The 60948-nt window shown below is 37.9% G+C and overlaps 4 protein-coding genes across 8 annotated transcripts; 2 read left to right on the plus strand and 2 right to left on the minus strand.

Moving 5' to 3' along the window:
* Positions 1 to 35184: 35184 nt before the first annotated feature.
* Positions 35185 to 38987, minus strand: LOC147473777 (pyruvate dehydrogenase E1 component subunit beta-like). Its single transcript, XM_086587050.1, is given in 5 exon segments — positions 35185 to 36127; positions 36130 to 36386; positions 38425 to 38459; positions 38549 to 38664; positions 38737 to 38987. Coding segments are annotated over 5 exon segments (1233 nt in total). The 5' UTR covers positions 38849 to 38987; the 3' UTR covers positions 35185 to 35414.
* A 1314-nt stretch (positions 38988 to 40301) lies between these two features.
* Positions 40302 to 44397, plus strand: LOC147473778 (uncharacterized). The gene is made up of 5 exons (XM_086587052.1): positions 40302 to 40793; positions 41386 to 41497; positions 42369 to 42461; positions 43476 to 43673; positions 43888 to 44397. The coding sequence occupies exons 1-5, from the start codon at positions 40474 to 40476 to the stop codon at positions 44119 to 44121; spliced, it is 957 nt and encodes a 318-aa protein (XP_086443178.1). The 5' UTR covers positions 40302 to 40473; the 3' UTR covers positions 44122 to 44397.
* A 2267-nt stretch (positions 44398 to 46664) lies between these two features.
* LOC147473779 (phosphoenolpyruvate carboxylase 4-like) lies at positions 46665 to 50169 on the minus strand. 5 transcript variants are annotated; one of them, XM_086587047.1, is made up of 10 exons: positions 50001 to 50169; positions 49851 to 49928; positions 49692 to 49760; positions 49527 to 49605; positions 49355 to 49446; positions 48949 to 49002; positions 48128 to 48221; positions 47919 to 48001; positions 47497 to 47578; positions 46665 to 46929 (listed from the first exon to the last, which is right to left on the minus strand). In XM_086587047.1, the coding sequence occupies exons 3-7, from the start codon at positions 49707 to 49709 to the stop codon at positions 48219 to 48221; spliced, it is 246 nt and encodes an 81-aa protein (XP_086443173.1). In that variant the 5' UTR covers positions 49710 to 49760; positions 49851 to 49928; positions 50001 to 50169; the 3' UTR covers positions 46665 to 46929; positions 47497 to 47578; positions 47919 to 48001; positions 48128 to 48218. The 5 variants fall into 5 exon arrangements, 4 of the variants coding, with proteins under 4 accessions (XP_086443173.1, XP_086443174.1, XP_086443171.1 ...); XR_015210287.1 differs by having other exon boundaries at positions 48949 to 49446; positions 50001 to 50163; XM_086587048.1 differs by lacking the exon at positions 47919 to 48001.
* Positions 50170 to 52021: 1852 nt separating this feature from the next.
* Positions 52022 to 56685, plus strand: LOC147473780 (putative hydrolase C777.06c). Its single transcript, XM_086587049.1, has 10 exons — positions 52022 to 52306; positions 52398 to 52533; positions 52609 to 52736; positions 53476 to 53623; positions 53715 to 53820; positions 55447 to 55505; positions 55653 to 55688; positions 55766 to 55875; positions 56016 to 56077; positions 56176 to 56685. The coding sequence occupies exons 1-9, from the start codon at positions 52125 to 52127 to the stop codon at positions 56074 to 56076; spliced, it is 966 nt and encodes a 321-aa protein (XP_086443175.1). The 5' UTR covers positions 52022 to 52124; the 3' UTR covers position 56077; positions 56176 to 56685.
* The last annotated feature ends 4263 nt before the right edge of the window (positions 56686 to 60948 follow it).

Below are 60948 nucleotides of genomic sequence, written 5' to 3' on the forward strand. Positions count from 1 at the left end.
ACCTGCATAGGTTGAAACAACAAATGTGCAAATAATTGTGGGATGTTCATCATGGTCAAATACTAGGCAAGACATGTGTATATGCTTTAACTATTCATAGTCTAGGTGTTCAGTTCTTTTACAATTATTAAATTTTTGAAACAAAATAAGGGCATTACTACTTTTTATGATTAAGGATCATGGTAGCATCATAGATAATAAAGAAAAACAATGTAACTATTTCATGTAAGCGTGCCTGCTTAGAATAAGTTAATGAAAAATATTTGAGTCTTATTGGTTCTTGAATATTACTTGATTTTTCTTTGTTATCATATACTTACAAGTTGTTCCTTATGTACAAGAAAATAACAATCAATTCCAAAATCCAGGTACAAATGACACTAACAAGAATTCTGAAGGACTATATGGCTTAATTAGGTGTTGAAAGACCTCATTGGACTTCTTAATATACAGTTCAAACTAAAAACTAGAAAATATATTGGGTATGTATATCAGAAAGTGTTTCCATCTCACTTTCAATATAATTATACGCCCCTAATGTTTACAGATCTACTATGGGAATTTCTCACCACAGTTTTTTCTTTTCTTTAGTGAGCTAATGGACACCATGATTGATTGGTTGCTGGTGCCGAAAGAAAAACAAGTTTACACAATATTAGTGTTTCGTGACTGTGAGGGGGCATTAATTTCATGTGTTAAATGCGTCGGTATGCTTTTGTTAAAATATTCATTTGGTTGAGAACTCCTCTCCATTATTAATTACCATTGAAAGTTATGACTTGCTGAGTCTTTAGGAATACATTAATTCATGATGAATTTAGGAATATCATCCATTTGCAATTTCGCAACACAATACAATGCTAAGAAATTTATTACAATACTACAGTAACATCAAAATAAAAGTAAAAGCCTGAAAAAATAAAATAAAAGTCATGCATAGAAAATAAACATCTACAAGTTCACACCTAAAAAAATGTCAGGATTGAAGAAAATCCTCAAAAAAAAAAAAAAATGATACATAACTCGATTCGAAAATTTATGGGCAGTTTAGATTAAGTTGTACTACATCGACTTCAACTACTCGATGATCAATTGCAATTGTTATGTTATCCAATTAGCTATATTTTTTTTAGTTTCAAGAAAACTACTCTTCATCACTAAATAGTTGTTATTTTTTAACGCCCATTTTTTTTGAGTTGCCTACTTCTCAAATTTCCTTTACCCTTACAATAAATGCACGTGTAATTTTAAGTCACACCATCATCAATGAGGTCCTTTTATGAAATCCGTGCCTTCGGCATTAACTACTTGCATTTACATATTGAAAAAAAGATGTTTGCTGAGGTTTTGTGGCATCCCTTCTTTTTATATTTTAGTTACATTCACATACTATTGTTATTACTTGACTAGGCGGGGGAGAGAGAGGGGGTGGTTCTCCCAACCACTTGGCCAGGAAGCCGACTCCCTTGGACGTCGAGCAAAGTGACACTTTCGAGCCCCTACAATAAGGATGAACATCAAAGAATTGATTTGTGGCGGGGAATTCTCTTTAACGGATTATCCGTTTATGGACATTTATATAGTGTCTTGGCGTAGCTTATTTAGTGTCTTGAACAGCTTATTTAGTGTCTACAAAGTCACAAGGTCTTCTCAAACAAAAAGGCAAAATAAGTTGAGTTTCAACACATATGGTAGGAACAAAATACACCATACCCTATTGTCATATACAATAATTTGTGGTTTTAGTCAAAGTGCTTCAGCGATTAACAACGGATTTGGTTCAATGAAGTCATTTATATGTGTGCAAACATGCGATTTTTAACCAATTTTTGAAACAGGTAATACCTTTGGAAGACAAAGGGCTTGAGGTTTGTTGGTTCTTTATGTCGGTTGTTTGACGAGCTCCGGCGTCCTCAAGAGGCCCCTTTGATTAAGATGTTGTTCTTGATAATTCTAATTTATCTACTACTGGTTCATCTTCTGCGTAAGTCTTTTGAACATTAACTTCATTAGTAGTTTTAGTTTTATTTCCACTACATTCACGAAGAGAATCAATAAAAGCTTTATCAAACCATGAAAGTGGATGAAAATGGGAGTCTGAGTTCTTCTTGACTTCCTCTTCAATTGCCCTGGGTAGACTTTCTCTATACTCGGCCATGCTATTGCATGAACATGTATAAACGTTGCAAATATCAGATAATTAATTCACAGCTTTGCAATCCATTGTTAGCACAAGGGACAACAACAGCCTTCCTATTTTGAGTGCTTATTCTTGAGGATAACCTACGAGAGGGCTTGACAGCTTGGTGTTCGTCTTCCATCACATCTGATTTCTTCTCCGTTATCCTCACATCGAATCCTCTGGGAGTAGCTACAACACAAGTCACTTCATCTGTTATGCCCTCTTTAGTGGTTGGTCCAGTCTTCAGGTTTGATTCCTGATCTTTTGTCTACATGAGAAAAGGCGATTTCTCATCAGGAAGGTTCATTTCAAATGCACAATTCTTTAAGTATATATGTTTCTGTACAACTCGGGCTTTTTGCTTTTAAAGATTATGGATCCTAAATCTGCGTTACCAGAAAAACATTTCTCCCATGAAAATTTTCTCCAGGGGTCAGTTGGTGTGGTTAAACTTTCTGAGGTAAAACACCTGTTATCGCCAATTTTCAATGCACTTTATGCTGCTGATGTTGTAGTTTGAGATTGGAGCATGTAAACGGTAATAGGACTGAATGCTGGAGATGGATTGGACCATGTCGTTATTATTATTGTCCTAAACTTACTATTGTTTTATTATTTATTGTTATTAGATATTTTGTTCTTGGAATTTAATATGTAATGCAGCGTGATGATGCTACTAATGTCTACTACATTTGCTCTTGCCATGTAATAGTAATGTGATAGGATTTACATAAATAGTTGTTCTATCAAACTACTAGATTTGCTCGCCATGTAATAGTGTTTGTTATGATATTGGTAAACAAACACTTTCTTTGAAGGCCCCTCATGATTAGGTTGCAACTCTTGCCTACCATGTAGTATAACCATTGTTGCTTAATCGACGATGCAATTCAGGTGTGCTTTTAGATTCTCCTTTGGCGAATCCTTTAACTTAGATAATATTGGGGAAATTAGTCCCTTGGCTGCGTTACTGCTCGTTTCTATCTAGATTCTTTGACGCACACACTGCAAATTTTGTTCAAAATCATTGTTTGAGTTAATATCATGTTTTTATTGTTTCATTTTATTATCATGCGGTCTATCTCGCTTGAGTGCAGTGTTTCCTCTCTGAATAGCTGCTTTCTGGTGCACATAATCAGCCTTAAATCTGTTTTAACTTATGCCCTTATCGCATGTTCTCGACCTTTTAATTAGAACTTGGGAAGTGACTATCGAATTGCGTAGTTAGTGTCCAATCATTGGTGTCTCCTCAGGTCGTTATAAACGTAATCATCATCATGCCATCAAGATTCAAACTCCATTTCCCATCATCCCATGTAGTACGAGGATAGCAACAGAGTGCCAATATCAAATGTGCACCCACTATCACAGTATTCCCACTTTTCCTCCAGTGCATATATGGACTATACCACGTGTGTGGATTGGATGCTCTTGCTTTGTCCGAACGAATACGAAGGTTCACCAGTCGTGAGGAGCAATATGAATTTTTTTATCCTGACATCTATGAAATATTGACAGTTATGAATAACTTTTTCCCATTTCCCCTAGGGAAACATATATTACATAAAACAAAAAAAAAAAATAATGCATATTGCAGTTTTTCCGTATGTGAGAAATCATATAGTTTAACCTGATTCACAATCAACTTGCAGTTCAAGCTTTTGTTGGGTGTGTCATGCCTTGGTAGCTCAAAGCAAAATGGCTAAGAAAAATTAACAAGTTTCAGGAATGAAGGATTAGATACTCATAAATGGCATGAAACCAATCGATTACCAAATAGAGAACATCGTAATGGTATTGTTAATGGAAAAGTCAATATTTTGTCTCCATTCTCTTGCCAAAACTGTTCAACGAGACTACCATTTGGCTCAATATTTATATAATTCTCTGCATCATTGCCATTGTCCATGCATGCTACCGTCAGCCCATGTCAAGAGATTGTTCGTAGGTTAGTTAGTACTCAATATTTGAAATCAGTGCTGCATAAAACGACCATTCATCCAATGCAATCAATACACAATGCTCCTCGGAAAACCAAGCCACCACTACCAAGTACAAATCCATGTCGCCAACCAAGTCACAGCGTCATCACTAAATGGCGATCGACAAGCGGGTTCGAAGTAATGGCGATCTTGCTAAAGTTTATTTTGAAACCACCGCTGCACGCGTCAGATATTGAGTACTAACTTGAAATATTTGGAATCAGTCCGGTGATATGCGCTTTTACTCTAGATGTAATTCAACGATCTGACTAGAATCCATAATTTCTTACTTCTGTGCACCTCCATACAAATGGATTGAAAAAATTCAACCCTCCATCATTTGAATCATTCAATCTTGCCACATAGCCATCTTATCGAAAGTTATTATTTATACATTCAATTCAGTCCACATATTATATCCGACTTAAATGTAAACGTTTCTAAATTTAAAAAAAAATGGTTTTTTTTAGCTAGCAACATTTTCTTCCTCTGTACAACCTACTTACTTATTTAATCAAACCAAAATATTCAACGACAAAAAAACATTTGCTAATGGATTCGCTAGATCATTTTGAAGGCAATAATAAGAAAAAGGTTATTCTTCTTACATTTTTCTTTAGATATTTTAATCTTCAGTTAAGAATACACATTATGTTGCACAACATGATGTAGTATTCTTATATCTTACAGGTAGTACACTCATATGAATCCAACAATGTTCCTCCATCACATATAAATGCTGGCCAAGAGAATTACACAACTAGCAGCACAAAGGTGAATTTCCTTAACATAATATCTATTTTTTAGGTAAATAAGTTTGTGGCATATACAATACTAATTAATTACATACTAACTAAATTACAGGCGGTTAAATACATCTTCAAATATATTTATTCGCAGCATGGCAGAGCAGCAAAAATCGTATCAAACAAAAAATAAAACTAACGTATTTAAATGTTTTTTTTCCCCTTAATTAAAGTTTCATTCAGACAAATTTAATATGTAATATTTTACATTATACATAATTCTTTCCTTTCATTTTTTCCGCCCCATTTTTCATTGCTAGCACGTGCAACGCACGTGCCCGTTGCACGTGCCCGTTTACTAGTTAACAATAAATCGGAAACTAGATGCAACACTGCAATGAACTAATTAACCTCATAAAATAATTAACGGGAAATTGAAAAATGGATGTAACACTGCAATGAACTAACCTCAAAGAATAATTAACGAGAAACTAGGAACTGGATGCAAGTACATTGAACTAACCTCAAAGAATAATTGATAGCCAATCGGAAACTGGATGCAATTCAACAAAGCTCAAAGAATAATTAATGGGAACTCGGAAACTGGATACAAATACATCAAACTAACCTCAAAGAGTAATTAATAGGTAATCGGAAATAACATGAAACTGCATCAAACTAACCCCAAAGAAAAATTAACAGGAAATCAGAAAGTGGATGCAACTGTATCAAACTAACCTCAAAGAATAATTAACGGAAAATTGAAAACTGGATGCAACATTACATTGAACTAACCTTAAATAATAATTAACTAGAAATCGGAAACTGTATACAACTGCAAGGAACTAACTTTAAAGAATAATTAACAGGAAATCAGAAACTGGATGCAAATGAATGGAACTAACCCCAAAGAATAATTAACGGCAAATCGGAAACAAGATGCCAATGCATGGAACTAATCTCAAAGAATCATTAAGGTGTAATCGAAAACTAGATGTGAATGCATCAAATTAACGTCAAAGAATAATTAGATGGAAATCGAAAACTAGATGCAAATGCATTGAACTAACTTCAAAAATAATTAATGGGAAATTAGATGCAAATGTATTGATATAACCTCATAGAGTTATTACCAGCAATCCAAAACTAAATGCAAAACCATGAAACTAACCTCAAAGAATAATTAATGGAAATTGGAAAACGGAAAATCAGAAATTAGATGTAACTGCATTGAACTAACCTTAAAGATTAATTAACAGGAAATCAAAAACTGGATACAAATATAATAAACTAATCTAAAAAAATATTTAACGGAAAATCAGAAATTAAATGTTAATGCATTGAACTAACCTCAAAACATCATTGTTTTATGTGTAGTGGGAATGTCTTGACAAATATATGATTGGAAATGACTTGCTATTCAAGTATATTCAATATGAATTTCGCCTCATTGGGCATTCTCACAAAACTTTTATCAAACTTTTATTATTAAACAACAAAAAAAAGTCGAAGGGTTTTATAAAAGTGTGTTATTATTATTATTATTTTTTTGGAGTGTGGTTTTCATGTTGCAAGAAATTTTGATGAGTGACTAATATAATATTCATATCTTATAAATAGATTTTCATAGTTCAAATATTTTTTAGAATAATTTAATACAACGGCACCGTTCATAGGACGGGTTCAAAAGCTAGTGTAATTTGAAAAAAAGAACCCAGATTACAAGGATGATGATGACGACACAATCCCCGCTCTTTAAACCAAATCATGAGTATATGTATCATGGTAGAACCTAGAACCTAGAATGGCGTTTGGGCTTGGAGAAGCAAACTTTCTTCGTTTTCCTTTGAGTCAAAATAGTTGATTGCGTTCATAGAACGCCCCTGGATGGGAAATTAGGGTCTCCCCACTCTCCAATGCACACAATTTAATTATTATTATTATTATTATTATTATTTATTTTTTTTATTTATTTTTTTTGTATTTGTATTTGGGGAGGAGACCCTAATTTCCCAGTTGGGGAAATCCTAATTCTTTACATGTGGGTAACTATGAGTAATTGACCAAGGCGAAGCATTGTCACCAAGTACGGTACGGGTTTAAAATGGTGTATTTGAAAAAAACTTAGTTCGTGTTTTAAACGGAACGTCTCGGGAAAAAAATGGAAAAAAAAAGCGTAAAAAAACGTGGGGCATAAAAAACGGGTTTAAAACGTATAATACGTACAATACGTAAAAGAAACGGTAAAAACCGATGATAAAGAATATAATAGATAAAGAATTTGATTTTTTTATAAGAGTGGAAAAAAGAATTGACACATAAAATAAAAATAAAAATAATACAAATGAAAGAAAATTCAAATACATGAAAGTATCAAATTATCATTACTCATCCAAATACTAGAAGTTTTAGATTCAGTACCAAAACACAACTCTAAATAAGATACTACTAATTACCAACCATAATGGCATAATCAAGTTCTACAAATAAGTTAATAACTTTATAATTTATAATTAATTATTAATAGTCCAAAACAAAATAAAACTGTCTCAATAAGTCAATCTAATGCCCACTCTTCAAAAAGGTAAACTTCAAAACCCCTTTTTCTTCTTCGTGTTTTCTTTTAGATTAAAAATAATAATAATAATAATAATAATAATAATAAAATAATAATAATTAAACGGGAGATTTTCAAAATCTCGGGGTTTAAACGTTTTTTTAAGTCTAAAACGCGTTTAAAAGCGGGTTTTTGAAAAACCGGGTTTTAAACCTGGAACCGGGCCTTGCCAATATCTCGGGTTTTAAACGCGTTTTTTTTCAAAAAAACGCCGAACTTGGTGACAATGAGGCGAAGTAACAAACAATAATTCTAGGGAGACAGGCCTTTTGGCCCGTTTTTAGTGACATGCTAACGTGTATACCCCTCTCACGTGGGCAACATAAAACACACACAAAAAAAACCAATGGCAATTTCATAAAATATCACTTCTTCACTCTCTCTCATGAACGAGAAAAAAGGAATATCACTTCTTCCCTCTCCAAATCCTGTATGAACTTTAGCAATTTAACTTCTTCTCTAACCCCACATCACCCTCTCTTCTTCAGTTCTTCCTCATACACTATACTTAATGGTATAGGTTATGTAAGTATTAATGTGATGACAACAAATTGGATTAACCAGGGATATAACAAGATTAAAATCAACATTGACAAGGATTTTGTTAGTCTAATTGTCAAAGGGTTTCATTCTGATTTTTTTTTTATGTACAAACAATCTCAGCTAAATATTTCGATTTGTTTATAGCTAGACTATGACTAATTGATTTTAGTTTTGGGTTTCGAGTATTTGTCTTCCATAATTCTATTTCGGTACATGTTTTATGTTCCTAATAAGCTGATTTTGAGCAAATCTAAACTCTAAATAATCTAATGTATATGATGGGCTTTGAAAACATATTTAGTAGGAGAGTGGGCTGAGGCGTCGAGAGAGACAAAGAAGGAATACGAATTTGATTTGGTTTTATTTCTCGGTTTCTTTTGTACTTTTGTTGGACGGAGTGGTGAGAGATGTAGACACGTCATCCGGTCACAAAAAACGGGTTATAAAAGCGGTCTCCCTAGAATTATTGAGTAACAAAGCATGGAAACGAGTACACATTTAATTCGGCCCATAAACTCAAGCCCATAAAGCACTAACGCGGAAAACAAGAACCGCCTTTATATAGCGTTAAATTTAGAATACTTGTTGGTCACGAATCACGATTCACGAACATACCGAATTGGAAATCTGATAGAACTCCCTTCTGAAGTCCGAATTCAATTCCAACGCCTATAAAACAAACGCTGGTGCCAAGCTTTACGTTCACAAATTTAGAAACCTAAATACTCTTACAGTTCAAGAAAAACTCTCCCCATCTTCAACAATCAATGGCGACAAGTGGTCCTATTTTGTTACCTAGTAGATATTTTCAACAGCGATCAAATTCAGTTTTATCAATGCGACCTCCCTCTGGGGTTTTGATTACTTATGGGTCGTCATCACCATCACCTTCGACTTCTCCAAGCATAAAGAAACCGCGTTGTGTTGAAGTATCATCAGTTCAAAAGAGAACTTGCATGTGCTCTCCATCGACACATGCGGGTGCGTTCAGGTGTAAGTTTCATAAGAAAATTCAAGCAGAAAAGAAGAACACAACAGATAATAAGAATCAAGAAGATAAAGTTGCAGCAGAATCAAGTACTCGAGTATCTGGGGAAAAGGTGTTGGTAAGAAGAGCCTTGAGGGGATCTCGTCGAAATAAAACACCAACAACAAGAAGAGAAGTGTTTCAACCCAGACCGAGTAGGCTTTCTATTATGTCCAAGGCTGACGACTTATGAAGCAGAAAATCAAGTCCAAAAGATGATAATGTGATATATGTATGTAAACCCCAAAGGGGTAATTCTTGTTCAAAACAATAATATTAGCAACTAAAAGATTGTATCATATGATTAAATGCTTAAAGATTGTATCCTATGTTGTATGCTTGATGTCCTGCATCAATAATAATAGTCAATAGACACAGGGAGGACCTACCCTTGTTAGCCCAGTAGAATATGTTAAGTATAATTTAACTATATGTTGGTCTATTGTGTGATCGAATTGTGCAAATCGTCCAATGTATGATTCGTCTAAGTTATTGGTTGATTTAGTTCTACATACTTCTAATTTGTTTCCATTGGGATGAAAATTCATTGGGAGGCTCATGACACCCTTCTCTAATCTGTCATCCGCAAACACACGCAATGCTACTACTTCTCAAAAACTCTCGGCAATCTAGCGAACATATAACATGATCATCCATCGCTGTTTTTCTAAATTGTGATATTTTTAGCTTTCAAAATCACATTCTGCCTAATTAGAAAGCGGTTATCGAAACTAATGAATAAGAATGGAGATGAATGTAACTAATAAAGATAATCAAATTCTTAGTAGAGTCTGCATGCATGATCTGGAACAATATAGGAAATTTAGAGACTTGGGATTTTCGCATTTTTCAATATTTTGAAGTAGACTAGTGGATAAAGAAGTTATTTTAGTTAATGCGGAGTTAAAGAATTATGTCTTCAATGGCTTCACTAGCTAGTCTAGGAAGTGTAGTGAGAGTGAATTCATGTGGTTATTTTGAAGGTAATAATTGTAATAAGTTATTAGTGCTGAGGAATTCGGCTATTAAAGGATGTACAAGTTTTGGTTAGGAATAGATGGAATTGTGTTGGTTACTACTGATTTGATTATGGAAAAGGGGAATTCGGTATCGTTGGATACTACATTTGGAGGTAGTAAAGATGATGATAGTGATCTTGTACTTAAACCGGCTCATAGGCCTGTTTTGAAACCTAAGGGTGAACAGCCAATTGTTAATATGAATCCCAATTAAGGTTTGGACACCGATGAAACTTGATGGGGAAACGGTTATTGAGAAGACGGAGAACGTGGAGGAAAGAAATAAGATGATTGAGTCATTAGGAGAGGTTTTGGAGAACGCAGAGAAATTGGAAAATGCTGCGCCTAAAAAGCCGGAGATAAGTAAAAATGGTGAAGTTGGTAGTAGACCAGGATCTAATAGACGACCAAAGGTAATCCTGTTGCAAGTGTGCAAAAGGTTGTTAAGAAACCTCTTAAGGCTATCAAGAATTCAAGACTGAGAATGAGATTGAGAGAGAATGTCAAGAAAGAGCAGGTTGAGAAGTAGGCACTCGACCTCGTGCCCCTCTTAGACTGCCTCAACCCCCTCCAAAAGTTCAACCAACATTGCTAGCAAGGGATGCGGTAGCTCCAGCTCCTCAGCTCCACCCGTTAAAAGGGCTGTTATCTTAAAAAACATTGGGGCAGCTCCGCGGCCGCCCAGTTGATAATGAGGCAGGACCGAGTTTAAAGTCCAAAGAGCGGAAGCAAATCCTGATTGACAAGTTTGCGTCCAAGAAAACAGTGGTTGATCTTTGAGGCATTTTGACTCACATGTGAGTTTTTGAATGGAGAGAATTAGAGAAAGGAAAGCTAGGCACGAGTATACACAACTTTTTCTTTAACAAAAATGTTATCCACATGGGAAATGTAAGTTGGGAAGGGAATTCTACTTCAGTCCATATCAAAAATATTAGATACACATGTTTGGCCAACACACAAAGTTACGATACCTTACCTGATCCATTATTAAAAGTTTAGAACTGAATATAATCGCTTAGGAAGAGAAAAGTGTAAGGGCATGTTTCCTTATGCCCTGCATCTTGCGCTCACGAACTCTTATGCATCAGTCCAGGTACAGCTAACAATCAAGTGTACATATATATATCTAATCCTGCTACGCAAGACTGTCACACTGCCTTGTTGTGTGCCTTTTCAACTTAAAGTTAGTGTTGGTGTATTTGGATTTGGTTTTGACCAGTATAGTAAGGAATTCAAATGGTCGGGCACAGATGTTCCACTCCTTGGTTGGCGGTGGCAATTGTTGTGACCTACCTCTTCTCCTCCTCTCCTATTCTATTTATAATTCCCCTCCTCTCTTTTGGACCCTCCATCTGTCCACCCATCTTACGGTCTCTGAACTGCCATGTGTTAAGTTCCCGTACGACGTTAGGGTTTCACCCTTCCTCCTGCTAGGCACGTGCCCAAATGGTTCGATTCCATGTCAGCTAGCCTTCCGCGCTGCGGTTCTCCACTGTCGGTTCTCGGTACTCGGCCTCCATACTTGGCTTCCCTGCCCACGGTCTCGATGCACGCCCGCCGTCCCCACACCTGTCCTCTTCCGGCTTCCTTATCCGATAGATTCTCGCCCTCATAAAGCGTGGTCGCCATTAATGCCCCTCTCGAGTTCGCGGACCTCCCGAATGTTCGTGGACTCGAGAACCCAAACCATCTGCCTTTTTCCATAAATTCTGCTGCACGTTTTTCTATTGTTGACGCACGTGTCTCTCGCGTGCTCGGTTCGTGTTGCCTCGGTTCTTGCCCCTCCACGTGTCACCTTCCCTCTGGCTCAACTGACGGCTTCTTGATTTTCGATCCTATTTCTTTCCCCTTTTACCCCTTCCACTCTTCAACTTCTACTTATTCTTTCTTTCATTCTCATTCCTTTCTCACCCCTCTACTTCCTCTTCACCAGTCGCCATTTTTGCACCTTTCTCTTTTCTTCTCAACTACTGTCGCCCTTGTTTACAGTCACCTCCATCCCTCTTCTCGCTTTCCTCCCACTACTCCATTCTACGCATCTTGCCCTCTCAAACGCTGCTTTTGCTGCCGGATTGGTGCACCAGGTTGGTAATTTTCTCTCTTTAATTTTCGCATTCGTTTTGTAAACTGTTCATATTCCTTAACTCCCTCCCATGTCGGATTCCCAATCCGTCGGTCCGACTTCCTCGCGGTCGTATGCGGAGGAGTCTTCTCCTCCGCCTGATCCCACCGCGGCCCCCTCCACCACTGGGCGGCCTTTCAAACTTCCACCGCCTCCCCCACGCTCCCGTCGACCTAATTTGGAAGCGATTAGGGTTGGCTATGGCATCCCAGACGACATCCTCCTCGAGCACGTGCCCGACGTGACTCACTTCCCTCATCTGGTTCCCCCCAAACCGGGATGCCTCGTAGTAACCGTCGGCCAAATTGTATCTGGCTTGCGACTGCCACTGTCTCGACTAGACGTCGACGTATGCAACCATTTCAACATTCCCCCTTGCCAGGGTATCGGCAATTTTTGGCGTATCATGTATGCCGCGAACTATTATAATCTCCACCACGAGCCCCGAATAGTCCTCCGCGACATAATTTCTCATTATTACATACGTAAAAGTACCAAAGATGTGAGTGTTGGGTACCACTCTTTCTGTGTCCGCCTCGGCAAACAGTCCTTCATTCTCAAACTCACCACTTCGGACAAAACTTGGCATCACTACCCCCTGTACGTTTCTGGTAACTTCGTGTCCGCGGAGGTTCCACCTGAAGTGACTCTCAACCATCTCACCTTTCTGCCTCGGGGTGAGTTCATTTTACTGCCTCTCTTTCTTAAGTTGACTTATACTGCGGTCTCACTCTTCGTCTCCATTTCTCTTCTGTGCAGGTTGGGAGTCCGACTCCAAATCCCGATTTTACGTCGGCCTGAAGTCTGCAATCTTTGAGCACATCCGCAATTTGGGCTCTTCTCGTTGAAGTCCTCGGCATAGATCCCTCTCATGGAACCCCCTTACTGACTGACCCTTCTTTGCACACCTTGGGCAAGTATTCAGCTCCTTTTTATCGTCCTCCGCCCCCAAAAGAACGAAAGCCTCGTCATTCTCCATCCTCATTATCTGCCTCCCATCCGTCCCAACGTAAACACCACCGCCGCGGCTTCACTCGCAAAACCACCAAGTCTCAGGCCCGGGCTCGGGCTTTAGAGGAGATAGTCAAAAAGTCCACCACCCACCTTTCTTCCCGGCCCCGCCAATATACATCTCCTTCTTTCCGTTCCCTTACTGACTGGGACGATCAATACATTCCCCCCAATTCCCCTCCAGCTGACTCATCACCTCCCCCTATGGACATCTCCAAGATCAAGTTGTTCGACAGCGACTCGGACGACGATGTGACTGAGGTCCCTCCTTCCCACACTGCCCCGGCCTCTACTGCTCCCCACGTGTCCGCGGATCCCTCATCTGAGGAGCCCCCCCACAAGCGCCGCAGGTCTTCTCCTTCCGCAAGCCTTTCTACGGCTCCTCCGTCTTCCCCTCATCCACAACGGCCGGGCAAAGAAACCGCTCGCTCTCTCCCTGGGTCTGCGGCTCCAGAAGCATTCCGCCCCCACTTCAAGGTGCGCGGCCGCTCGGTCAATGTAGAGGATTCTGCTCTAGAAAACCCCGCCGTGGCCTCAGCGATGTTCTACGGTTCCCATCTTCCTCGTGACTTGGCCTATGTTGATTCTGGGACCTTCGAACAGCATCGCACCTCCTTGTATGCCGGCTGGGAGAAGGTCTGTCTCTCTTGCTCCCTTTGCACTTTCTGTTTTGACCCTTATTCGATTTGTTCTTCCCTTTGCTAGGTGAGCACGGACATGGCCTATATGATCCTGCGGCCTCTTCTCTTCCCTGGACTCTGTGAAATCTTTGGAGAAGGAGGTCGGCGGCCCTGACGGACTACGGGCCACCTGTGAGCGCCTCCACGCTGAGTTGTCGGCAGCGGACATGGCCAAACTCCGAGCGAGGGCGAAGAGGACCGTGAAGCTTCTCGCGGGGCCTTCATGGGCCGGGGTGAACGACCGCCTAAGCAAGCAACGAGACGCCCTTGCCCTCCAGCATAAAGAAGCTACGGCCGCTCTTCTTCTGCAGCACACTCAGGACATGGAGCAGCTGCGGGTAAGTTTCAAGGCTCAAGCTGACAAGCGGGTGGCCAAGAAGCTTGCCGAGGAACATGCACGCTTACTCAAAGAAGGCCGACTCCTTCCCCGAACAGCCCCTCTCTCATGCCGGAAGATCCATCCACCGCGGTACCCATTGCCGCAGAGCCACTGATCTCCGAGCCGGTTGATGTCGCCCTCCTCAATCCGCTGCCCGAAAACTCCGCTTGCGAGGCCGCCTCCCTGGGCCCCGATTCGAGTGCTCGTGACCAAGCTCCCCTTGCCGAAAATCTGGTGCAGAATTTGGACTAGCCCCACATTGGCTGTCTGCTATTGTATTAGCTATTTTGTAATTTACTCTTCCAACTAAGTGTGTCCCTAATCTTACTGGTTATTTCCCTTTCATTTGTTTGTTGGCGTGATTAAATACTGTTTCCCTCTTTCTGATTACATGTATAATCTCTTAGTTTTGATTGCTGCTTTGTCTGGCATGCTACTGTTCGTCATTCCTTGCCTCTATTCCCACTCATTTCGTCTTATTCACGCGGGGCTTTTCTCTTCTTGCCCCATGTGTGATCCCGCCTCTCCTTTGGGAACTCTCTTTTCCCTTTGAGTCTTTCGTTGACTCTAGGTTCCATCGGGGCAGCTCGACCTGCCGTGGCCCGATTTGAACCATTCGACCGCTGAGCTCATCCTATCCCCTCAGTTAAATTGGCCTCGCTTTCCGTTGGGCCTCTCTCTTTGCCCCCGTGTAGCGTCGCCTTTTCTTCCGCTGGCGGTTTCTCCCGACCAGCGGCTCTATCTTGAGATGGACCTCTCGTCTTGATCTCTTGCCCTCACCTATGTTTTAGATGCAATGCATTTGCGGTTCGTAGAATGGTGAAATTTGTTCCCCAAAAGTGTCATTGTATTATATATTTACAAATAGCTCCGGTATCATTCGGATTTTCATTACATTCAAACATGAAACTTTTTAGCATTCTCACATTCCATGGCTTTTCCGGCACCTTTCCTCCTCCCATTGTTCTTAGCTTTATGCGTCTGCGGCTCCTCCCACATCGACCAGCGTATAGGGCCCTCCGGTTCGGCCCGCTTTCCATCATTCTCTCTCTTGGTACTTTCTGCGTCACTTTCGCGACGGCGGCCCCTATATCCGAGGCGCTTCGGCTTGACTCTCTTGTTATACCGTCTCTGCGGGCTCGCGGTGGTATTCCTCTAGTCGATCGATCCGCCTCGTCTCTTCTCTCTTCTGCTAAGATCATATCCGTTGCCAGTATGCCCTCGTTCAGCCCCGTCTCCACCGCCCTTGTCCTCGTCGTGGCTGCGACCATTTCCGTGGGAATCACGGCCTCTACCCCGTAAGCCAAAGTGAAGGGAGTTTCCCTTGTTGATGTCCTAGGCGTGGTCCTGTAAGCCCACAGAACATGACTGAGTTCATCTGCCCATACTCCTTTCTTATCCTCTAGCTTCCTCTTGAGATTGTTCATAATGGCCTTGTTGGAAGATTCTGCCTGCCCATTGCCTTCAGGATTGTATGGGGCCGAGAACCCCTGCTTAACCTTGTATGCTTGTAAGAACGCCTTCACCTGTCGCGGTGTGCATTATGGCTCAATATCTCTCCACTGAAGATCACATTGATCGTTCCTAGTATCCTCCCCTGGGTAGGCGCCTGCTCCCCTTTGTCCCCTTCCGCTACAAACTCCTTCAATAATCCCCTTGCTATCATCCTCTGAATTAGCCACCTTAACGCATAACAGCCGTCCGTCTCGTGATTGTGTATTTGATGATAAGCACAATAAGGTCTGCCTTGTACCTCCACTGGCTTGGTTCGCGGACCCTCATACCCCTGCAGGTTCTGGATCAACGGTAGTATTTCGCTCAACGGCTTATTCAGTGGCACTTGCTCTTCCTCGCGGTAAGGCTTTTTGTCTCGACCTTCCCTTCTAACCTCTTCGCGGTCTCTGTAGGGCCATGATGAAGACTTTCGATACCCGCTGCCCCCTTTATCAGAGGGTTCATATTGCCGACGCCCCTCCGTTTTATCCAACGATAACACCGCCTTTCCCGGCCTTCTCACCTCCTTCTGCATGGTGTCCTCATACCTAATGTACTTTTCCACCCTCGGATACAAGTCCTGTAGAGTTGCTATCTCATTCTTTGCTACCGATTCATGTACTCTAGTTCCCGGGCGCAACCCTCTCTCGAAAGCTATCACCGCCGTCCTTTCATCTAGATTCTCCACTTTCAAAGTCTCGCGCTTTGAATGCGCACAAGAAATCTCTCACTGATTCCGCCGACCTCTGCCTTACGTTGAACAAGGCCGCGATGTCCACCACACGCTTCTTTTGATGTATGAAGTGATCAATGAACGCCTGCTCCAACTCCTGAAAGTTATTAATACTCTTCGAAGGTAACCTGTAATACCAATCGGATGCTCCCCCTTTTAAGCTTGCCGGGAACATCATACATCTTAGTCCGTCATACCGCGACTCTTGCCACAACGGCATCTGCTGCCGGAAATGGTGAATGTGGTCCGCTGGGTCTCCTGTTCCATCATACCTCTCAAACCTTGGCTGATTGAACCTCTTCGGCACTTCCGACTTCCATATCAAATCTGCCAGTGGGTTGCGATTCAACCCCGCCACCACCTGACTCGCCGCGCCTCCTGCTCCCTTGGTCTGTCCCAAGCTAGCCTTCAGATCGTTGGCTATCATTTCCCTGACTTGTTCCTTAGTGAGCCCCACCCCCGTTTGTTCTTCCGCATCCGTTCCCCTTCCTCCTCTTTCTCTGCTCTAGACACCTCCCTTTCCGACTCCTCTATAGTTTCTCTCTCCCTTCTCAACCCCTCATTTTCCTCCCTCAACCTCGATATTTCCTCATGCAACAACCTTGTTTCCTCTGCTCCAGACATTATTGTCTCTTCCCTGTCCCGCTCCTCCCCTTCGCTTCTTGTTGACTCCACGTCCCTCTCGGCGACTGTCGTCTTCTTTGGTCGCCCCACTCTTCTTTTTGTTGCCATTTCACTATTTTTCTTTACTCTCTCTTTCTTTTCTCTCCCCACAGACGGCGCCAAATGTTGTGACCTACCTCTTCTCCTCCTCTCCTATTCTATTTATAATTCCCCTCCTCTCTTTTGGACCCTCCATCTGTCCACCCATCTTACGGTCTTTGAACTGCCATGTGTTAAGTTCCCGTACGACGTTAGGGTTTCACCCTTCCTCCTGCTAGGCACGTGCCCAAATGGTTCGATTCCATGTCAGCTAGCCTTCCGCGCTGCGGTTCTCCACTGTCGGTTCTCGGTACTCGGCCTCCATACTTGGCTTCCCTGCCCACGGTCTCCAGTAGCCTGCCCGTCGTCCCACACCCTGTCCTCTTCCCGGCTTCCTTATCCGATAGATTCTCGGCCCTCATAAACTGTGTCGCCACAGCAATCCTAGAACAGAAGCCTATGTACTCGCAGTTAGCTTGAATCAGTGCAGAAAATAAGAGAATGTTCCACAAGTGTTACAGTACAGTATGCAGTAATGCCATTGATCAGAATTAGTTTGTGGATCAGTGCATTGGCTCGTCAGTACCAGTGAAAGCATCGTATGGTTAAATCAGCTGGCCTCTGAAAACTTTGGGACTTTTCCCATTTGTCAATTCAGCTATGTGATTGATAAAGAACTTGTAACCTTAGGTGGCTGTCTATCCATAGCTGATTATTCTTGTAACAATCATATTGAAATATGGACTATGAAGGATTACAACATGAAGCAATCATGGACGAAAATTGGAGTGGTGATAGAAAGGATGCAGGTTAAAAATGTTCGTCCTATTTCCCTTAGAAAGAATGGTGAAATTTTACTACTCAATAACGCGCAGGAACTGGTTTCCTACAACATTAAAAGTCAAAGGTACACTCGTCTGCTGTCTATTCGACATCGAGGAAAAAAACTTGGAGAAAGTAGTAGCCATGCATGAGCGTCTATATATAGTTCATCCATATGTTGGGAACCTCATATCACTCAGAAATCCTTAAGAAAGAAGAAAATGCAAGATGAAGAACAAACAGGCAGAACTTACGAATTATAATTGTATTGTAGTGTTTGATCTACTTGATTCAATTATTGTTTACCATTCACTGTATAGTGCACTCTGCTGACTCTTCTTGTGTAGACAAACGAGAGTACATAATGCTACGTGCAAGATGAAAAGATAATCCACAAAATCTGATCTTTGTTCGTCTTTAGATCATTTCCTGCACTTGGGATTATACACGTGGCTGTCACACTGTCACCAATGCAACGACATACTTTCAGGGTAATTTGTTTCACTCTGAGATAAGTTCTTAGTTAACGCACACCTCGCGAATATGTCCTGAACAAGAATTCATTGTGGCCATAACGCATGGAAATATAATTTGTTGCGTTGAACCAGCTTTATATACTCGATATAATCCCCTGCACACCACATTGTCAGAGATTTCAAAAGCATCATCCTTGAGCATTGACATCAATGACTGTACAAGGCCGGGTTTTGCAAACCCTGCCAGTATATCACTTCAGTAAACAAACAAGGCTGTTTGGAGGGAGAGGGTGGGTGGGGGATAATGGACCACAATTGTCAGGAGGGATCGAAGTAAAATCACTGCAAATTCCCTCAACTCACAAAAATTACATGCTAAAGAAAAGCCCTTGTAATGCAATGGGATTAAAGCACTGCACCTGGTAATTTGAAGCCTGATGTGGCTTTAAAGGGAAAAGCTAAGGAGTTTGAAGTTGGGAACTTGCTTACAGCTATTGCTCTATGAAAGTGGCATTCTATGGAAATATAAACTCGTAAGCCTTTCTTTGAGAAACATGAAAACGCTTTCGCAAATTCTTCAGATGTTAAACGGAGATTCTGTTGTAAGTTACTCTACATTTGCCTATCAACCATATTTAATTTTACTTTGCTCAATATACTTACATTTCATACAGGGGCAAGTCTTCACATGCACAGCAATTATTAATGATATTGTTCATGATTATGCACCGTTCTATAAGTCCTGCACCAAAATCGGCTGTCGTAAGAAAGTTATAGACAAAGGTGATCACTATTGGTGCAATAATTGCAACAACGCTATTCCATCTCGCAACTTTCATGATTATGCTAGGTATGTGTTCATATTCATTTTTTTTAATATAATCATTTACCACTTCTCGCAACTTTATGATTTTTATCTATTACAACTGTATGTTAGATATCAATTGAAAGCTCGCATTCGAGATGACACAGAAAGTACCCTAATAACTATATTTGGCGATGAAGCGTATAATCGCTAAAACATTCAGCTTCTGAGTTGGAGAAGCTTATGGAATCGGTAAAACCATTACAACGCTATCTAAATATTCACATTCACTCTTTGTGCCATGCAATATATCTTTACAAAATACATAATTGTCTTTGAATAATTATCAATTATTGGCTTAGGCAAACGGTATCCAGATGTTAAGGCCATAATAGATGAAATTATTGGTACCGATAGTGTTTGAGATAAAAATCAGCCAATACAACATCCGAGTCAAGGCAGGTATGACTTTACAGCTAATAAGGTTTTTGGTGGATTACAAACTTGATTCACTCCAAATACAAGAAGATATTGAGCAGTGTAAATAGATATACAAACTTATCCTTTATGAATGTGTTTTCTTTATTAAATACATACTTCACTTTTTCCCCCTTCGGAACCCGTTCGGTTTTATTACACTAGCTAGCAATAACATGCTTATTTATCATTGGCTTATATTTATTATTTTACCTCTTATTATACAATCAGTTGACAGAGCCATCACAGATTCTAAATGATACCTTCCAAGCCCAACTACCTTACAACATGCATCAAAACAGCTCAACTCTTATGAAAGAAAAGGTATTCATTTACTTTTACCCTACTGCCAATGACTAACAATCTATACAAAAAAAAAATGCATATTCCTTGATTCAACGCTTTATTCTTATTATGTTCTTTTTTTCTAGCAGCAACTTCCTTTGGAAAGGTCCACTGACATTCCTAACTCCTCAAATAAGAAAAACAGAACTGATAAAACTTACAAAAGAAAAGCTTATGTGGTATGTGTTTTACTTTTATATGTTTCCATTTTAAAAAAATAGTTAGACATTCACTTATCTTCTATCCGCTTTTTGTCAAAGGTAATTTGATTTGAATATTGAATGAATTATCCGGACTTCAGTCATTAGACCTCCATCTAAAAGGGTGCGTAAGATAAAAGAAAACTAGGTATTTAAACATTACTTATATTCAAAACAAATTTACCTTTACCACAATTCTACATGACTCTTCTTACTAATTTGAATCACATTTACTTTTGCTTTGTCTATAGGCCAAAAGCTGAAATGTGTCAAAGTAGATCATGCGATGGAGATATTTTATATTAATTTGTTGTTATTATTAGTTGTGTTCTTAAAAAGAAAACTTATTGTGCTATCTTCTCAGAACTTTATTGCATTTAGACATGAAGTCCATCTCTATCATCATATTATTATAAGAAACTATAATAATCTGCATAACTTTATTGCATTTATTGTGTTGTTTCTTTCAGTCCCTCTATATTATATCCATCTTACGGTACTTTCAGTATATATAATCACTTTGGTATTACATAAGCATAAGGGAGACCTACTGTCAAGGTTTATAGGTTTAAGTGATAAAGATCTAAGGTACTTGAGAGACATGTGTTCCAATTTTTTACATGACAGATGGGAACACAAATGCTTCCACAATGTTTGTGCAGACTTTCGCACTTGCAAGAAAAGGTTGTAAAAATATTAAGGAGGCATTCGGACGTAAGACAATTGCAACTGCTACGAAGTTCTTAAGCGGTGACTTGCACACATGCGATGTTCTTAGGGAACAAATAATGCTAGCAACTCGAAACGTGAATATCCAGTGTGGATTAAAGTGTAAGACGACACATTATATGTCATTTTCCTTGAGCATTCACTTTTTGTTTATGGTGGTGATACTCCTACAGGCGATGCTTTCTCAGCGTAGATTTTTTTAGGCGTTTCAAGCGAAGATAGTCTTGAAAAGTGGACAGGTTTGATAAATTAAAGAAAATGTTATTGGGAAAAAGTACTTGATCAGATTGGGGCTATCCTTAGATAGCAGGAGGAAGAACTGTCAAAGATTCAATCTGATATTTGTAAAGATATATATAATTAGTAGATGTTACACAGCAACAAATTTTGCCCATGGTCACTACTACTGTTTTTGATATGAAACTTGGCAGAGTAGACGATACGGGAATGCTTAAGTCCCAAGCTGAAAATCGTGATAATCATGATTTAAAGGTGAGCTTCTTCAGTACTTCAATCTGTATGACAAAAATTTATGAAACTATTTCATGCCAGTTTGTTCTGAATCCTCTCCTCTTATGTTCTGCAGTTTAGCAAGGATGATGCTTGGTTTATGCAATTTTCTGAATTCAGTCGTGGATGGGAACTTAAATTGTATCCTCATGTTAGATCTGATTACAAGGAAATTTTTTTGAAATTTTGTAATGTGAATGAAGCCATACATCGGGGTATGTATTGATTCACATACTCTTTAATACGCTATATTTGTCATCGTATTTTTTTATATAAAATTTGCATATACTTTCCCGAGTTCCTCCTCTTGGAATGTTAGGAAGTGAGGGTGTAAGGAAGTAGAAAGGTATTAGTATATGTAACTATGTCTGAAAGACATCCTAATTTGACGAACTCTGAGACGATTTGATATGACCTGCATAGGTTGAAACAACAAATGTGCAAATAATTGTGGGATGTTCATCATGGTCAAATACTAGGCAAGACATGTGTATATGCTTTAACTATTCATAGTCTAGGTGTTCAGTTCTTTTACAATTATTAAATTTTTGAAACAAAATAAGGGCATTACTACTTTTATGATTAAGGATCATGGTAGCATCATAGATAATAAAGAAAAACAATGTAACTATTTCATGTAAGTTTGCCTGCTTAGAATAAGTTAATGAAAATATTTGAGTCTTATTGGTTCTTGAATATTACTTGATTTTTCTTTGTTATCATATACTTACAAGTTGTTCCTTATGTACAAGAAAATAACAATCAATTCCAAAATCCAGGTACAAATGACACTAACAAGAATTCTGAAGGACTATATGGCTTAATTAGGTGTTGAAAGAGCTCATTGGACTTCTTAATATACAATTCAAACTAAAAACTAGAAAATATATTGGGTATGTATATCAGAAAGTGTTTCCATCTCACTTTCAATATAATTATATCGCCCCTAATGTTTACAGATCTACTATGGGAATTTCTCACCACGCTTTTTTCTTTTTCTTTAGTGAGCTAATGGACACCATGATTGATTGGTTGCTGGTGCCGAAAGAAAAACAAGTTTACACAATATTAGTGTTTCGTGACTGTGAACAAAGAGAAGTGATTTGCGGGGGGGGGGGGGGGGGGGGTGGTGGTTAATTTCATGTGTTAAATGCGTCGGTATGCTTTTGTTAAAATATTCATTTGGTTGAGAACTCCTCTCCATTATTAATTACCATTGAAAGTTATGACTTGCTGAGTCTTTAGGAATACATTAATTCATGATGAATTTAGGAATATCATCCATTTGCAATTTCGCAACACAATACAATGCTAAGAAATTTATTACAATACTACAGTAACATCAAAATAAAAGTAAAAGCCTGAAAAAATAAAATAAAAGCCATGCATAGAAAATAAACATCTACAAGTTCACACCTAAAAAAATGTCAGGATTGAAGAAAATCCAAAAAAAAAAAAAAAAAAATGATACATAACTCGATTTGAAAATTTATGGGCAGTTTAGATTAAGTTGTACTACATCAACTTCAACTACTCGATGATCAATTGCAATTGTTATGTTATCCAATTAGCTATGTTTTTTTTAGTTTCAAGAAAACTACTCTTCATCACTAAATAGTTGTTATTTTTTAACGTCCATTTTTTTTGAGTTGCCTACTTCTCAAATTTCCTTTACCCTTACAATAAATGCACGTGTAATTTTAAGTCACACCATCATCAATGAGGTTCTTCTATGAAATCCGTGCCTTCGGCATTAACTACTGCATTTACATATTGCGAAAAAAGATGTTTGCTGAGGTTTTGTGGCATCCCTTCTTTTATATTTTAGTTACATTCACATACTATTGTTATTACTTCGACTAGCTGGGGGAGAGACAGAGGGGGGTGGTTCTCCCAACCACTTGGCCCGGAAGCCAGCTCCCTTGCAGTCAGAGCAGCACTCTGAGCCCTACAATAAGGATGAACATCAAAGAATTGATTTGTGACAGGAATTCTCTTTAACGGATTATCCGTTTATGGACATTTATATAGTGTCTTGACGTAGCTTATTTAGTGTCTTGAACAGCTTATTTAGTGTCTACAAAGTCACAAGGTCTTCTCAAACAAAAAGGCAAAATAAGTTGAGTTTCAACACATATGGTAGGAACAAAATACACCATACCCTATTGTCATATACAATAATTTGTGGTTTTAGTCAAAGTGCTTCACTGATTAACAACGGACTGGTTCAATGAAGTCATTTATATGTGTGCAGCATGCGATTTTTTAACCAATTTTTTGAAACAGGTAATATATTTTCGGAAGACAAAGGGCTTGAAATTTTAGTTCTAAATTTGTCGGTTGACGAGCTCCGCGTCCTCCCAGCAGGCCCCTTTGATTAAGATGTTGTTCTTGATAATTCTAATTTATCTACTACTGGTTCATCTTCTGCGTAAGTCTTTTGAACATTAACTTCATTAGTAGTTTTAGTTTTATTTCCACTACATTCACGAAGAGAATCAATATAAGCTTTATCAAACCATGAAAGTGGATGAAAATGGGAGTCTGAGTTCTTCTTGACTTCCTCTTCAATTGCCCTGGGTAGACTTTCTCTATACTCGGCCATGCTATTGCATGAACATGTATAAACGTTGCAAATATCAGATAATTCACAGCTTTGCAATCCATTGTTAGCACAAGGGACAACAACAGCCTTCCTATTTTGAGTGCTTATTCTTGAGGATAACCTACGAGAGGGCTTGACAGCTTGGTGTTCGTCTTCCATCACATCTGATTTCTTCTCCGTTATCCTCACATCGAATCCTCTGGGAGTAGCTACAACACAAGTCACTTCATCTGTTATGCCCTCTTTAGTGGTTGGTCCAGTCTTCAGGTTTGATTCCTGATCCTTTGTCTACATGAGAAAAGGCGATTTCTCATCAGGAAGGTTCATTTCAAATGCACAATTCTCTGAGTATATATGTTTCTGTACAACTCGGGCTTTTTGCTTTTAAAGATTATGGATCCTAAATCTGCGTTACCAGAAAAACATTTCTCCCATGAAAATTTTCTCCAGGGGTCAGTTGGTGTGGTTAAACTTTCTGAGGTAAAACACCTGTTATCGCCAATTTTCAATGCACTTTATGCTGCTGATGTTGTAGTTTGAGATTGGAGCATGTAAACGGTAATAGGACTGAATGCTGGAGATGGATTGGACCATGTCATTATTATTATTATTATCCTAAACTTACTATTGTTTTATTATTTATTGTTATTAGATATTTTGTTCTTGGAATTTAATATGTAATGCAGCAGTGATGCTACTAATGTCTACTACATTTGCTCTGCCATGTAATAGTAATGTGATAGGATTTACATAAATAGTTGTTCTATCAAACTACTAGATTTGCTCTGCCATGTAATAGTGTTTGTTATGATATTGGTAAACAAACACTTTCTTTGAAGGCCCCTCATGATTCAGTTGCAACTACTGCCTACCATGTAGTATAACCATTGTTGCTTAATACGACGATGCAATTCAGCTGTGCTTTAGATTCTCCCTTTGGCCGAATCCTTTAACTTAGATAATATTGGGGAAATTAGTCCCTTCGCTTTGCGTTACAGCTCGTTTCTATCTAGATTCTTTGACTGCACACAGCTGCAAATTTTGTTCAAAATCATTGTTTGAGTTAATATCATGTTTTTATTGTTTCATTTTATTATCATGCAGTCTATCTCGCAAGAAAACGAAAGTGTTTTCCTCTCAATAGCCGCTTTCTGGTGCACGTAATCAGCCTTAAAAATCTGTTTTAACTTATGCCCTTATCGCATGTTCTCGACCTTTTAATTAGAACTTGGGAAGTGACTATCGAATTGCGTAGTTAGTGTCCAATCATTGGTGTCTCCTCAGGTCGTTATAAACGTAATTATCATCATGCCATCAAGATTCAAACTCCATTTCCCATCATCCCATGTAGTACGAGGATAGCAACAGAGTGCCAATATCAAATGTGCACCCACTATCACAGTATTCCCACTTTTCCTCCAGTGCATATATGGACTATACCACGTGTGTGGATTGGATGCTCTTGCTTTGTCCGAACGAATACGAAGGTTCACCAGTCGTGAGGAGCAATATGAATTTTTATCCCCGACATCTATGAAATATTGGAGTTATGAATAACTTTTTCCCATTTCCCTAGGGAAACATATATTACATAAAACAAAAAAAAATAATGCATATTGCAGTTTTTCCGTATGTGAGGAATCATATAGTTTAACCTGATTCACAATCAACTTGCAGTTCAAGCTTTTGTTGGGTGTGTCATGCCTTGGTAGCTCAAAGCAAAATGGCTAAGAAAAATTAACAAGTTTCAGGAATGAAGGATTAGATACTCATAAATGGCATGAAACCAATCGATTACCAAATAGAGAACATCGTAATGGTATTGTTAATGGAAAAGTCAATATGTTGTCTCCATTCTCTTGCCAAAACTGTTCAACGAGACTACCATTTGGCTCAATATTTATATAATTCTCTGCATCATTGCCATTGTCCATGCTACCGTCAGCCCATGTCAAGAGATTGTTCGTAGGTTAGTTAGTACTCAATATTTGAAATCAGTGCTGCATAAAACGACCATTCATCCAATGCAATCAATACACAATGCTCCTCGGAAAACCAAGCCACCACTACCAAGTACAAATCCATGTCGCCAACCAAGTCACAACGTCACCACTAAATGGCAGTCGACAACAGGTTCCAGCGTGGCAGTACTGCTAAAGTTTATTTTGAAACCACTGCTGCTGATACAGATATTGAGTACTAACTTGAAATATTTGGAATCAGTCCCAGTGATATGCCGCTTACTCTAGATGTAATTCAACGATGCAGCTAGAATCTATAATTTCTTACTTCTGTGCACCTCCATACAAATGGATTGAAAAAATTCAACCCTCCATCATTTGAATCATTCAATCTTGCCACATAGCCATCTTATCGAAAGTTATTATTTATACATTCAATTCAGTCCACATATTATATCCGACTTAAATGTAAACGTTTCTAAATTTAAAAAAAAAATGGTTTTTTTTAGCTAGCAACATTTTCTTCCTCTGTCCAACCTACTTACTTATTTAATCAGACCAAAATATTCAACGACAAAAAAACATTTGCTAATGGATTCGCTAGATCATTTTGAAGGCAATAATAAGAAAAAGGTTATTCTTCTTACATTTTTCTTAAGATATTTTAATCTTCAGTTAAGAATACACATTATGTTGCACAACATGATGTAGTATTCTTATATCTTCTGGCGTAGTACACTCATATGAATCCAACAATGTTCCTCCATCACATATAAATGCTGGCCAAGAGAATTACACAACTAGCAGCACAAAAGTGAATTTCCTCAACATAATATCTATTTTTTAGGTAAATAAGTTTGTGGCATATACAATATTAATTACATACTAACTAAATTACAGGCGGTTAAATACATCTTCAAATATATTTATTCGCAGCATGGCAGAGCAGCAAAAATCGTATCAAACAAAAAATAAAACTAACGTATTTAAATGTTTTTTTCCCCTTAATTAAAGTTTCATTTAGAAAAATTTAATATGTAATATTTTACATTATACATAATTCTTTCCTTTCATTTTTTCCGCCCCATTTTTCATTGCTAGCACGCAACGACGCGTTCGTTACTAGTTAACAATAAATCGAAACTAGATGCAACACCGCAATGAACTAATTAACCTCATAAAATAATTAACTGGAAATTGAAAAATGGATGTAAACACCGCAATGAACTAACCTCAAAGAATAATTAACGAGAAACTAGGAACTGGATGCAAGTACATTGAACTAACCTCAAAGAATAATTGATAGCCAATCGAAAACCGGATGCAATTCAACAAAGCTCAAAGAATAATTAATGGGAACTCGAACCGGATACAAATGCATCAAACTAACCTCAAAGAGTAATTAATAGGTAATCGGAAATAACATGAAACCGCATCAAACTAACCCCAAAGAAAAAATTAACAGAAATCGAAAGTGGATGCAATCAGTATCAAACTAACCTCAAAGAATAATTAACGGAAAATTGAAAATTGGATGCAACATTACATTGAACTAACCTTAAATAATAATTAACTAGAAATCGGAAACTGTATACAACTGCAAGGAACTAACTTTAAAGAATAATTAACAGGAAATCAGAAACTGGATGCAAATGAATGGAACTAACCCCAAAGAATAATTAACGGCAAATCGGAAACAAGATGCCAATGCATGGAACTAATCTCAAAGAATCATTAAGGTGTAATCGAAAACTAGATGTGAATGCATCAAATTAACGTCAAAGAATAATTAGATGGAAATCGAAAACTAGATGCAAATGCATTGAACTAACTTCAAAAATAATTAATGGGAAATTAGATGCAAATGTATTGATCTAACCTCATAGAGTTATTACCAGCAATCCAAAACTAAATGCAAAACCATGAAACTAACCTCAAAGAATAATTAATGGAAATTGGAAAACGGAAAATCAGAAATTAGATGTAATTGCATTGAACTAACCTTAAAGATTAATTAACAGGAAATCAAAAACCGGATACAAATATAATAAACTAATCTAAAAAAATATTTAACGGAAAATCAGAAATTAAATGTTAATGCATTGAACTAACCTCAAAACATCATTGTTTTATGTGTAGTGGGAATGTCTTGACAAATATATGATTGGAAATGACTTGCTATTCAAGTATATTCAATATGAATTTCGCCTCATTGGGCATTCTCACAAAACTTTTATCAAACTTCTATAATTAAACAACAAAAAAAAGTCGAAGGGTTTTATAAAAGTGTGTTATTATTATTATTATTTTTCTGGAGTTTGGTTTTCATGTTGCAAGAAATTTTGATGAGTGACTAATATAATATTCATATCTTATAAATAGATTTTCATAGTTCAAATATTTTTTAGAATAATTTAATACAACGGCACCGTTCATAGGACGGGTTCAAAAGCTAGTGTAATTTGAAAAAAAGAACCCAGATTACAAGGATGATGATGACGACACAATCCCCACTCTTTAAACCAAATCATGAGTATATGTATCATGGTAGAACCTAGAACCTAGAATGGCGTTTGGGCTTGGAGAAGCAAACTTTCTTCGTTTTCCTTTGAGTCAAAATAGTTGATTGCGTTCATAGAACGCCCCTGGATGGGAAATTAGGGTCTCCCCCACTCTCCAATGCACACAATTTAATTATTATTATTATTATTATTATTATTTATTTTTTTTATTTATTTTTTTTGTATTTGTATTTGGGGAGGAGACCTAATTTCCCAGTTGGGGAAATCCTAATTCTTTACATGTGGGTAACTATGAGTAATTGACCAAGGCGAAGCATTGTCACCAAGTACGGTACGGGTTTAAAATGGTGTATTTGAAAAAAACTTAGTTCGTGTTTTAAACGGAACGCCTCGTGAAAAAAAATGGAAAAAAAAGCATAAAAACGTGGGGCATAAAAAACGGGTTTAAAACGTATAATACGTACAATACGTAAAAGAAACGGTAAAAACCGATGATAAAGAATATAATCGATAAAGAATTTGATTTTTTTTATAAGAGTGGAAAAAAGAATTCACACATAAAATAAAAATAAAAATAATACAAATGAAAGAAAATTCAAATACATGAAAGTATCAAATTATTATTACTCATCCAAATACTAGAAGTTTTAGATTCAGTACCAAAACACAACTCTAAATAAGATACTACTAATTACCAACCATAATGGCATAATCAAGTTCTACAAATAAGTTAATAACTTTATAATTTATAATTAATTATTAATAGTCCAAAACAAAATAAAACTGTCTCAATAAGTCAATCTAATGCCCACTCTTCAAAAAGGTAAACTTCAAAACCCCTTTTTCTTCTTCGTGTTTTCTTTTAGATTAAAAAAAATAATAATAATAATAATAAAAAAAATAATAATTAAACGGGAGATTTTCAAAATCTCGGGGTTTAAACGTTTTTTAAGTCTAAAACGTTTAAAACGGGTTTTTTTGAAAAACCCGGGTTTTAAACTGGAACCAGACGCCTTGCCAATATCTCGGGTTTTAAACGCGTTTTTTTTTCAAAAAAACGCCGATCTTGGTGACAATGAGGCGAAGTAACAAACAATAATTCTAGGGAGACAGGCCTTTTGGCCCGTTTTTAGTGACATGCTAACGTGTATACCCCTCTCACGTGGGCAACATAAAACACACACACAAAAAACCAATGGCAATTTCATAAAATATCACTTCTTCACTCTCTCTCATGAACGAGAAAAAAGGAATATCACTTCTTCCCTCTCCAAATCCTGTATGAACTTTAGCAATTTAACTTCTTCTCTAACCCCACATCACCCTCTCTTCTTCAGTTTTTCCTCATACACTGTACTTAATGGTATAGGTTATGTAAGTATTAATGTGATGACAACAAATTGGATTAATCAGGGATATAACAAGATTAAAATCAACATTGACAAGGATTTTGTTAGTTTAATTGTCAAAGGGTTTCATTCCGATTTTTTTTTTATGTACAAACAATCTCAGCTAAATATTTCGATTTGTTTATAGCTAGACTATGACTAATTGATTTTAGTTTTGGGTTTCGAGTATTTGTCTTCCATAATTCTATTTCGGTACATGTTTTATGTTCCTAATAAGCTGATTTTGAGCAAATCTAAACTCTAAATAATCTAATGTATATGATGGGCTTTGAAAACATATTTAGTAGGAGAGTGGGCTGAGGCGTCGAGAGAGACAAAGAAGGAATACGAATTTGATTTGGTTTTATTTCTCGGTTTCTTTTGTACTTTTGTTGGACGGAGTGGTGAGAGATGTAGACACGTCATCCGGTCACAAAAAACGGGTTATAAAAGCGGTCTCCCTAGAATTATTGAGTAACAAAGCATGGAAACGAGTACACATTTAATTCGGCCCATAAACTCAAGCCCATAAAGCACTAACGCGGAAAACAAGAACCGCCTTTATATAGCGTTAAATTTAGAATACTTGTTGGTCACGAATCACGATTCACGAACATACCGAATTGGAAATCTGATAGAACTCCCTTCTGAAGTCCGAATTCAATTCCAACGCCTATAAAACAAACGCTGGTGCCAAGCTTTACGTTCACAAATTTAGAAACCTAAATACTCTTACAGTTCAAGAAAAACTCTCCCCATCTTCAACAATCAATGGCGACAAGTGGTCCTATTTTGTTACCTAGTAGATATTTTCAACAGCGATCAAATTCAGTTTTATCAATGCGACCTCCCTCTGGGGTTTTGATTACTTATGGGTCGTCATCACCATCACCTTCGACTTCTCCAAGCATAAAGAAACCGCGTTGTGTTGAAGTATCATCAGTTCAAAAGAGAACTTGCATGTGCTCTCCATCGACACATGCGGGTGCGTTCAGGTGTAAGTTTCATAAGAAAATTCAAGCAGAAAAGAAGAACACAACAGATAATAAGAATCAAGAAGATAAAGTTGCAGCAGAATCAAGTACTCGAGTATCTGGGGAAAAGGTGTTGGTAAGAAGAGCCTTGAGGGGATCTCGTCGAAATAAAACACCAACAACAAGAAGAGAAGTGTTTCAACCCAGACCGAGTAGGCTTTCTATTATGTCCAAGGCTGACGACTTATGAAGCAGAAAATCAAGTCCAAAAGATGATAATGTGATATATGTATGTAAACCCCAAAGGGGTAATTCTTGTTCAAAACAATAATATTAGCAACTAAAAGATTGTATCATATGATTAAATGCTTAAAGATTGTATCCTATGTTGTATGCTTGATGTCCTGCATCAATAATAATAGTCAATAGACACAGGGAGAGCCTACCCTTGTTAGCCCAGTAGAATATGTTAAGTATAATTTAACTATATGTTGGTCTATTGTGTGATCGAATTGTGCAAATCGTCCAATGTATGATTCGTCTAAGTTATTGGTTGATTTAGTTCTACATACTTCTAATTTGTTTCCATTGGGATGAAAATTCATTGGGAGGCTCATGACACCCTTCTCCAATCTCTCATCCGCAAACACACGCAATGCTACTACTTCTCAAAAACTCTCGGCAATCTAGCGAACATATAACATGATCATCCATCGCTGTTTTTCTAAATTGTGATATTTTTAGCTTTCAAAATCACATTCTGCCTAATTAGAAAGCGGTTATTGAAACTAATGAATAAGAATGGAGATGAATGTAACTAATAAAGATAATCAAATTCTTAGTAGAGTCTGCATGCATGATCTGGAACAATATAGGAAATTTAGAGACTTGGGATTTTCGCATTTTTCAATATTTTGAAGTAGACTAGTGGATAAAGAAGTTATTTTAGTTAATGCGGAGTTAAAGAATTATGTCTTCAATGGCTTCACTAGCTAGTCTAGGAAGTGTAGTGAGAGTGAATTCATGTGGTTATGTAATAAGTTATTAGTGCTGAGGAATTCGGCTATTAAAGGATGTACAAGTTTTGGTTAGGAATAGATGGAATTGTGTTGGTTACTACTGATTTGATTATGGAAAAGGGGAATTCGGTATCGTTGGATGCTACATTTAGAGGTAGTAAAGATGATGATAGTGATCTTGTACTTAAACCGGCTCATAGGCCTGTTTTGAAACCTAAGGGTGAACAGCCAATTGTTAATATGAATCCCAATTAAGGTTTGGACACCGATGAAACTTGATGGGGAAACGGTTATTGAGAAGACGGAGAATGTGGAGGAAAGAAATAAGATGATTGAGTCATTAGGAGAGGTTTTGGAGAACGCAGAGAAATTGGAAAATGCTGCGCCTAAAAAGCCGGAGATAAGTAAAAATGGTGAAGTTGGTAGTAGACCAGGATCTAATAGACGACCAAAGGTAATCCTGTTGCAAGTGTGCAAAAGGTTGTTAAGAAACCTCTTAAGGCTATCAAGAATTCAAGACTGAGAATGAGATTGAGAGAGAATGTCAAGAAAGAGCAGGTTGAGAAGTAGACACTCGACCTCGTGCCCCTCTTAGACTGCCTCAACACCCTCCAAAAGTTCAACCAACATTGCTAGCAAGGGCTGCGGTAGCTCCAGCTCCTCAGCTCCACCCGTTAAAAGGGCTGTTATCTTGAAAAACATTGGGGCAGCTCCGCGGCCGCCCAGTTGATAATGAGGCAGGACCGAGTTTAAAGTCCAAAGAGCGGAAGCAAATCCTGATTGACAAGTTTGCGTCCAAGAAAACAGTGGTTGATCTTTGAGGCATTTTGACTCACATGTGAGTTTTTGAATGGAGAGAATTAGAGAAAGGAAAGCTAGGCACGAGAATACACAACTTTTTCTTTAACAAAAATGTTATCCACATGGGAAATGTAAGTTGGGAAGGGAATTCTACTTCAGTCCATATCAAAAATATTAGATACACATGTTTGGCCAACACACAAAGTTACGATACCTTACCTGATCCATTATTAAAAGTTTAGAACTGAATATAATCGCTTAGGAAGAGAAAAGTGTAAGGGCATGTTTCCTTATGCCCTGCATCTTGCGCTCACGAACTCTTATGCATCAGTCCAGGTACAGCTAACAATCAAGTGTACATATATATATCTAATCCTGCTACGCAAGACTGTCACACTGCCTTGTTGTGTGCCTTTTCAACTTAAAGTTAGTGTTGGTGTATTTGGATTTGGTTTTGACCAGTATAGTAAGGAATTCAAATGGTCGGGCACAGATGTTCCACTCCTTGGTTGGCGGTGGCAATCCTAGAACAGAAGCCTATGTACTCGCAGTTAGCTTGAATCAGTGCAGAAAATAAGAGAATGTTCCACAAGTGTTACAGTACAGTATGCAGTAATGCCATTGATCAGAATTAGTTTGTGGATCAGTGCATTGGCTCGTCAGTACCAGTGAAAGCATCGTATGGTTAAATCAGCTGGCCTCTGAAAACTTTGGGACTTTTCCCATTTGTCAATTCAGCTATGTGATTGATAAAGAACTTGTAACCTTAGGTGGCTGTCTATCCATAGCTGATTATTCTTGTAACAATCATATTGAAATATGGACTATGAAGGATTACAACATGAAGCAATCATGGACGAAAATTGGAGTGGTGATAGAGAGGATGCAGGTTAAAAATGTTCGTCCTATTTCCCTTAGAAAGAATGGTGAAATTTTACTACTCAATAACGCGCAGGAACTGGTTTCCTACAACATTAAAAGTCAAAGGTACACTCGTCTGCTGTCTATTCGACATCAAGGAAAAATACTTGGAGAAAGTAGTAGCCATGCATGAGCGTCTATATATGGTTCATCCATATGTTGGGAACCTCATATCACTCAGAAATCCTTAAGAAAGAAGAAAATGCAAGATGAAGAACAAAAAGGCAGAACTTACGAATTATAATTGTATTGTAGTGTTTGATCTACTTGATTCAATTATTGCTTACCATTCACTGTATAGTGCACTCTGCTGACTCTTCTTGTGTAGACAAACGAGAGTACATAATGCTACGTGCAAGATGAAAACATAATCCACAGAATCTGATCTTTGTTCGTCTTTAGATCATTTCCTGCACTTGGGATTATACACGTGGCTGTCACACTGTCACCAATGCAACGACATACTTTCAGGGTAATTTGTTTCACTCTGAGATAAGTTCTTAGTTAATGCACACCTCGCGAATATGTCCTGAACAAGAATTCATTGTGGCCATAACGCATGGAAATATAATTTGTTGCGTTGAACCAGCTTTATATACTCGATATAATCCCCTGCACACCACATTGTCAGAGATTTCAAAAGCATCATCCTTGAGCATTGACATCAATGACTGTACAAGGCCGGGTTTTGCAAACCCTGCCAGTATATCATTTCAGTAAACAAACTAGGCTGTTTGGAGGGAGAGGGTGGGTGGGGGATAATGGACCACAATTGTCAGAAGGGATCGAAGTAAAATCACTGCAAATTCCCTCAACTCACAAAAATTACATGCTAATGAAAAGCCCTTGTAATGCAATGGGATTAAAGCACCTGGTAATTTGAAGCCTGATGTGGCTTTAAAGGGAAAAGCTAAGGAGTTTGAAGTTGGGAACTTGCTTACAGCTATTGCTCTATGAAAGTGGCATTCTATGGAAATATAAACTCGTAAGCCTTTCTTGGGTTTGCAGAGCAATACGTGCATTTTGTAGAGTTACAAGTGCTTTCAGGATGTCTAGTTGCATGATTCTAGTTTCTTACTGAGAAGAAGTCCTATGCTGAGGAAGGTGAATTTCACCGAAAAATCTAGTGGAACTTAAGCTATGTCACTCCAATGTTTTGTGACAGTCAGACAACCTCATATAATTTGCGAGGAACACAATTCCCTCTGCAGTGAACGTAGTGAGCAAGTCCGAAGATGCAAAGTTGGTGCAAATATTGACATTGACATAGATTGAGATCACCCAATGGCAAAAGCCTACTTCTCATAATAAGATAGGGAAGAAAATGTCAGAGAAAAGTATTACAAGTGGTGTAATTAGATTCACACTAATAGAGAAAACAAAGAAAACTTTCAAAAAGGAAAAGCTTCGGGTGATTTTATTTGCCCAAGAAGAAGCATATAGGAAAACAGTATTGAAGGACATTAATAAGATAGAAATAGTAAAGCTTCTACACTGATAAAGTGACAAGATGCCAACTATGATGGCTGAAGAACAAAAGTCAGAAAAAGGTACACAATATCTCAACTGAACCTACAACACATTGACATACCGCTGCAGTTGCTGCTTTTGCTGGTTTATCACTGGCACAGCTGCTCAACAGCAGTCACTATCTGGGCAGGTTGAACTACAGTCACATCTTCCAGAGTCCCTGCATACGGTGTTGGCACATCCTGTGACGACAGGCACCTGATTGGGGCATCCAAGTAGTCATAAAAGTTTTCGGTGATAGCAGCCGTCAAACTGGCCCCAATTCCACCAGTCCGCATGCACTCCTCCACGATCAGTACACGGTGCGTCTTCTTAATTGAATTCCCAATAGTGTGCAAGTCAAAAGGTTTCAGGGACCTGATATCAATAACCTCGGGATCATATCCGTTGTTCACAAGTGTCTTTACAGCCTGCATCACATGGTACCTCATGCGGGAGTAGGTGAGGATCGTGACATGCTCTCCGGGTCTCACCATCTCAGCCTCTTCCAATGAACATACATATTCTTCATCTGGGATACTCTCTTTGAGGTTGTAGAGCAGCACATGCTCAAACAGTATAACTGGATTCTCACTCCGAATGGCAGCCTTCATCAGGCCCTTGGCATTATAAGGGGTTGAGCAGGCAACCATCTGGATTCCAGGAATTGACTGGAAATAAGACTCAAGTCTTTGTGAGTGCTCTGCCCCAAGCTGACGTCCGACACCTCCAGGCCCACGGATGACAACAGGGATGGTGAACTGACCTCCTGAGGTGTAGTGTAGCATGCCACAATTGTTTGAGATCTGGTTGAAAGCCAAAGAAGGAAACCCATGTTCATACCCTCGATGACTGGCCTAAGTCCACTCATAGCAGCCCCAATGCCCATACCTGTGAAGGAATTCTCAGCAATGGGAGTATCAAGAACCCTGAGATCTCCAAATTTTTTGGCAAGGCCTTTTGTCACCTTGTATGAACCTCCATAATGACCGACATCTTCACCCATGACGCATACACGGGGATCTCTATCCATCTCTTCTTCAAGTCCTTCTTGAAGAGCTTCAAAGAGCAAGAGCTCGTGCCTGCATAGGACCAGTTAAACCCAATCATATTTCCTAACATTTTTCAGAAGGAAATCTTCAAAATTGCAAGACAAGGATGCGAAAAATAAAAAATAAAAAGCGCAAATATGATAAGCAAACAGAAGAGGTAACAAAAGGCAGGACCATGTAATCTGGCTTATCTGATCTTTTCTTTTTATCTCTTTTTCTTTCCTCGAAAACTAAAATTTCATTTGGTGAGAGAAATTGCAAAACTGATCTGGCATCATAACTATGACACCCCAACTAGGTTGCCACCCCTACATCCAACTCATCCTTTACCATCTTTTGCTTACTTAACAAGCCACTTAGGTCAGCCGTAAGCTATACAACCAGAAAGAAGACGACAAGAAAAGAACATTACATCGTTAGGTTACAAAACAGTTGCACACAAAGTCTTGAAATCTCATCAGCCTAAGTGCTGAGTTACTGGCTGCCCATTCGTATACCAGTCCCTTGACATTAACAGTGATTGAGTGCAGTTAAGCCAATCTAGATGTCATGATGTCTTACAGGATCAGGGAGAGGTCATTTTCATCATTGAAGGCAGTTTTTCTTGTCTGGAAAAATTGGTATTCATTGGAAGGTACCACTCTAACTAACAAAAAATAGTTGTTCAAAGACAATGCATTTTATACATGAAGCTGAAGTTATACACACTATAACTTAAAAAAACAGAAGCAGAGAATCTAAAGCTTTTAAAAATAAACAAAACATGGCTATGAAAGTTGTCTGAGATAACCACATGCATTGCAACTTCAGCTGTTTGGCCGACAAAGGTGCTAGCAAAGGCTTAACAAACATTTTTTTTTTTTTTTTTTTTAATGAAAAGGCAATCAAACATTAACTATTGAAGCTACTACTTATTTTTACCCATACACAACCTTTTTATGTCATCTACTTTACATTTTCGAACAGACATGTGATACACATACACTCAATATCATATCATTGGTGGGTAAAACAAAGCACATTACAGAACGAAGAGCAGACTTTAGACCACAGCATTGTAATTTGTGTTTAATGGATCTTAATCTTCATTCTTCAGCTACCAAAAATGATTTTGTGGAGTTGAAAAGCAAAGGAAACACAAAATGGCCACCAAAACATTAAAAATAGTCTGTTTGATGAATTATTCAGCATATCAATGAGACCAATACATTATGCAGACAAAAATCGATGAGCTCAATGGGTAAAAATATTACAAAGAAAAGAAAAAAAAACAAAATCAGGAACGCTCAACACTCAGTGTACTCTGAGAATACAGCAGTAGGATAATATTATAATAATGAAGGGAAGTTGCTTATGATGGCTTGAGTGTGTAAAGAATCAGTATTAAGCGTTTGTGCCAGTTGGCTGCTCAGATAGGGCACGAGAAGGGCCAAAATGAAGTAGAACTTAGTAAAAAATGAAATGGAGATACTCGTTACAATTCAAAACAATGTCAGGATTTGTCTACACGAAACTGAATGGTGAAACAAAACTATATTACACCGTGATCAGAAAACAACCAGCGAGTCATCTCAACGCAACTGGAAAGAGGCTTATCAGATAATGTGTGCCTAGTATCCAACATACATAGATTAAAAAGAACATAACTTCAACAAAGAATTAATACATTATCTAGAATCTAATGTACACTCACACTGGACTAGCATCAGCAAAGAATTGTTGTTACACAAACAGGACCATTCAGCTGAAAAAAGGTGGTATTCTACGACATCCATTTATTCACAAACACCATATTCGATGTGGAACAAGCAAATCATGGAATAAATTATCTAGTGGCTTCTCGTCACAGTACTCACATATAAATATAAGAACAGTATGTATATATAATGAGGTTTCATGGGGTATATAGAATACAAGCATCATAATAACCTGATCCTAATAACAATACTTATTCATTATCATGAAAAAGCTTAGATATAATCATGTCACACATATATACAACAAGTTATAATCTAAACAAACTTGGCAATTATGAAACAAATAAAAGCCAAAATGTAACAAGCATTACCCCGACTTAGTCTTCGTAGACGCATCGGCCTTTTCCTACAAACATATCAAAACTTCAAAACATCAAAACTCGAAAAATCGAAACAAAAATTATTCAAAAAATAAAAAAAGTTGAGAATATTAACTGCAACAGCACTTGTAACAAGCTTTGAATCACTCTCAACAACTTTCGGGCTCATCCCAAATGCAGTTTCCTTCCCATTATTAAATCTACATGCAAAAAATTTCCCCTTCTTACTCTCTGTAACAACAACAAAAAAAACATCAAAAAACATAAAAAAAACAACACCCAAAGTTCTAAAACACAACAAACCTGAGAATGAGATTGATTTGGGTGAAAAAAGAAGAGATCTTTTAGTAGTGGAATTAACAGAACTTAAAGAAACAGTAGCTGCTGCAGCAATGGTTTGAGAAACTGCAGACATCGTTGAAAAGAGAAAGTTGTTTAGAATGAGAGAAATGAGGATGGGGAAATTAATAAGGATTTAAGAGTAATGGGAAATGAAAGATGGGCGGAGAGATTGAGGTGGTGAAGAAAGAAACAGGGAAAATGAGAGTTGGGCCAGTTGTTGTTTATTGTAGCTGGCTTTTTAATTTTTTTTGGCATAATAAATATCGCCCATCTCAAATCTGTTTTTTTTATTGGTATTAGGTGTGACTTCCGTAGTAACCGAAGTACCTAACCGTAACTATAAATGAATTTTGGCGAGATGTCGTAAATTTCAGGTCTTTTAAATTTCGACATAAAAGCTTAGAAACTGTGCAGTTTAAGCACTAAACGGTAGCAAAATCCGAAATAATCGGGGATTAATCGGAATTAATCGTCTTAGTTAACCTATAATACATTTGTCATATATAAGTGATATATAAGTGATATAAGAAACTAAAACAAAATAAAATAAAAAAAACTACAAGCTTGAGTGGTGGAGTGCTAGCTGGTCTAAGAGTTTTTTTTTTTGTGGTTTTTTACTTTTTACGGTTTTAATTATTTTTTCGGTGAAGTGAAACGTTTTCAATATATAGATTCGCGGGCTTTTCTTTTTAGGGGTTTTTTGTGGGCTTAAAAAAAAAAAAAAAAAACTATAAACCTATTAATCGACGTTTTTTTTATACCGATTTTCCGATTAAGCGAAAGAAATCGCCCATTTTATGGCACCCGTTCAGACCTCTAAATTTTTTCTTGATCAAATCGATCGAGGAGCGCATATCACTTATGCGCCGATTAATAGGCGCTTAAACTGCCCAGCCTAGAAACTAGTATATTGTCATAGCAGTGGGGGCTTGAACGAGAATTAGAAAGGCATAGAGAGTGGAGAGAGAGAAGGAGAGATTGAAAAGGCATAGAGAGGGAGATGGAGATGAAGAGAAAAGATAAAGACAGAAAGAAACCAACCAAATGACATTTTGACCATATACCCTCTTCAGCCCAAAACGTTCGCTCCGCTCACTTGAACTATACAAATATTGGAGTTAACAATAGTTCAACTTATTAATTTCATATTTGAGAAGTCAAAAATTGTCCAAAATATGGTCGAGCCAATCTAGAACTTCTCTGCGTACTGTGTCAAAGGCCCTCCTTGTTCTCGTTCTCCTAATTTGATCACAACACTCAATTATGGGTGGACAGGGTGCCGCCTAAGTAGATATTTGGTGCCACCAAATAGTTGAAGTACCTATAAATGGGTTGCATAGTACAAAAAAATATGAGGAATTGGCATTTAGTAGATGCATTACAATGCTGGTAACTTGGTATATAAACCAGCATACCCACATTCATATTCCCAACTTTTTGGATAAAAAAAAACTCATGCTTCTGTTACTTTATACTGTTTGTACTTTCCACTTTCCACTTTCCACTTTCCACTTTTGACAGTTTCCACCTTTGACTATTTTAGTATTCACTGCATACACTTTACAGTTGCAAAAGCCTGCAATTTTGCTTAAAACAGACACTACCAGAATTTTCAGTACCAAACTATGGATAGATTCTGTCATTCTGAGATAGATTTGCTACTGAGAAAAAAAGGATAGAGATAGATAGAGATTAAAAATGGAGATATTCTTCCTTCTAAGTTCCATAATCTACAACACACTTCTTTCCCTCACACTTTCCCTTTTCCTTCCATTCCAATACATTTACCACCTCATTTTCCAATCTAAACAAGAAGAAGGCCAAAATCCAGTATTGGTCTTTTACCAAGGCTCAGTTTACCATGAAAGAAAACGCCCAGTTCGACACGCCTTTCGATATGATGTTCGTTATGCATTACTTGATCTTGATGGTGGTCCCAACACTTTACCTTCTTCTTTCTTTGAAAACCATCTGTCTGCTCAACAAGCTAGACAAATCACCATCACCACTGGTCCAGTGTAAGTACTTCATACCCCTCCTTATTTTATAGTTTTTTTTTTTTATTGACAAGCCTGTTTTAAATGAGATCAGTAACTTTTTGATGCTGGCGGGGTTCGAGCCCCAGACCTCTGGTATCATCACCCAAAGGTTTTACCGACTTTGCTAGTCGACACCTGCTCCTTATTTTATAGTCATTGAGTCATTGCATTATGTTTGAGATTATTTATATTCAATTTTCGCTTAGTTTTAATGTTTAAGATCGTTCAATGTGTTCTGTGGATTGAATGAAATGTAGGAAACGTGTGGATTGAATTTAAGTACCATTTTCCAAATGTTGTTGTAAGGGACCATTTTGGTTGAAATTAGATACTGAAATACTCAATGACGATTAGAAAACGAGATAGTTCATATTGTTAGCGATTGTCTAGTATTGTGGAAGTGTAGACCCAACTATCCACAAGTTATGATTGTAAATGTGTAATTGTTCACTTTGGAATTGTTATAACTCTCAGGGATAAAATATTCTGAATGGAATATTGTATATCATTTGCGAAGTGTATTTTATGTTTTGAGAACTTTTAAGTATTTTACAAGCTCTGTGTTATACAGGTTTCTTTTGACAATACCCCCTAGTGTCGGATATGAACAGAATCCATTGAGTGTGTATTACTGTTATGATATAGAAGGATCTGCTCCACGCTTGAAGAAGTGCATTGCCGAGGTATGGAGTTCATGTGCTTCTTTTCATGAACTATAATGTAGGGATGTAGCTTTAAGATCAAACTCGATTAGTTCAAATTCTTAGCCTGCATGTGTGTGCACCCTGTCTGGGAGATTATAATTCCCAGACTGAAACCTTTTATCTACTTGTAGAAACCTTTTACTATTGATCACATTTTCTATCTGAATAGTCCTTCACTCAACTCGATATGTTTCCTGTACTGTAACTTTAGGGATTTTTTTCCCGTCTGTTTTTAACTAAATTGAAAAAACGATGAAACGATCTAATACTTCTGCCTCAAACAAAGATGGTATCGAAATTCTGTTAGTAGAATAAATGTCAAAAGAGAGATGATCCTTACCTTGCGTGTTGCTTCCTCTTAATCTGGATTCCAAAATAGTGTATTGGGTAAAGAGGGTCAAAATGAGATATGAAGACGACAAAATCCCTTGTGCTAAGAAATATATAGCAGGAATGTCACTAATATGAACTCGGTGGTAGTTTGAGGTACTGTGTGAGAGGATAATCAGTATGCTGCTAAGGTCAATATAATCAACCCAATGGTCATTGTATTGAAGAACTAGTAGAATCAGATTTTTCTTGTTCTTTTTTTTTTTTTTTTTCATTTTTTCAATAACTCTAGTCGGCTTGAATTTAATGTTGTATGAATGGTTTCATATTGAGGTACTGGTATAGTTTGTTTTAAGACAAATTAAATCCTTCATAGCAGTCACTACGACTTAATGCACAATACCTACAAAAATGTCTAGTAAGATTGCCGTCACTACAAGGTCTTATTTATTGATGGCTTTATTTACTGTTACAGGATATTTAGTGTTTCACTCACTACATCTATTGATCTTCTTCTTAGGTAACAAACACACCATGGGGTGAAAGAGTGTCTTTTGTTTTCAATCCAGATTCAGATTTAGTAGCAAAACCGTTGCATGTCAGTCCTTTCATGGTACAGCTCATTACAACTTTTATCTCGGTTATCCTTGTTATTTTGCTCTTTGATATGCTGTTTCACTCTCTATGTTGTATGATGCATGTAATACACATCCTTTTTCCATAATAAAAGGCAAACCAAACAAGTAGTTGACTTTTCGTTTTTCCTTAATTTCCTTTTTTTTCCCGTTTAAATACATCTTATGCATGGTAGCACCTATAAAGCATGGCTGTTCCCCCTCCCGATCTCCTCATATGAATGAACACATTGCTCAAGTTTTTTATGTCTAACACATGCATATAAAATGACACTGATCAACACAACTGTGTCTTATTTGCTGTCTGAAAACTATAATACATGTTCGATTGGTTGTTTGCTTTTGTGCTTATTATGTTTTCCTTCTATGAGATTTTGTTCTTCTCTATAGTCTATCGATCTATCTTTATGTACCTAGTCTGGATCCCTTTGACATCCTTTTCAGGTACTCGAACATACTACCTTTTCTAATGGTCTGAAATGAACATGCCTATCTTGTAAAGTCCAAGATTGAGGATGGGCATTATTTTGTCTCATTCCAAATATGAGAAACCGTGGGTCATAGAATATCCAGAAGCTCATCCCTGTGATTTGAAGTATACAATGCAAGGAAGATATTCAGGATTAGGGTTCAAATTAGGAGTCTGGGCTTTTGGAGGCACTTTTCTAGGTTAACATATTCAACTTTTAACTCTAAACAATTTGAAGGTTTCTCCAATTGGTTGTTTATGTATCACGCTCCTCGCAAAAGCTCCCTCCCCCTATTTTTTGTGTTTAAGTCAATTTCAGCTTGTCCTTAATTATTTTGTCACTTGTATTATTAGTAAAAGCAACAAGATAACCTTACGAGGGATGTTCCTATGTTTGTTCTTACTTATTATAAACAAATGAGTGCAAGTACGTGCATACACGTTTGGGATTTAAGTTGAGTTCTTGCTTTATGTATTTTAGATTGATGTAAGCATGACACCATACTCCTGGGCATAAGTGCAGGATATGCTGGGAAACTGGAGCATGAGAGCCAATGAGCCTGGTGATAATCTCTTCTTAGCCATTTCAGTTGAGCACCCCAAACTTGGCGACTTCTTCACAGCTACTTTGACAGCGAGGAAAGTATCCTCGGGGGCACCCAGTCCGTCAATATTCTTTTGGATGATGCCTCAAAAAGTGGCTCTTGGGATATACTGGCAGGTAATGTAATAATGACTTGCGACATCTTTGCATTTTATATGATTTTAACTATATCTCACAATTCTACTTTGACACAATATTGCCAATAGAGGTGAAACTTGTATTCACTCAACTGACTTCACTGATGGTTTTTGCTTCCTAAATTGAGTGTTTAGCCTTTGAGTAGTTTGAGATTGGAATTAAATGTCCATTTTTTGTTCTTCTGTTTCTTTAGGCTCTCAAGCTCTGGTGGAATAATGTTCAATTCATGCAACATCCTAGGTATTTCTGTCCGAAATACAGAGAGGAGGCTAGATTACGTAATAGGATACTACAATGTTGTCAGACACCTGAAGAGAATGAGAACAGTCGTCTTAAGGTTGACAGGAGCCATTCAAATGGGTTGGCAGATGGAGATATGGTTGGTCGTTGGTGTGTGTGGAGAGATGCTCAATGGCCATGGAATTGAGTACTCTGACTGTTAGGATTCCAAGTCCACTAGTGTTATTGAGAGCTTGGCCATAAAGAATGCGAAAGAGCACTAAAATCTTAGTAGCTTGACAAATGCCATGCACCAATTTTGGGCTGCTTATCCAAAAACAACAGGTGACGCCATGGAGTTTTCCATAAACTTGTGCAGGTTCATGGTTTTCTATATTGTTTTGTATGTAAGTTTGTTCATTGATATCTTATTGCCAAACAATTGAGTCGTTCTTATATATTATTTTCCATTGATTATGCTTCATTCGCTTGAATATATTGATCTGTAAGGCTGTAACAATGGGAGTTATTTGTTCTTTTTCTATCTGTCCTTTTTTTAGGACTTCTCTCTTGAGACTTCATTCTAGACCACCTACGCAAATCACATTCTAGACCAATATTTATTCTTCTTCTTGTCAGTTATGGTGTTGGTGAGATTAGTATAGTACCTAGCACTATTCCAGTTCTTCATTCTTACATTGTTCCTCTCTTTCCACGCTTGTGAGTTGTGACTTAGTGGATCATCTCACACCTGCTCCATCTTCTTGTAGAGACTGGTCGGACCTCCAGGATCATATTTTACATTTAGTTGAAGGTAGGTTAATTGACGTCAAAGATGTAATACACTTTGGGGCTGTTTGTAAGCAATGGCGTAGTTCTGTTTATACTGAACTTGGAGTTCAATTACACCGCCAAGTTCCTTTACTTATGCTTCCTAGCCAAGCGATCGAGTAGCGATGGACCAACTCGAAGTTTGTACAGCGTCTCACTAGAAAAATAACTTGGCGGGTGACAGTTCTTGGACCAAACTAGACTTGGCCCGTGGCACCATGGAAGATGTTATTTTCTTTGGCAACAAGTTTTACTACTATTGATGGCGTTGGGGGCGTCTTTGATCCTAGTCATCCTAATGGTTCCAAACTGCTAAGGCTCTCACGTTGCCCAGCTTGTTGCATTGGTGCTAAAAGCATGTATCTCGTTGAATCATCTGGGTGATTACAGATGACAATGGTTATTATGACGATAATAATTGTGATTGTGATGATGGTAGTTATGATGACTAGCAAGATGCACGTGGTTGACAAACAAATTTATTGGAATATATATATGAAGAAGGTAAGTAAAGTATGTGAATTTGAGTGATGTAAGTATTGGTTAGTGTAACATGCATAGGGACTTATTTAAAGTTTGTTTGACGACCATTACATAAATATTACATTTAAAAGCATAGTGCATTATGAAATTTATTGGGGGCTTTTTTTGAAGAAAGGAATTGTATCATAAACTTTGACATGTTTTTTGATATTGACAGGTGAGTTTCTGAGGCCAATAATAAGGAATTGAAAAGGCAGAGGGAGACTGAATTTATTGGTTTGAAGCGTAGAGTGACAAAAAGGACCCAAAACTTCAATTGTTCATATAGCAGGAATCCTTCTTTGTTGCTCCCATCACCACACTTTGAGGGGGTGCACGAGGGCAATACAATGAAGCACTGCTATAATGTATAAACCAGGAAGAACATCCAGTTATGAGTACTACTCTTGGCATCGAAAGTAAAAAAAAGAAAAATGAATTCTATACTAACATATTTGAGTCTGGAAATAGGTCCCTAAACCCTAACATATGTTTCTAAGCTAGACTGTGTTTTTCCATCCTCTGAAATGACGATGTACAATATAACACTGGATTGCTTATATACAAACTAATTGGTGACTGAAATTAGAAACTAAACACAATCAAACGCAATTCGAAAAGGATTGAAAAATGGTGAATGAATAAGTTGTCCGTAACAGACAGTTCAAGACAATTAGAAAACAATAAGAAGAAGAGGCAATATCTACCAGCGGTCATCACATGAACTTAGATGATAAAATCCCTATAGAGTAGATAGATAACAGGACGAATAGGGGAAAAAAAATTTAAACATAACACGTATAATAGCTTGAATTTATAGCAAACGCTCATCACCATGAACATAGAAAAATAGTGAACGCATGTAAACTGTCAGTATCAGTAGCAAAGCTAAAGAAAATATCATAGCAAAAAGGAAATTTGAAATGAAGCGCTCAATTTTTTTTGTACAAACACATACATAAACTTGATAGGCGTTACATGACCGAAACACTTATTTACATTGATGAATAACTCAATTGCATACTGAGCATATGGAAAATTGAGATGTATGGAATACTAAGGAACCAGTGGTCTAATCAACATAAATAATAGGCCATCCATTCAACAACACCCGCCTATTCTCATAGGCATCAACATCTTTTACTTACAATAGGCCAATGATTTGAAACCAACTCTTCAGCGATGTTTGATGTTATTATTCATGACACTGTAGCATTCTGGATAGCCAAATACTACGGGTCTCGCTTTGGAATTTATTATTTTCAACTTTTAGGCTCAGGTAGTCAGGTGTAACAACACTACATTGCCAACAGGATGTTAGATCGCAACAATGCAACAGTAACAATCCAGTGTATTTGTGAGTTGTAAGTTGTAAGTTGTAACTATATATTGTAGGTATGTAAACAATAATGAGGTTATAGATGAGACAATATCATCAGAAGGAAGAAAATCAAACCGCCTCGAATAATTATATTGATAATAATACACAAACCCTATCATTATACCTACTTGAACTCTACATCTAATATATGAATAAATACATTGATAGGTTACTGTTACAGGTGCTGAAGGACTTGAATTTCCTAATAAATGATCTTGCTGCTACAGTGCCAGACAGTTTGTTGCTTTGAGCAATGGCTTTCGCTTTTCTTCAAATGTTCAACTGAAACAAATAGTTTACCAATACATCATTTCGGTCCACAAAGAGAATAATTATTGATTTGTTATATCAGGAAACAAAATAATTATTGATTTGTTACGAAATGGAACTTATCATGTCATCACCACCTCTGGGGCCTTCATAGTAACCATCTTCATTTTCAATATACATGTGTTGCATTGCATTGTGAAGGGTAAAGAGAACAAAAGGAAAAAACAATCAGCAATAGACTTTTGCTGTCTGTGGGAGCCTTTTTCTATTAGGTTACATGTGTTCCATTACATTAATTTGTGTGTGTGTGTGTGTGTTTTTTTTTTTTTTTGGGGTGGGATTTGTCGAACACCTGTACCTAGCCCTTAAATTTCATTCCCGGATTCCTAATTGAAGCTACTGCCCAATTAGTTTACAAATTTTACACCATGTTCTTTGGAATAGAAAAGCAGAAATGAAGGTAAGAAGAATTAGGATCCTTCTTTGGAGGAAAAAAAATGAAGCTTAAAAGTACTGAAAAATTCGATTTCAAAATTTCCAAACTTCCAATCAGAAACAGTTCAAGATTAAGATTCAAACCTCAGTATGCAAAAGTGCAAAACATAAGCACATCCATTGTTACATCCGAAAATAGTTAGATACTTCAATTCGAGGAATTGTTCTGCAAAGGAGAAACTGGTTATGATCAAAATATATCGAGACAATGCACTAAAATTCTAAACAGTGCATATTCATTTCTGATGTACTATAAAGATTGAGCAAGCTGTATCTTGATATCCAAAGGAATGAGACAACAGATGATATACAAGATCATCAACCAGATCGGCTTTCAGACTGTTAAGAATCCAAGCGACATGATACTATTAATGAACCAAATGTCTCCCAACACTCCAACAGGGGCACAAAATTGTTGTGATTGGATCTAGATTCTACACTGATTCTGTAAATTGTATTAATATTTAGAATGATGTTGGCCTATAACCAAAACAGATAACCTTTACCTTTAATTTCAAGATGTTTTGGCTGTCAGTAAAGTATTGGTTTGGATGGTTAATCCCAGCATCACAAGAGGTTCCATGAACCGCTTCAAATGTTAAAGTGCATGCCAAGTGCAAATGTATATCCACGTTATTAGGCCACATTGAGAAAAGCTTAATAAATAAGAGTTTAACAATGAACTTGATTTAATAGACATTTGGGAATTACAAACCTGGTAATGGCAATTCCTAACTTTTTCCATCACGTCTTCCATAGAGTGACCACCAACTCCCATCTTACTAAGTGCAGCTCTCAAGTTCTCCTCACTTTAAAATTTACAAATAAAGTTCATACAAATCTATAATGGTTAAGAATATCATAGCAGATACATAGTTGATCAGTGACCACAGTATCACTTGTGAGATCCTTCATGGTCATGGGGGATACATATTTACAGTAACACATTGATACCTAGTGATCTTCTGTGGAACTGAATAATTAATTATCTAGGTCGCAATAAGGACACCAAGTCGGCAACAATTTTCTTCAGCTCATTTTGGCTTAACAAAAGCCAAGTATGATAGCAAAATGATTACTTGGGAGAAATGTGGACGCGGAAGCAAATATTAGTGAATATTTCGCTCCCACATGTTCTCTGTCTCTCTCATCCTCTGATAAGGGCCAAAAAGTGAAGTCGAGTTATAAGAAAGTCATATCTATTTATTACACAGTAGACAGTCTCCTTTTCATTTCTATTGAATCACACGGGTCCCGTATTGTTTTGCCTCATTCCTTACCTCTTCTTGCATATTTACTCTCCTATAATCAATTCAATTTTTTCAGTTCATGTAAGAAGTGCTTTTAATCTTTCTTTATCTATCAGCTAGGAAGGAATACTCAGACCCAAGGTATAGGCAAACAGTTGGTTAATTTGGTCATACGTTCGTCTTAGGGTATCAAACCAATCCAGGCATACTTTAGAATTTGTTAGTTAATAGTGAACAAATTGTTTTAAGCACTAAATAAGTTAATTCAAAGCGTAGAAAGCCTCACCTTTGCAGTGACATTAGAATTTCCATCTCGATCGCCTCCCATCCAAGAACCAAACTTTATTGGTGTGCAAGTCAAGGGAAGTGGCATTCCAGTATGTTGAAAAAAAGAAAGAAAGAGCTGAGTGAAACACTACTCCAAAAGAATGAGAAACCTATAGCAAATATCACATATTCGCAGCACAGTAGCATCAAAGTTACCAGCATAGCAATGAGAAAATAAGTTCCAATAGCCAAACAATTGGGCATGATCAAAAGATTCTACACAAAAATATATATGAATGAAACAACTTAAGGTGATGCATAGCCCTTTCACAGAACCTGGCAGATGGATTGCATGTGCAAGCCAACCCACAAAGAGTACGATGTGGCTCAGTTAGATCCAGGTAACCTGGAGCTGAAGTGTGTACCTTCTTAAGAGCATTGCTGACACGCCGCAGATAACGGGGCACTGCTCGCCAAAGAGATTGCACCACAATGTGTTGCTCCACAATGTGAAAAACTGAGTGTGAAGACAAACATCTATTATACAAGAAGAACTAAAAACAGAAGATAGAACATTATCTCAACTCAGTAGTTTACCAGCCCTAGCTTCATCTACTGGAGTGGGCTTGTGGCGCCTGAGCTCATCAGTCCGCCATATTGTAGTAATCTCTCTCACCTACCATTATCAAACAAGTCATGGGTGTAAATTGCATAAAATCTAAACCAAGTCTTCCATGACAATAGTTAATGATAGGTATGTACCAAATCTTCAATCAACATATCTCTATCTTCATGGCTAAGATCAGCGCGAGCATTGTACTCCAACAGGTACTGCAAGCAAAAGACATCTTTTATAAATCTAAACAATGTGTTAGCGTAAATCGATTACTACAAACTATACCACCATACTAATCATCTTACAGCGATTCTGATGTGTTTGTACTGCAAGGTGCGCCGGTTTATCTGTGTGGGGTGAGCTGTAAGAACAATCTCCACCACCTGCAGCAAAAACTGATCAACACCACAACCAATTACCTCTTCAATTTAGGAAAAGAAAAAGGAAAAACAAACCTGTTTACAGACTGTGTCATAGAGATCTTCGGGAGCAATCCCACTATGTATCAACTTATTAAAGATATCGTCACAAGATTTAGACAAAAAGGGTACATTTCAGCCTTACGTACACTGTATGCAAACATTAAAGATATCTCAAGTCATGCAAGTAAAAAAATAGAAAACAGATCAAGTGGATGCCTGTACTAATTAGCCAAGAAGTAGTGTAATACAATCAGATTACCGGTGGTGGGTTTTGGCAATAGTCATGAGATTGAGATAACGACTGAATGCTCTAGCCAGTGTAAGAGCATCTTCTAGTGTCATATTTGATATCTCCGACTTTAACTACTTTTCAAGCACCTCTGCCGTGTCTTCAATCCCTGCCGTCCTCATATTGAGAGCACTCTTAACAGAACATGCCCAATTCATCAGTTCAATAAACATCAAACTAATGAAGAAATAGGAGGAAAAGACGAATTCCCACATCTCAAAACAAAACACTATACACATAGGGTGACATTGCAGATTTAATTTAGTAGTACTCAAGTTCTTAGATCAACAAAATTTCGGCAAGTATAAAACAGAGGAAAAAAGATCAAATGCAAGGAAAAGTGCAACACCAACGTTTCAAACAGCAAATTAGACAATATATAGAGACAATTCAAATAAAATAAGAAAAACTCAAAGTGCAAAATAAACAGAAGGTTGAAAAAATAGTGGAAAGCATATCAACTTCAAATAGTGACTGAATCGCCATTATTTGAGAGAGAGAGGGGCGCATATGAAGAAGAGAAAGATAGATATGGGAGAGAATGGAAAAGAATCGGTTGGTATTATCTGATTATACTTGTCATTTTCTTAACCTCTTATTAAATAACCCAATTATTGCTAATTAAATAAAATTTATTGTAAAGCGTACAATTCAGATGGAATGGCGTGGATTTGGTTTTCTAATATACTCCCACATGAAAAGACTGATTAGTCCTACTTAAAGGTGTTAAGCAATTGTTTTATTTAAGGACAATATCGGTACTGAAAATTTATTAACACATAAAAAGACAAAGTAGTCCTCATTAATAAATAGCTAGGCATCTGATTTTATTATTCATCAAGGGTATTATGCGTCAGAAAAAGTGCGGGATGAATTTAAGAGGCCACGATCATTATAGATATATACTAGTAGTAGAAATGATGATAATAACACGATATAAATATTGATATAAATAATTATGTTATTCAATAATAAGTTAAATAAAAACATATATTTAAGGTTGTAAATTATATTTTTGTATTATTTATAACATTAAATACTATAAAAACTACATATTACACTAATAAATAAAATTTAGAATATATAAATGAACATTTTGAGTTTTATATTTTTTATTTCGATCCAGTTTGGTTCTAGTCTGTGTTTCTAAATGGTCCGATTTTGTTAGTACTCATTTTTAAACGGTTCCTAAAAATAAAAACCGGAACCATAATTTTTTCTACGGTTCTGGTTCCAGTTCCAGTTAAACAGATACCCATCGACACCCTTACTTCTCCTCAAGTTAGCAATTATGACAAGTGTTCTAAAAATCAATCTAGCAGTTTCTAGGCGGACTGATTAGGTGGGCTAGGCGGACTAATCAGCCTCTAGGCGGTCCAGTCATTTTTTTTTTAATAATTAAATGTTGAAAATTATAGACCCATGTAGACTTAAGACTTGAATGAGTTTAAAAGACTAAAGTCTAATGTAAATTATATGCTACTATAAGAAAGATTATATTTTTATCTGAAGTCAATATTCGTCAACTATTACGTATTTTTATAATAACTATCTTTGTTTGTGTTTATTTTTTGAGTTATAGTAAATGATTTTCTTCATTTCTTGTAGTATAGGCACTCTCCCACTGCCCGACTACCACCTAGTATTTTATAGAGCACTGATTATGATGGATCCATTTGAATGACATGGGTTCTTATCAGGCGCATATATTGAAATACGGCCCATATGTTATACTCCCCGATTCAATTGGACTTAAGCCCAGGACCAACCCATTAACACCCTACTATAAATACACGTTTGTTTTCCACTTTTCAACACCCCATTTTTTTTTTCTCTGCTCTGAAAAACCAAAAAAACCAAAATAAAAAATGGAGAACGCATCAAACATTTCAGAAAACGGAAAATGTGATTCTTCATCATTAATATTCTTAGGAACAGGTTGTTCAAGTGCAGTTCCAAATGTCTTATGTCTAATCCAACCTTCAAATCCACCGTGTCAAGTTTGTACCCAATCTCTCTCTCTCCCTCCACAACAAAACCCAAATTACAGGTCATCATTTCTTTCTAATTAATTTATTTTACTATAATTAGATTCAGATCTACGTGGCAAATGATGTAATAATATTTTTTTATGATGACAGGTGTAATACGTCACTACTTATTGACTACTGTAATGACGACGGTCAACACAAGTATATTTTGATTGACGTTGGTAAAACATTTAGAGAGCAAGTTTTACGGTGGTTTACGTACCATCAAATTCCACAAGTTGATTCTGTAAGTGTTGCTATAAATATTATATTATATAGTTTTGGGGATGGGTAAAAAAAAAATGATTAAATGTTTTTACAGATAATTTTGACGCATGAACATGCTGATGCACTACTTGGACTAGATGATGTACGGGCAGTGCAACCATTTAGTCCTACTAATGATATTCAGCCTACTCAAATTTATCTCACACAGTATGCAATGGACAGGTGCTTTTTTTCCATATATTTGTTATGTTACTTCAGCATTGTAAGATATGCGTATGTGAACGTTTACTAGTAGTCTAGCACTATGTTTATTAGTAGTTAGGAGACAGTAGTTAGTGGAATAACTAATAGGACTGCTAACCCTGGGTACAAACTAGTTAGTGGAATAACTAATAAGAAAATGCTAGAAAACCACTATAAGGTGTGGGCCAATGTTAGGTTGCAAAGATCAACATTGAAACATTGAGAGATGAAGAGTAAAATGACGATGTATTTGAGGATGGAGGGTAATCAGTTGATTGGGAGGAGAGAAAGAGAGAGAGTGATTGGGGGGAGAAAAGAGGAGAGAAAGTGTGACATTCACTTTTTGATGAAGGATAGACATTTAAATTTGGTCCCCTTAACCCAAGAGACCTCCTAACGTCAGTCAAACATAACCATTAGCTTACCTCAGCCAATTGAAAAATCAGGACTAGACCAAAGTTGAGTTGCATTTAGAAAATATAGGCTGTTTTTTTTTAATGCTTATTGTTAGCATTACTTATTACTAGATCTACTAGCATGACTGCATCAAACAAATTGAACCCTTCCAGGATCTCGATTGGTTAAAAACAACAGGGTGTTACTTGAATTCTATTTTGTTTGTCTGTGCTTCATTCTTTACTCAACCACGTTTTGTTGTTGAGCCGTATCGTCTTTTATGACATCCTTATTGACATTGTGACTTGTATCTTCGAAACAGTGTTGCTGAAAAGTTCCCCTACTTGGTTCAGAAAAAACTTAAAGAAGGCCAAGAAGTGAGGCGAGTTGCACAACTTGAGTGGAATATAATCAAGTCCGATATTGAGGAACCATTTACCTCATCAGGCCTACAGTTTGTTCCTTTACCAGTACTTGCTCTGATTCTGTCATTCTTGGATGTTTTGAGTTTACCTTCTCTCCCTATTTACTTTCTCAATAACTGCTTATATGCTTATACAGGTGATGCATGGTGAGGATTATATTTCATTGGGCTTTCTTTTCGGGGCAAGATTCAGAATTGCATATGTATCTGATGTTTCACGCTTCCCCGCAAACACTGAACATGGTACTCCTTTTTTTCCCGTCCATATTATCCTTCTTTATATTGCGTAAGACTACTGACCATGTATGCAACAACATTGCCTGTGTATCACATGGACCAGGCAATCCTGGGGAAAAACTGAAGTTGGAATCTCTAGGGACCAATCCAAGCCAGGCTATTGCTTTACGCCTCTACCTCTAGGGATCTCGGTTCTCTGTTGTTCTTTAGTTTTTGTTTCTGGATTCACTTATGACACACAGGCTAAAATAAACGAAAGAATTATTAACTTAAGCAAAAGCAGCCAAAACATAATAACCCATCAAAAACATGCTACGGCAAGATAGACCTTTAAATAAATACAATGTCCTCAAAAGGCACCACATCCTTTATCTCTTTGCAGGTTCCAAAAATGAAATAGAAGGCCCTTGATAGAGAATTTATGTGTACCTAATTGCTTATACACTGACACTTTCAAAGTGCCTTTAGGTCCACTTAAGAAAACCCGCACGAGGATTATCCTCTTGCCTAGAACATCTGTCAAAGAGGGCCAACAGGATTATGACCAATAAACTGAGAGAAGCCCTACATGAGGCAATATTGAAAAAAAAAAAAAAAGCTTTTATAATTTGCATTTTTTTTCCCCGCTAAAGGGTAATTGTATTAGATAGCAAAGAAATTACATTTTACATCTTGTGAGTGTCCTGAGTAGATCACTCCAACATATATATATTTAAGAAATAAGTCTAAAGTAGGTAGAGTATTGATTCTCTACTGTGTACAAAACTAGGCCTGTTTTCCCACCATTGCTTCTGTCCATTTGTTAAGGTTGCTCCTTTCTTTGCACTCAAGTCTAAATTTGCTTCCCTCCATGTGCTTGTGAGAACTATACATGCCTTTCCTTTGATCCTTTCCCAGTCAGCTTTTACTTTCCAGTGCACTGAGTTGGTTTGAAATGCTTTGATTGCTGCAGTTGAGTCCAACTCCACCCATATTTTTGTGTACCCCATCTCCATTGCTTTTGTTATACCTTCCACTCTTGCTCTTGATTCAGCCACATAATTTGTATCGATCCCAGGTCCTCAAATGTAGACTCCAATTACTTCTCCTGTATTATTCCTAAAGATTGTTCCCCAGCCTGCTGGTCCAGGCACAACCATCCGTATTGACTTTTAGGAAATCAGGTGGTGGAGCAGGCCAGTAACACTTGGGCATCTTTGGTGCTCTTCTCAGCTTATTTCTCAGTCCGAAGGCATGAAGTGTTTCCAGTTCCTAGGTGGTGTTGTCCATGGTGCCACCAGATAGCTCGTGCTCGTAGTATTGCCCTTTTGATGTGTATTCTTACATGCCCCTTGTCTACCTTCCCACCTAGACTCGTCTATTGGAATTTGCATAAACACATATGTCAGGCAACCTAGACTCGTCTATTGGAATTTAAGAGGCTTGGTGGGCTAGGGTATAAAGGAGGGTTCAGCAAATGAGAAAGCTTGGATACTCTGGGTAGTAATGGAATAGCGTTTTTATGAAGCCCTTAGATATAACAAGAGTAACAATGGATGTTCATAACCTTGGATTTGATATAGAGCAATCAAGTAATCTTGATTTGTATTTATCTTTTTCTTTTATTTTACCAAGGCAGTTTTGGTTCTGCAGTTATTTTGAAAACTGGAGCTGGACAATTGGATCTTCTAATCTTAGACACACTTTATAAGGTCAGTCTAAATAACAGCCTTAGATTCAATGCCTACTTCGTAATGGAGTACCTTTGTTTTTTTTTCTTAAATAGATGTTCTCTTTTAAAATTTGGTCTTTAATATTTTTCTCATGTTCTTTTTGCATTTTTTGGCCGGTTTGTCTAGACGGGATCACATAATACTCACTTCTGCTTGCCTCAGGTTAGTGCTTCTATACATTACTCTCCTTGGAACACTTAAAGTCACAAAATTTTTTGAAGTCACATTTTTTTTTTCAGACATTGGATGCTGTAAAAAGATTATGTCCAAAACGAGCTCTGCTAATCGGAATGACTCATGAGTTTGATCACCACAAGGACAATCAGGCCCTTACAGAGTGGTCTAGAAGGTAATAGCCATTTCCTTATTACCTACCCAGGTCATAACCTCTTAGTTTCAATACAAAACTCTTAAAAGTATAAACTGGTTATCTTGCCCTTTCTGAACTTCTGAAGGCTGAATTCTTTTCCCCTAAATTTCTTTGTTTAGAGAAGGAATCCTCGTTCAACTTGCTTATGATGGTTTAAGAATTCCTATCGACCTCAAATGAGGTAAAAGCCTGTTTTTAATTAACCTAGCTAAGCTGGTAATGCATCAGGATATTCAAGCTGCTCTGTATCTTACACAAGTTTACCTATTATCTTTGTAGGTTTGAATGTTTGATTGGGAGAACACCACCAAAAGCTTAATTCTGTTACTGATACTGATACTGATACTCATATTCATGTATGGCTCCAACATCATGTTTTCTTGGAGCATCTATTGTTTCAAAGGCTCAGAACAATCTTTGAATCAATGATTAGAAAATGCATCTCACTCAAAACCCAGTATATGCACGAGAAATCGGGGATATGATGGTAGAGTCATGCTGGATTAATTCAGGTGATCATGCAAACTTTTCTGAGTCCCACAAGAGTTCCGAAGATTTGTAATAATTGTATTTCTACCATGGAGACCATTAGATCATTTTGTTTTCGTATTTCGTTATACTATGAATTGTAGTTACTGGAGTTGCTGCCGTTATCAGTTATATGGTACTTGAATTGTAGTTACTGGAGTTGCTGCTGTTATCAGTTATATGGTACTTTTAGTGGTCACATAATATGACTATATGAGAAACCTTTGATGCAACCCCTTTGCAATACATGGGATTTCCTCACTCTGGTTTTATTTCACTATATCCTTATAAGTGCACTCACTATGTCCTTTGTTAGAGTGTGTCCCCTCGTACAATCTAAGATTCGAGTAGCATATTTGAGGGCTACCAGTTTGGCTTTTAAGTCTCTCTTGCCGAAATAAAACTTAGCTTGGACTGATAATAGGGCTGCAGATATTTTGCTGATTGATATGGATTCAGATGCAAGTGGCCAGATTGCCAGATATTGTAACAATAGCAACAATCACATGCTGCATCACTCTAACGTCTTGACCTACCATACAACCAACACTTAACCAGTACATGCCACTTTTTGAGGATTAAAACATAGTTTTTGTTTTTATTTTTCTTAAGAAACAAAATTCCAAGCTACCGTCAAATGTTCCTCTGACGTTGTTGTTCCTACTACAAGAACATTCTTACACTTTTCTCTTCCTAAGCGATTATATTCAGTTCTAAACTTTTAATAATGGATCAGGTAAGGTATCGTAACTTTGTGTGTTGGCCAAACATGTGTATCTAATATTTTTGATATGGACTGAAGTAGAATTCCCTTCCCAACTTACATTTCCCATGTGGATAACATTTTTGTTAAAGAAAAAGTTGTGTATTCTCGTGCCTAGCTTTCCTTTCTCTAATTCTCTCCATTCAAAAACTCACATGGAGTCAAAATGCCTCAAAGATCAACCACTGTTTTCTTGGACGCAAACTTGTCAATCAGGATTTGCTTCCGCTCTTTGGACTTTAAACTCGGTCCTGCATCATTATCAACTGGGCGGCCGCGGAGCTGCCCCAATGTTTTTCAAGATAACAGCCCTTTTAACGGGTGGAGCTGAGGAGCTGGAGCTACCGCATCCCTTGCTAGCAATGTTTTTTTTTTTGAAAAAGTTATGGGGTTAAGGCAGACCCCCACCGGTTTATATTGCAAAAGGGTAAACCTTACAAATCTCCCTAAGAGTTTGATCATTAAAAGGAGGTACACATAGACGCAAATCAACAGACTATAAGCCTAACACACCTGAGATCACTAGACATGCTACAATCGAACCCTAAGAAAGTAGAGCTAAAAATCCTACTTCCTAGTCATGATTTCCTTTACAATCTTAGGATGATCTTTCCTAAGATGAGAGTCAAGGCTTTCTCATAGTTACAAAAGAAACCTTCGCAAGCACAACACACATAAGTGAGTCCCAAAGTGTCATCCCAAAACTCTTTTGTGTAGTCCTCAAGATATCTCATCTTTTTGTTCTTAGTTAACGACTTAACCTTCTTCATCATTGCAAGTGTAGGCTCTATTTCTCCTGAAGAACGCTCTTGGATCCTTTTGCTTCTTTTTGGCTTCACAGTAGTCCATTGATTCTCAGAAAGCGCTGCATACTTTGATGTGCTCTTAGGCAATGCAATTGTTGGAGCCCCTATATACGTATCCCCAAACAACTCAGATTCACTCTCTAAGAGATCGTCATCTACATCCTCATTTCCATCAACTAACCCTTCATACATGTTTATTTCTCTACTATTTGGAAGTTGGTTAAGAGGAGTAACTGTTTGTTGGTGCCGCTCTGCTTGACCATTTGTGTCACCATGTCCAAACCCTCGGTGAACTCTCGAGGATGCCAACCGAGAAGCGGGTCCGATTGCGAAGCTTCATTGACATTTGCGAAGCTACATTGACATTTCTTTGTCTTTGGTGTCTTTGACCGACAATTCGAATCAGAGTCGTTGCTTGGTGGAGAAATTTCCAAGTTCGAGGTAGAGACAGCGGCGGCGGGAGTCGATCCTTGTTGTAGGTGATAATGTCCTTTCTTGTGCTCTAGCATTTCTTCCCCTAGGAACCCGGACTGAGGTGGTGATTTTGGACATTTGTTTGTAGCATGCCCAAACCGACAACAGATGGTACAAGATGGAGGCTTCCAAGGATACTCCACATCCGAGAAAAACATGTTTACCCCAAGCTTAAGCTTTCTTGATCGCGGGGAAGTCAAGTCCGGGGAATAGTAACGCATACCTTTGCAAAGTCCAGCCTTTTTTTTCTCCGATGTAGCTCCATCCATACAGAGTGGCTCACCAATCAAAATTTGGCCAAATATGAGAGGCCATTCTTTGTCGAGTTCTTTTGGAACTTTGAAGATTTTTGCCCGATAGGAACGGTGTTAATATTGCTTTTTTGTCCTTCAACCTCGGTGACCAAGGCGAATTACAAATATCTTGCCCGCAATGAAGAGAGGGCCACCTTCCAATACCATTTGTTTGTCCTCAATCATAGCAAACTGATAAAAAACAGTTCCGTCCAGTAGTTATCTCCATAGTACCTTTGAGTTTCCAAGTTCTTTCCAATGTACTTCTTCACAAAAGGGAAACCCAACCTCTTATCCAAGAAATACCCTACCACCGTGTCCTTCCATTCACTTATACCTTCATCGATGATATCTTGTGGAACTACAGCAGCCCCATCTTCAAAGATGGGTGCGCAACTATTTAACTTCGGTGGTTGTTGAAGAGACCGAGCTACGGTTATGAAACAGAGAGCTCCAAAGAAAAGGAGGAGGTGGGGAGAGAGAGGGGTGGGATGAGGAGGTTGAAGCCATGACGAAATGGTTATCAGGATAAAGATCGAATCTCTACTCAGGTGGTCTGAAGCTACCCAAAAAGGGAAAAAAATGGAAAGAGAAGAGGATAGGATCTAATAACCTAAAACTAATAACGTCTATTTAGGAAAACAGGTACACCAGATCGCAGGGTTAGAATAACCTAAGTTACTCCTGTTCCCTCACTTGAAGTCCCCATTGCTGACTTTTTCGTTGATAACCTCCTTGCTAGCAATGTTGGTTGAACTTTTGGAGGGGGTTGAGGCAGTCTAAGAGGGGCACGAGGTCGAGTGTCTACTTCTCAACCTGCTCTTTCTTGACATTCTCTCTCAATCTCATTCTCAGTCTTGAATTCTTGATAGCCTTAAGAGGTTTCTTAACAACCTTTTGCACACTTGCGGGATTACCTTTGGTCGCCTATTAGATCCTGGTCTACTACCAACTTCACCATTTTACTTATCTCCGGCATTTTAGGCAATGGCATTTTCCAATTTCTCTGCGTTCTCCAAAACCTCTCCTAATGACTCAATCATCTTATTTCTTTCTTCCACATTCTCCGTCTTCTCAATAACTGTTTCCCCATCAAGTTTCATCGGTGTCCAAACCTTAATTGGGATTCATATTAACAATTGGCTGTTCACCCTTAGGTTTCAAAAACAGGCCTATGAGGCGGTTTAAGTACAAGATCACTATCATCATCTTTACTACCTCTAAATGTAGCATCCAACGATACCGAATTCCCCTTTTCCATAATCAAATCAGTAGTAACCATACACAATTCCATCTATTCCTAACCAAAACTAGTACATCCTTTAATAGCCGAATTCCTCAGCACTAATAACTTATTACAGTTATTGTTACGGTCTAGTTTGAACCTAATGGGCTTCATAGGTCCGGAGAACCTAATGGGCTTTGTAGGTCTGGAGGAATGAATGGGCTATTAGGACGAAGTACAAAGAGGAGGAGTACGCAAAAACCATAAAGCGGAGGATATCGAATAATTGGCTAGGCGGTGGATCTGTATGTGCCACGTAGTAGAGGACACGTGGGAGTAGCACAGTGGATGGATGAAAGCAAGATCAAGGGTTAAACGTAGAGAGCGGAGGACCGAGTATAGCGGTGGATCTGTATGTGCCACGTAGTAGAGGACACGTGGGAGTAGCACAGTGGATAGATGAAAGCAAGATCAAGGGTTAAGCGTAGAGAGCGGAGGATCGAGTATAGCGGTGGATCTGTATGTGCCCGTAGTAGAGGAGGACATGGGAATAGCACGATGGATGGATGAAAGCAAGATCAAGGGTTAAGCGTAGAGAGCGGAGGACCGAGTATAAGAGAGAAGAGAAAAACCTAATAGAGAGGAGGAAAAAACTGAGAGAGAGAGAGAAGTGCCAAGAAAAAGGAGAGGAAGAATTAGGTTAAGAAATTGGGTCATAACATTGGCGCTGTCCGAGCGGACTGAACCCACGACTACGCCGGTTAAAAGTCACGGGGCTAAGAGAAGAGATGGCACCACCGAAAAGAAAAACAAGAGAAGATACAGAAATGGACGTCGTTGAAGCAAACAGTAGAGAAGTGGTTAATCAAACAGAGGTGGTAGGAAGAGAAGCAGATATGGCGGCAGTAGAGAGAATGAGAGAGATGGAGATAGAGATGGATAGGCTGAGGGAAGAGAATGAAA

This window comes from Coptis chinensis, unplaced genomic scaffold (genome assembly GCF_015680905.1).
Source record: "Coptis chinensis isolate HL-2020 unplaced genomic scaffold, ASM1568090v1 utg1782_pilon_pilon, whole genome shotgun sequence".
In the NCBI taxonomy this organism is placed as follows: Eukaryota; Viridiplantae; Streptophyta; class Magnoliopsida; order Ranunculales; family Ranunculaceae; genus Coptis; species Coptis chinensis.

Excerpts from the sequence above, each read along its gene's own strand:
- LOC147473778 (XM_086587052.1), top strand. The coding sequence starts at position 40,474 with ATGGAGATATTCTTCCTTCTAAGTTCCATAATCTACAACACACTTCTT. Across the intron at positions 40,794-41,385 it reads ACCATCACCACTGGTCCAGT|GTTTCTTTTGACAATACCCC; the intron begins GTAAGTACTTCA and ends TGTGTTATACAG. Across the intron at positions 43,674-43,887 it reads CTCTTGGGATATACTGGCAG|GCTCTCAAGCTCTGGTGGAA; the intron begins GTAATGTAATAA and ends CTGTTTCTTTAG.
- LOC147473779 (XM_086587045.1), bottom strand. Across the intron at positions 49,447-49,526 it reads AGTAGATGAAGCTAGGGCTG|TTTTTCACATTGTGGAGCAA; the intron begins GTAAACTACTGA and ends CTTCACACTCAG. Across the intron at positions 49,003-49,354 it reads TCAGCAATGCTCTTAAGAAG|TTTGGTTCTTGGATGGGAGG; the intron begins GTACACACTTCA and ends ACACCAATAAAG.
- LOC147473780 (XM_086587049.1), top strand. The coding sequence starts at position 52,125 with ATGGAGAACGCATCAAACATTTCAGAAAACGGAAAATGTGATTCTTCA. Across the intron at positions 52,307-52,397 it reads CAACAAAACCCAAATTACAG|GTGTAATACGTCACTACTTA; the intron begins GTCATCATTTCT and ends TTATGATGACAG. Across the intron at positions 53,821-55,446 it reads CCCCGCAAACACTGAACATG|TTATTTTGAAAACTGGAGCT; the intron begins GTACTCCTTTTT and ends TTGGTTCTGCAG.